Consider the following 72,089-nt stretch of genomic DNA (forward strand, 5'->3'; position numbering starts at 1 on the left):
CTGTTTTCACAAATTGATTTTCAGTGTGTCACTTCCATGTATGTTACCATATCGCACTTTCCAAAGCTACCCCAAAATATTTATGATGAGATGCTCATACTAATGCAGACCTGGAACTACATTCCTAACATAAAGCTGCTTTTCAATACATATTCCATGGAACAACTTTCTTTGAAAACAGTAATACGACGATATTTTTGGCTGGTACTTTACTAATGCTACACACAACATCTGTCCAAAAGAAAAATTCATGTCAGAATAATTAACAATGCATGTCGCGACCCATTAGGATCAGCACATGAAACTATTGCTGCTGGCAACACAAGCGACACACACAAATCAGCCAGTGGCAAAGACGTGTCACTCCCTCCGATCACAGGATGGGGGAACATGAGATCTCTGCCGATCACAAGTACTTTCTCAATTTAAATTTAATACTCATGTTGATTAAAAGGTTTTTCACTTTAATTTTACTTAATCAGATAGAAAGACTTGGTACCATGTGTATGAGGCAGTATCTATGACTCACAGTAAACTGCTCCTTAACAGAATGAATGCAGAATACAGTTCTCACACAAAAAGGGAGGAAATTATGTTTGTAACTACACCATTCCTTGAAAAACAGCAAGGTTCATAATAAACTACATAATGAAATAGTATCATACCTTTTTATCAGACATAATAAAAGTAGCGTGAACATGTGATACCTTTTTATTAAATGACCAGAGTATTACTGAAGGCAGACGAAAACTATCTCTTTCTTGACGAGACAAACTAAGGTAGAAATAAAAAACTAAAGGTAACTTCTTCCAAAATTTCAGAATATTATGTGCAAGAAGGCATGATTATAGCTTGATTTTAGTTTATATCTATGCACAGTTCTCAGGATTGTATGACCAGTGAGCTCACCATCTAACTGGTTATTCAGCCTCACAGCAATCATGCCTGTACAATTGCAAGAGAGATGTTGAATGTTGGCACACGTAGTTTTGTTGCAAAAATATTAGCATCGGTTTCTTGCGGTAGAGGACTGAGGTCATGTCTACAGCAGAAAGTTCTTCTGCCAGGACTTTGGGCTGATTACAGCTCGTACACGTTGCACTGGAAGGACAGATACGTACTTGCTGAGCTGCCTTTGCTAGTGCCAAGTGTCCTCCTCTCAAAGTCCATTTTGACAAAAGATATGGTAATACACACTTTCTATTGAGCCTAGCAACTCTGCTGAGCACAGTTCCTCAGGGACATCTTGAAGCGTGTTGTGGAATACCAACAAGGAGCTCAGGTTCGAATTCTCATAATTCCCTTCCAGCCCACTACGTTTTCCCCATTCTTTGACATTCACATTTCTGGTTTAGATTTTTCATGATGCCTTTTCGTCTTTCTGTTCAATCTCTCAACCAGAAATAGGGGCCCAGAGAGACAAGCAGCATACCAGAGCCTGCTCACAGGCAAAAACTCTCCGCAGAATCTACTCCCAAGGCAGCCAGTGGAGCTGTGGCAGACACCAGGTGGAGTGGCTGATGATGGCAGTGCATGAAAAGGGCAAGACGACCTAGACATCTGATGATCAGCACTGCACAGCAGAGCAGCCGGAAGCAAGCGTTAAAGAATGTGCCATGTTATAATGCTGTACAAATCCAGGAAAATCATCAGTCACCCCAAATTTCACAAAGGTTGAAATGTCCTCTGGCACAGGGACGCTGGTGACAGCAGATGGAGATTGTTCATTTGCCAACCCTCAGCCCAGATGCTGATTCACTGGGGGCGACAAGGGCCAGGGAGTTTACGGTGCATCTAATCCCTCCCTTAGCACTGTTACGTGGGCTCACTCTGCTCCGGCGTAGCACAATACCTGCACAGCCTTCCTCTTTTTTCTTATCCAAAATTTGGCTCTGTCTGGCCAAGACAGATTAATGAGGTTGGGGCTGGAAAGCCCAGCACGGGAACAGAGAGTCAGGTGTGCCAGGACTCCGGCAACAGGAACAACAGGCAGATTTGAAATAATGGGACGCCTGAAGTTTGGAAGAGGCAAAAATGTGGTGCATAACCCAGTTTGACTCACCCCATTGTGTCTCTGAGTACATGGGAACAGAGGAACAGCTACACCGGCTCAGACAAAAAGCCTGACTAGCCCCATAGTTCTCTGACAGTGGCCAGCGACAGACGCTGAGAGAAAAGAGGAGACCACCATGTGGTGGCACTTCTCCAGAACACCCTCCCAGCCTCAGGACTTCCTAGGTCAGAGGTTTTCACGTTGTATTTCGTAGCCTTTGATGAAATCCTTTTCCAGTAACTTGTGCTGTTGCTTTTTGAAAGACTGTAAAATTTTAGTATCCACAACAAGCTGTGGTAAGAAGCTCTACAATCTTTGAGTTGCCGCCTATGGAACTACATTAATAAGTTTGCTTTGAACAGGTAGCTAATTTAGTCTGATGCTTATTATATTTTATACTGAAGGAGACAGCAAGAAATTGCTCGTTATTTACTGTTTCATGGCCACGTGGGACCTCATAGTCTTCTACGATAGCACCCAGACTTAGGCAAAGCGCATGCTTCATGAACAGCATTCACTAGGTGGGGAAGGTATGTGATGCTGCAGCCTTATAAATATAAAATCTTTTCCAACAAAACCAATAGGAATACAATGTTGGGATGTACATTTGTGGATTTAAAGAGCCAGTGCTGACCTTAGGTGGCCGTTTGCTCATTCGCTTCCTTGGTTTATACTGACTAGCAATAGAGAACCGTTTGCCTTTTTTCTGAACAGGGACAACAAAGCTGTTGAACGTGTACCAAACAGACTGCAAAATCCTGGCAGTGACTCACGGCTAGCCTGAACTGAAATGAGTTGCTACTGCATGTTATGTTTTCCATAATATTTGTGGAGCGAAAACTAGCTGGATGGAGGAGTGAAGTGTAAGGACTGCTGGTTTGGAATAACCTGGCACAATCAGAAGAGCTCAACAAGGCTGTAAAGATCCCTTTAACAGTCAGGATTGCACGGTGTGCTGCTTTTGTCTAGTTGTTTGCATAGTTGGCTTGGATTTGGATTTTTCATAACTTGTAAATGCCTGTTATGAATAGGGTAGAGGGAATGTTAGAGCCTGTAAATATGTATAAATAGGAATGCCATACTTATTAGCTGGATCATGATTTGAAAATAAAGTTATAGAAAATTGTGATAAACTGTGCAAATAGCAATATACTTCAGAGCTTCTGAACTTGAACATTAATACTTTTTTTTAAACTTAGTCACACTAAGGTGTGCGTGAAGTGTTTTCTGACACATCCTGTATTTTTCCCCACAGGCCAGTGTATGTTTCCTTCTAGCTCTTTGTCTTATCCATGGAAGTCCTGTTACACACTTCATAGACCTCCCGCAGCTTTCAGCATTCTTCTAATATTTGTCTTGTACTTTCTGCTTTTCTTCAGCCATGTTGTGAATTAATCCTTTGTGCTTCTCCTTGGACTCAAGCATGCTCAGCCATTGTATCATGCACTCCCACCCATCCCTACTATTACACTTGGTAAGCACTGGGGATGTGAGCTGCCCTGCTTTTTCCAATTTTCTTTTCCTAATCAAGGTCAATTAGCAGGGGGCTCTGACTTTGAAAAAGGCAAATATGCACATTGAATAAAATGACAAGTGAGGAAAAATAAAAGCACCTTGGTGAAAATTTGAAAAGGGTTAGATTTGCTTCAGGGCTGTTGTTGTGGTTTAACCCCAGCCAGCAACTAAGCACAACGCAGCTGCTCGCTCACTCCTCACCCCCCAGCAGGATAGGGGGGGAGAGAACAGGAAGGATAAAGTACGAAAACTCATGGGTTGAGATAAGAACAGGTTAATAATTGCAATAAAATATAATAATAATAATAATAATAATGTAATTAAAAGGAAAATAACAAAGAGAAAGAAATAAAACCCAATAAAGACAAGTGATGCCAATGAAAAACAGTTGCCCAGCCAATCCCTGAGCAGCTGCCCCCCAGCCAACCTCTCCCAGCTTTATACGCTGAGCATGATGTCATATGGTGTGGAATCTCCCTTTGGTCAGGTGGGGTCAGCTGTCCCGGCTGTGTCCCCTCCCAACTCCTTGTGCACCCCCAGCCTCCTCGCTGGTGGGGTGGGGTGAGGAGCAGCAAAGCCCTTGGCTCTGTGTAAGCACTGCTCAGCAGCAACTAAAACATCCCTGTGTTGTCAACGCTGTTTCCAGCACAAATCCAAACCACAGCCCCATGCTCTGCTACTATGAAGAAAATTAACTCTATCCCAGCCAAAACCAGCACAGCTGTTCCACAATTCAAGCCATCACAAACATGAAGACACGCCTGAGAGCCTTCAGGAGAGGTGTTTGTGGCAAGAGAAAGGACGCCAAGGGTCACTGGAGACACACCAGCACCCGGCTACTAAACAGAAGTAGGTTGAGATGAGCACTGACCACTGCCTGGAGTTACACTATTCATGACTTGAGTGGGGGTTCGTGTCATGGATTCTATGCAGCATTGTCCAGCCCAGATCTAAGTGTTTTGAAGTCCTCCTGGTTATCTGAAGGGTTAATGTCCCCTTCCCTCTCCTGAATAAATTCATCATTACTGGGTGCCGCCAGCAATCCTTCCTTGTGATCAGAAAGGGTGTCCTCTCTCACTTGTGGCAGTGAGGATACAAACACGTCTGGAAGTTTTTTGGTACTCAGAAATGGTAAGTTTTGTAGAGAAGCATCAGATTATCCTTTGCTTTTCTTTGTCTAATAGTGCAACTGAAACAGCTGATGTTGTTTCTTGTCCTTGCTGTTGCTTGCAGAGGTAATCTTACATTGGAGATGGAAAGCTGGTTTAACCAGCAAGAACTTCAGCCAAAAACTTTGCAGTGCAAGTTAAGTTTGAGAAATTGTTATAAAAATTACTGCAAAAAAATCACAGTCCTAAAGTACAAGCACAAAATAGAATTATTTACCACACTGCAGGTCATGACTGATCCTCTGATGCTGTGCTTTGTACTAGAAAGACATTTTGTATTATGAAGACATGAATATTTCAAGTGTTTCTTGATTTTCTTTTTGTGAAAACTAGATATAATAGAAAAAACAATCACATCAACACTGGTCTCCCATGGTTTAGAAACTGTGCAGTAAATACTGTAAACAATTAGCTAATCAACATTTTTATTTGTTTTACATGATAATGCCCACAACAAAATGTGCCAGTTTGGGAATGTTGTTCAGAAAAACACTTGAGGGAGGAATCCTGCCAATGATAGCTGTATCAACAAACAGCAACAATAATACATATGCTTTCACATAATTAGGATAATTGGCTTTATTTCTTAAAACACAGTTTTGTGCTTATGGATTAATTGACAGGGTAAACATTCGTGTTACCTTAAATCACTCGACCCTTGTTAATCTGAATGTATCTTCTCAGTCTTCACCATATACGTAAATGTCTAGCACCACCTCACTGACGCAGCTGCTGAATTGAGCCTTTGATAATCTCAGTACCGTCCTTTTCAGCTTCTGCTCTCCTACAGCTCCTCCATTCAGTTTCCTGGTGTACTCCATCGCCTGCCTGCCTATTTCTAGTGCAACGATCCACTGCGTGGCCTTCTGCTTCTATTTTGCTCCTTTCTTGCTGATGCAGTGATTCACCACCCGCTCCGATCTCTGATTCACATGTGTGTTAGATAGCCCGCAGTCAAGGAGATGAGGCAGTGAAAAGGACTGCCAGGGGAAATTAAACGAACTTGGAATTTATCCATCTTTAGAAAATGGTGCAAAGTGTCTTCATCTCTATTACTCCAGAGTTTTTATGGCAATAGTTCCTCCTTCTATGTGCCCTCCTACCTCTCTTTGAAAAAAACCCTCAAAAATAAATACAAACAAAATAACGAAGTCAATAAATTTACCAGAAAAAGAAGGATGCCACAGGACTTTAAGCAGTCATGGACACTCCATGAAATAAGAGAAACTCGTTAAGCTCCTTAGGAACTTTGCAACGAAGAAGCGATTTTACACAGAGGCGCCCCCGTAGCATGACATTACAAGACCCAAAGAAAGGATAGGTAGAGAGAGGTTGATGCATGGACATGAGATTTTAAAACAGAACCAAGACAGCTGGCAGACAGAAGAAAAAATACCAAAGCTTTCTGTATATATTCTGGGCTTGATACCGGTAGCAGTGCAAATCAGCCTTAGTCCCTTGAATTTAGTGGAACTATATTATTTACAACAGCTTAGTGTGAGCCCATCTGCCCCTTTTTGCTGTAACTGGATGGCTAAGAAAAGAAGGGGGCCGTTTACTGATAAAATTACACACGAGCCATATTTTCTAGGAAAAGCCGTAAGGGACAATACCGGTGCTGTTTCCCTGTGTGGCTCTATGTCCCACCTCTCTTTGGCCAGCAAGTGGCATGGCAGTCTTAGCAAAGGTGCTTCTGCCAGAGCATGATCTTGTCATAAGATTTTACCACAGGCAAAAGAAAGGCTAATTAGTATCCTTTCGAAATTTCTGGCACGCACACACAGACAAACCAAATTTGACAAAATGCTGTACAATCCACTTTTGGATCAAAACATCTCTAGGCTTTACTGATAAGTCTCTGACTTCAAGAGTATCTGCACTCTATTTTCATTCCTACCGCATACTTACACTTTATTTTTTTCATTCTTGTTAAGCATTAGGTTGTGACAAGAAGGCACAGCATCCAACAGAGCTTGTTTTTGTTTCCTGTCAGAATTTATATTTGGAAATTTATTAAGAAGAAGGACTTTGTTTTAGTTGTTAACTTTGTAATTTTGACTGACAACTGGAGTGGCTTTATGATCCTCAGCACCCACACACATATCTCCTGTTATCAGTACACTTAAGTGATAGAAGTGCACATTAAAACTCGGTCAGTTGGAGTTCCTCCCTCTTCTCTATACACAAAATACTACCTGTATATTTGCTCTTCCCCTCCCACAGCGGGATAAAGAGGCTTAATCTTCTCCTGGGCTCTGCAGGATCTTCTTTTATCTCCTTAGCTGTGCTCCATATAATGAAAGTGACATCACAGGGTGGCTTTTTGCCTCTTTCCACATTACTTTCAAATTAATTACTGTCCTAAGTTTAGAATGTTTAGAAGGGTTTTAATTTTTACTTGGCAATTTTAGTTTGCATACATCATTTTTATCTTTTTCTTGGGATGTATATTTTTAGATCAGTGACCTTTTGAATGTATGATTCATGCTGATTTAATTTTTTCCAGCTGGTACATTTTCACTTAAGCTGATACAAATGTGGTGAAACTGATACTTTTGCAATGAAACCAGCCATTACACACCTGTGCTCTCTATTTTTTTATAGGAAATAAATAGATTTTCTTTTCTTCTATTATCTATTTTATTTCCAACATGTCTGTAATAACCTTTCAGGAAAAAACCAATATATAAAAAAAAGCCCAAGCACCTGTACACTAATGCCACCTTGTCACAGACCAAGAGCTATTCCAAATTAGATAACGCTATTTAATTTATCGTGGAACTATTAAAAGCCAACCACACCTTCTATTTATTAATGCAAGTAACTAAGTAGATTAAATATTTTGTGCATCTAGCAGGCTGCAATAAGTTCTGCAAAAATGATTTTGTGATTCCTTGGGTTGTAATCTGCACACATGGTTCTTAGATATACTCTTAAGAATATTAACAAGCATGTCCATCTGCAGCTGAGCATTCAAAAAAATAAATGTCATAGCGTGTTATGTGTCCACCGAGGAGCAGACCTGAGCTTTAACGGGTTTCTTTCACAGAGGCTGTATGCAGAGAGTGGGAGCAAAGAGCATTTCCACGCTTACGCAACCAGGCGTGTGTCCTTTCTGCATTCTTCTTTTGTCATGAGAAAAAAGTCGCCTTACCTTCTCCAGCCTGGGTCCCCTCCTCAAACTTCTCCTATTCCCCTACAAAACCCACACAGGCTGAGAATTTGATTCACCCTTAACCTTTGGAGGAGGGACAGGCTTCACTTCCATATTACTTCTATACTCAGAAAGACACCTCTCTACTCCTACGTTTTCTGCATAAAAGGGAGAATTATAAATAGTAGCCTGAAAAAAAATTGAGAAATAAAACTGTAACACGACTCTGAAAATGAAGACCTTGGGGAAAAAGCCATGGGGCCTCTTGGTTCAAATGCAAAAGTAACATCAAACTTCACAATCATTTTAAGTGCAAAATATTAGGAGAGAAAAGCAGATGAGAACTTTGAACCTCATTGCCTTCTTAATGTAATCTGCAGCAAGTAGCAAAATCCGGAAGGAAGCAACAAGGCAAGGTACTAGTCAAAAAAAGGCACAGATATTGTCGACATAAACAGATCTTGGCAACTGGCACCTAAATGTGCTTTAAACATTTCTGTTCGCAATTATATTAAGAGTATTCTATATACTGGATTTTTTTTTTTTAATGTTCTCTCAAGTGAGTGCAATGTTCTTAATGGTTTTGTGCTTAGGTTTGTTCATTATTTATTCTATGTGACCCATAAACCCAACGAGAAGATGAAAGCACAGACACCCATTGCAGCCATGACATAAATTGTGTATCATTTTGGAGGACAACAGTATTAAATAGTTTTACTATAAAGCATTCCAGATGTTGAGCTCATGGGGCTGAGTCTAAATGCACAAAGAAGTGTTGATACTATTTTCTGTGAAATGCTATTAGGAATTCTTAAAGAGCTGGTTATATAAATCAAAAAGTAACCAGGAAATACCCTGTCAATGCAAACAAAGAGATCAGTTGGCCATTATTTGGGAGGATGTTATTATTTGTTGACAGCTGGTGAGATATTTCTGAAAATGTTACACACTCACTCAGATTTTATATCTATTATCAGGCTAATGTTAATTCTGGAAGTATTTAGTTACTTGTTAATACCTAACTTCCACCATTAGCTACAGTACTAGAGAAAATACAGATGCATTCTTTTGGGGAGCAGAATCTGTCCCCTCTTATTTGAGTGATCACTCACATGCTATTAAATAGTGAGCATCCGATACAAGTAGTTTGCTAACCATCTACAATCTGAATTTTTCCGAAAAAATTATTCAACAAATACTTATGAATAATGGTTACACATGTAAAAAAACAGAACTGGTTTGCGCATACTTATAGATGGAAAAGAACTACAGTTGCAAAAACCCGTTGGGCCAGATTCCCCTGTCATTCTTCCTTATGTCAGTGTCCACTTCTACACATTTTCTGCTCACATCCATAGGATCACCATCAACATGAGCAGATAACAGAAATGGCCTTAATTTTTCAAAGAACAAAAAAGTTAGTGGAGAAAAAGAAGCTATCTTTTGTTGTAGTAATAATATTTCCGACTTGCACTTTGAGTTCAGACTACTCTGCATCACGAAAAGCCTTAATGCAATCAATGTCATCATATTAATGCAAGTAGTATAATACAATAATTTAGGTTAGAATGGAATTCCGAAGGTGATGTAGTCCAAACACCTGCTCAAAACAGGATCCACCTTCAAAGTTAGACCAGGTTGATGTTAGATCAGGTCAAAACAGAAAATCACCTGCTGACCACAGTCATGATTGTCCCGATACTTTAAAGTTATATCAATTACTAAACACTTGTCCACATACCATTTATAGCGCAGAAGAGTATTTATCTGAATGATTTTAAGCTTTGCAGCTTGCTTTGCACCTTTGTCAAGACTGATTAATCACTGGCCCTTCTCACAGAGGAGAGATGATATTTAATATTGGTTCTCAACTGTAACGCTTAGGAATCCCCAAAGTTTGACTGCTGAATGTGTTCAAGGAGCTTCAGTATGGACAAGGCTCAGCCGCTTAACAAGACCATTGCCTAACACCAGAAAAGGGCTAAAAGCTCTTAACACTGAGCTTTCAGGCTCCATGTTCTTTAAAAATCCTAGAGACTTATAAGTGTTTCAGGGGTAAAATGAAACTAAAATGTAGGAGTGGAATGACAGTAAAAATAAACAGAGATCTTCACTGTGCAAATGTAGCATTGTAACAGCAGTAGCAGCCTGACACTGGTGCTGATTAGAGCTGTATTGGATATAATGATCACAATTTGATCACAATTTGATATAATGATCACAACATTAGTATGAATGACCAGGATGATTGCTGGTGAAACAGCTAACATGAAAAACTTTCTAATATAACATTTTTAAGATGGTAATACAGACACCAGATACTTTCTATTTGCATTCATGTTCAGTTCATGTGTAGGCAGGAATAGTCTTCCCAGGCTGCTCTGAGGTTCGTACAGCAACACACTACTGATTGCTATCGCTTAATTGCAAATTGACCAATAACCGTCTGGATGATTGTGTTGGTAAGGGAGAGCATTTAGCTCTTAGAAAAGAACTTGGGGTCAGATGAGAAGCTTCTTGTTCACGTGAACTTTCGAAGGTTGTTTCACCAGAACGAAAGAGAGACCAAAGCTTAGTCGTGCATCTTTAAATCTTTGGTGTTCAGGGTATACGAAATGTTGGCATGTTTACAGCAAGCAAAAAATATATGCTAATGGTAGAAGAGTTTCCAGTGGGTGAAAAATAAAATAGCAGCGTTTGTCACTACTGTGATTTAGTGATTTGCTTCTGATCAGGGATTAGAAATGCTCAGTAAGGATCTCACAGCCATTAGAGCTTCATCTCCCTGCATTCCCTGTGAGATGGTTTAGATGCTATTATTCTTGGATTAAAGCAAAATACATAAGGACAGATATGCAATTTCCTATATCTGGAGTAAATAGAGGAATTTTTGTCTGGAGAGAGAAACATTTCTGTTTCTCATGTTCATGTGCAATCTTACATTGCAGTTTTGTTTGTGGTCACATTAAAATAAAATCCCTTTGTAGGAGAAGTTTCAAATAGATTTGAAAAAGAAAGGTGTTGATTTTTGTGTCCTGAGTTTTCAGTCCTGTCTGGGGTCTCTGCCTTCTGTTTGCAACCAGTTTGCTGGAGAGCCGTTGAAATTCAACTATGCATTTTTAACATGGAAATAGTAACGTTATCTTCCTGAGGTAGCAGAAAATTATTGGGAAATGTGCCTAAATCACAGTTGTTTTAATAATAACTTTAAGGACTAAACTTCCCCTTGTTTTCTGTGGGTGGTCAGTAAGAAGTGTTCCTGCTCTCCTAAAACTCTCATCATGGCTTCCTCCACTCCTAGTACAAACGGATTTTGTAAACAGAATCATTCAAAAGACTGGTGAGGAGGTGTAGGGCAAGGGTCACTCCACAGATCATTAGAAGAAGAATCCACTGAGGGCTATTAAATATAAATAGAAAGCCATTACCCATAACTCAGGAACCTTCTGAGCTACACACTGCTATAGGGTGAGAAAACTTTCTGAGGAGATACCACTATACGCTTGTCATGTTCTTTTGGTGCTATTGGTGACTGAGACACGATGTTGAAGTAGATAGACCTTTGATATAATCTGATATTCATGCAATTTTATTACCTCAACTGCACTAAATGCCATGGACAGTGGTGAAGAGTGTGCAACTAGAGAAATAGTAGAATTTTCGAGAGTACCTGGATGACAACCCAAGTCTGCTGTCCCTTACCACACACACGAGTCCACTGTAAAGACCAAAACTGAAAATTGGTCCAAGATCCAATATTCCGTTTTGCCAGTATAAACAGATTGGAATAAAACAAAACTCCCATTGTTAAAGGGACAGAACAAGTGGTTCAATTTCTCACGCCCTAAATCCAGAAAGATAGTTCTTTTGCCTGTAAGGATGTTTTTAAAGACTGATGTGTTTATTCCTTCCAAGCCCAGCATGTATTTCTTGAGAAGAACATTATTAAATTACTGCATGGTGATTACTTTGTGTGACAGGTGGACAGAAAGTCAATGACCAAAAATGTTTACCATTAAGATTTGAGAAGGGTGTTTTTGTGTGTTTCATTGATGGAAGAGCTGTAAAGAGTATTGAGGGATTTGATTTTTAAAACAAAATCCAAGTTAAAAACTTGTCATGAATTTGGAAAGGCAGCAGCATCTAGTCAAATGTCTCTGATAAATTCTACGAAGGCATGACCTCTTTAACCTCTCTCTGAAGCTCAGTTCCCAGAAGAGCAGCAAAGCCTCATGGCAAAATCTTCATAAGAGAAAAGTCTTGGGAAGGATATGGCTGGCTGAAAGACCTAAAACCCTGCGTGAAAGAACAAGGCAACAGTGGAAAGAGTTGTTTGTAAAGGCAAATGCTCGGCTCTTAGGTTCACGTGATCTCAGTAATACACTCTGACATCCTGTGCCGTAGGAGCAGACGCCTAAACTTGCCAAAAGGCAGAGACACAACACGTTTCTGGCCTTTGCCGATTAGTAGGAACAGTCTTATTATTTAATGCAGGTAGAGTTCCTGTGCATCAGCTGCGCCCTGTCTTCTTGAAGAAATGCAGTTCTGACCCACGGTCCTTATTTAAAACAGAAAACATTGAAGCAATTATGACTTGCATAAACGTGGTTTCTCTGTGGACCACAGCCAATTACCAGTAATGTGAGAGTCAGCAGAGAGGATGTACCTGTCACTATCTTCCTTTATTACAGGTTATTTGAAAAATTGATTAGAAGATCCCTCCATTTTGTTCTAAGTGCTCACCACTTCCAAAACTTAATTTTCTTAAGAAAACCTTTGCTAAATCTCACAGAAAAAAAATGACAAAACACTGTTCAGTGCTTAGAGGTTTCTTCCAGTAACTAGGATCTCTGCTTTCTGGGAATAACTTTGGAAACACTCAGTTGTCACGGTTAATGAACAAAGGAATGTTTGCTTAGACCCTGGGTATGTTTTTACAGGAGTTGTACAGCACTAAGCGGTCCCTTTCATGTGCAGGACCAAGGTTTTACAATTTAGTTCCTTTCTTAATCTGATTACCATCTCTAACCTAGAAAAAAAAAAAAGTATTATACTTTATTCGAAGACTTCATCCCAGATGCTGGCAGAATGTTTACCTAGGCATTTGCTATAAAATCAAGGATAGCAGAATCCACATAATTTAAACTTAATTCTCCTCGGCCCATAACAGCATTTATGTCTGCCAAAAACTTGAATCTTAGAAGTGTGTATATTCTACCAGTCCTCCTTAATAAGCTGCACATTTCATCATCGCCTCAATATAACTTTAGAGACTGCAGACATCACAAGAACCTTTAGCACATCATTATATCTTTTCTCACTCCATTAAAAGACAGGAGAAAGAATCTGGATATCTGAAACCTGTTTTCTAAGTACAAATCTCTACTCTTAACAAATATATTCTACCATTGCAAATCTTTTTAAGTAAGTGAGAGTTACAAGGTAATAAAGGGTATAGGAGAAAAATTAAATTAAAAGGCATTTAAGTACTACATCCGAGTTCAACACACTTGGATGATTCCCCATGGAACATGTTACGGTTTTTGTCCCATGTGAAAGAAAGCCAAAGCTAATTATAGAACATAGCACCGGACAAGCAAATAAATCAAGCTTTGCACTGCTGAATTCTCACATCTGCAAATTAACAACTATGGGTCTGTTCGTGTAGACTCTTCTGTTACAACAAAGCGATACCAAATGTGAGTATAGTTGCCTGTCTTAGGATAAGAAGATGTAATGCAAAAGGAAATGTCCACTTCACAAGAATTCACAGCCATGGGCTAAATCACCACACACAGAAGGGTGCATTAGGAGAGCGTTAGCCCAGTATATAACACTGCAAAAGCCCACTCACAGCATCTGTGTAAAACCTTTGTATACAGCATAGGATTTCAGCACTGGAAATATAATCTCAACTACTAAGGCTGACATCTTATTATGTCCTGTATATTATGTAAGTAGTATAATGTGCATTCAGTAATCTGTATACATAGCGATCATAAAGTAAGTATACACACGACTGTGTGTATAAGAGGAGAAACAAAGACAGAGGGAAAAACATGCAAATAGTCTTCCAACCAGAAACTTCCCCAGAAGATAACACTAAAATTTCCATGTAACTGAAACTATGAAAAAAAGCCTGTACAGCCACTGCACACCCAAGAACCTGTAGCATAGAAATGGTGCAGTCACCTCCATATTTGCAAGGCAGGTTGATTAGCAGACTATTTGGACATTCAAATTGAAAGATTAGTTTGAGCAGTCACATTGGCCACTAGCCTGCATGGTTCATCCACTTGGAAAAATTAGCGTCAAACTACTTTTTTTCTGTTTGCCAGCAGTAAGCATTTTCAGGGAGAAATGGAAAAACACTACAACATCAAAAAACATCCAAATCTGTGTGGAGACTGCTTTTGAGACTAAAAGTACTGTATTATGCAGTATATACTTTAATGTTCATCGCAGGCCTCTGCTGTAAGGCTCGTTTTCCCTAACTTAAAAGACAGGTAATATTTACTTGCTGCTAATTCACTTGGCTGTTTATAAGAATCATTCATTAACGGTAATGTCACACTTTGAACATGTGAAATCCTCTGTAATGTCACCAGCACTGTTATTACAAGGAGGGAAAGGCACCACCTGCAAAAAAAAATCAGGGCCAGTTACTTTTTCCCTCTCCACTTTGAAGATCCAGAGCTCACATATAATTTTAACTCTCTCTGTTTTGTTCTTTAGCTTTGTTTCTGTCTACTTGGCTATTATCTCTCAAGATAGGGTGGCATCATAACCTTGAGGCATGATTCTCATTACAGGACATTACAGGATTTTTTCAAACTAATGCATTTAGCCCCAAGCCAAAAGAACAGGACACAACCACCCCACCCCACCACTCGCAACCATATTCAGATGCTTTACCCCATTGATTTAAATGTCTAGTACCTTTCTGGAATTTTTTTTTCTACATGTTGCATTTGACTGCAACCCAGGATAGCTTTCTCTAGCCAGCTAGCTTCTAGTATAGCAGATGTCAGCTGCTAAATACATATGCAGAGTTATCAACAGGATTTGTACAACATGTAGGGAGGTCTCTGCAGCCCCGATTTCATCAGTCTTTTTATCCGTATTAGGCAAGATTAAAGCTATCTAAAATAGCTAGCAGAGGAGGTGGTGAATTGTGTAAGGGCGTCGCTTGACTCGGGAGCGCCTTTCTGCGCTCTCTTGACAACTTTGCTGTGCTAAAATCCAGAGCTGGCTAAAGCCATTTATTGCACAGCACTAAGCCACAGGTAAAAGACAGGAACTCAACACCTGAAGAGCGTGTTCTGACTGAGATAATACAGCGGTAAAGAATTAGAAAAACCCTCAGCATTGCCCAAGCTCTGCCCCTTCACAGATCATTACGGTCCTGCTGCTAAAACCAGTAATGCAGAATTAGGCCACCACGGAACACTTCAAATACCTCAAACGCACGGATTAGCATGTATGAAAGCCACTGCCTTTTATTGCACCGAATCCAGTTTGCTTAAGCATGTATAATGGACATTGTATTGCTGGAGATTTTCCTCTTTTTTTCCGAAGAGCTAGGGGCTGACTGGATTGTATGAAAAAGAGGGAAAAAAAACCAGGGCTTTTACAAGGGCCTTCTTCCAGCAGCTGGCCACACAAATTAGAACAAGAAGCTAGAAGGAAATAGATTAGTTTTGGTAGATCCCCACTGATTTCCGAGAATCCCTTGGTGATCTTGGAGAGAAAATGAGAAACAAAAAGTAAGCAGTACTAGAGAAAATCCCATTAGATCTGTAATCGGTACTCTTGTGCAGTAAGCCATCAGCATCTGTCAGTGCTGCAACTGCTCGAAAGAGAATGTGAAGTGAACTGGGCTTCTTATTAGCAGTGCCTGAGCGGCATGGTGTTTCCCTAGACGATTTGGAAATACAGTTGGCATATTTTATTTGAATTATGAAGTAAATAACTATGTGTTTGGAAAAAAAAAACAACAACCCAAAACCAAAACAGACAGAAGAAGAGAAAAAGAGGCAACAATATTGTCTAAGAAAAACACTGCATAATCCATTTAGTAATTTACTGCAACGCAAATGGGTCTGTCGCATCATTAGCAAAAAGAGGTTTTATGAAACATTTCAACTTTGAAACATTGCATAAAAAGATCAGCGTGCAATCACTACCTCATCTTGATCTGCTTTCCGTTATTCTTCTACAGGAAAAAAAAATGTTTTGATACAAGACAAAATGCAGTTCCCAGCTGTATTTTGTCATGAAATGGTTTTCATAGCCCACAGCTCTACTGTCAGGAAAAGATTCTCAGCAGCTGGGTAAATACATTCTGTTTTGTTGATGCTGCCTGTTAATTTTGCATCTAAAGCTTGCCAATGTTATAGAACTATAAAGCTTCAGAAAATACCATTGGTGGGAAGTGCAGTTGCTATACTGTGGATAATTCATAGGCAACAGATGAAAAGGATCATGCTGGTTCCTATCATGAAGTATTCCAGGATCTGTTTTCAACACAGAGAGCCCAATGATTAAGTAGATAGATAGGCAGTCAGGTGCTTAGATAGATATTGTAGTATAAATGTGTGTGTATGTATATATGGGCTTACTGCCATGTTGCAAATAGGTTTTAAACCACTTTTTTAAAATAAGTTTTAACTTCAGGAAAGAGTAGCTTCAGCATCAGCCACTGTCCCCTTAAAGGTACAAGTATTGAGTCTAAGAAAGAAATGAAAATTGGTGATGAAAGTTCATGTTACAAATGGTCTTCCAGATACAGTTTTAAAATATCATTTTCAAGTATTAATCAATGCTTCATTGTGTTGGGTTTGTACCTAGATATGTTTGCACGCACCTCAGAGACTTAGAACATATCTTTGTGGCATAAGGTATCGCTGGCGAGAGATACCAGCGTTGCTGCTGACTGAATTTTCTTCAGAAATGGAACAGCGCAGCTGTTAGCATGATCCTACATAGCTCTCCTTCCCACTTCCCCGAGCAGCCCAGGCGGACCTATGTAACTGGAAATGCAATTTACAGCAGCTAATCTGAATCTACACATGCATGAAAATGTACCTTGAGGAAGCACCATCCCTTTTGTAGCCAAAAAGAAAGGCCTGTAACGAAGGCCTGCTTATATTATACATAATAAGAAAACGTAGCCAAGAAGAAAGGCCTGTAATGAAGGCCTACTTGTATTATATGTGATAAGAAACTATTCATTATTACTTTAGGTAGAAGGCTAACGATTCTTAGAATGAGCACCTGCTACACATCATGAGAAGAAGGAGGAGCTACAAGACACTTCAAGGTCCTTATGTACGTACTTTTCAGAAAGGGAGGACACTAATTGCCTCCAGCAGCATCCTTATCTTCCTGAGGCGTATAGCAAACAATTACCAGCACTGAAGTATTGACAAACTAGGGGAAAGGTAATTTGGGCCAGGGTCCCCACGACCAGCGACCCATAAGCCCCCTACCCAAATTATACTACCTACTCAAAAGATAGAGGCGGAGAAAGGAACTGAGTATGCGTTCTAGTTTGCATACTAGGCGAAAAAATATGAACCAATTATTGTAAGGGGGAGTGTACCACTTTGTAATCTTTGTAACATTTGTGTATAAATATGACAGAGAACCAGTGTTAGGTGTGCCTGATTTGAGGAACTATCCTCCTGACACCCAGCGCTGCGACAGAAGTAAATGCCTGCTTCTTCGTGATAAATTCGTGTTAAGGAGTTTTCTTTCATTCCCAAATTTCGGTGACACTTTCCTGAAGAGTACGCACTCAAAAATACTCTGACACACAGAGCTCAGTTACCCCCTTCCACCCTCCTGTGCTGTCTCCTGCCCCCCGCGCCGGCCCAGCTCCCTTCCGCATGGCGACGCTGCGTCTCTCTCCCCGGTCTCTCCCGCGCTCCCCAGCAGCCCCTCAGAGGTTTGGCACTCGGACCCCCTCCCACTCTCCACATGTTTCTGGCATGCCCGTGAGCTTCCATTCGGGATTTTCCTCTGACGAAACAGGCTGAAGAGCCCTGGCACAGAGAACCGGTCTTTGGGCAGCTTTTGATAATCCCCTAAACCGGTGACTAATCAATTTGAAAAAAAAAAAAAAGTAAATGTCAAGAAAGATCACTCGAAGCACAGATTTGGGCTGATGACATTTGCCGTTAAACTGAAGTTTAGTAATCTTAGCAGCTGCAAAATTTCAAACCAGTTACAGGGGCTATAAACTAAGTCACAAGACGGAAGGAAGGAACCATGGAGAACAAGAAAAGATGAACTGTTAAGCTTCTTTTGCAAATACAGAGTTTGATTTAATGTTCCAGATTACTAACTTGGATTATTTGATTCCAAGTACTGAGGTTAATCAATGCTTTCCCTTAACAAGTCTGAATGAAATAGCCCTTGGAGAGATGACATAAAAGTCTCTCTAGTGTTACCATTGTAGAGCTCAGCCTGCAGCCCCTGACACAACCAGTGGGCACGTGTTGACTGGCCCAGGAAGGGGAAAAGGGTATGTAAGTGTCCTCCCTTACAATGGCTCTCTTTTGAAGGAGCCATTGAGTACAGTGCATCTGAAGCTAAAGAAACCAGGGCTCCAATCTACATGATATTCAGTGATCTACCCACTTATATTTTAAATAGAAAACAGGAAAAGCCCATCTAGATGCTACAGTCATCTATATATTTCTTCAGGAGCGGGTGTCTCTACTATCTTATCATGAATACATACCTTGCCTGTAGTGTATGCAAAAAAAATGCCATTCAAGAGCTTTTACTAAAAAAAAAAAAAAAACCCACCAACAAAAACCACCGCAAAGGGCAACGTCAGCAAGTTCTTAGACCTTCTGTGGAGCACTGAAATACCATGGATGTTCTTCAGATCCTTCTGCTTATTGTGCGGCACTGCCTCTGATGGGTACAAGCTCTCACTTAAGATGTCTGAATTTTATTCACTGGTTAAGGGCATAAGTTAGTGAAAAACAAAGATTTTAGAAATCCTCCAAAGTTACAACACCATAGAATTATTGCATGCCTTTGGGTCACTAGCACAGCCCCTGAGTCTCATCTCTACATACAGACAATGGGAATAATAATTCCCTCTCTCAACAGTGTAGTAGGGAAAACTGGTAACTCCCTTGAAGAATAGGAAGTCCTCAGATACTGTACCAGCGAGGCTCTTATACCGATAGACAAAACAATACATTCAACAGATATAAAAAATATTCTCTTATATGGTCAATTATAAATGCAAAAAGATTAAGCAATACGGTCAGCGTGCTCCCAACGGACCTTAGTTTTACTACACTTACTCAAGTAAAGTCCTCTTACATCTTCACTTGCTGAAGCTACTTGCACCGTTCTCTTTTTGTTAGGGTAACGGTAGCAAAATCAGACCTGGCAGCTCTATTTTCCTTTAAATCTTCCTGCCCTAGTGTAACTAGAATAGCACTGAAAATTAAAAGGAGACAAGGGAGGAATATAGACGTAAAGAGCAGGAGCAGACATTATTATTGTCAGTGAGAATTAGCCAGTCAATCTTTCTGACCACGAAGCAATTTAATTTCGCCTTTTACTGCATCCATTTTCTCTGAATAATTTTAATGATGTCAGACTTCTTGTCCCTTGGGGCTGGAAGGCTGCGGGACATTGTCCAAGTCTTTAACCCAAGGTCCTGCGCCCGCCTCTCTGGTGATCCTGCAGGTGGAAGCAGCTGGGGTCCTGACACTTCTCAAACGCACAGGTGATAATCTGACAAGCGTTCTTCCTCTCCCTGCGAAATGTGCCATAACATTAAAGGCCTGAGTTATCGCTCAGCTCTTAACAGCTGTTGGCTTTTCCTGACAGCGTTAATGCAATGTTAGACATAGAGATGTTTTGAGAGCGAGAGATGTTTAATGAAATTGCAGGTCTGCGAGGTTTCCATCAAAGGTGTTTATTCAACCAGAGCTCACAACTGCAAGACTTTAAAAGAATAATTTATCTATATACAAAAGATACCAGTAGCTTGAGTCATTTGCACACAGAATGACTGCACTTGACGTGAAAAGGTTTGCGTTTTCTGACTCCCCTTACAGGAAGTCTAATCTGCCGTCACCAACACATACAAGCCTTGTCTGTTTGAAAGTTCACTGCCTGTTACTATGACCAAGCACAACACGGAGACAGCTGTGTCTCATTCCTCTGTGTTCCAATGCTTTTCCTTAAAATCACAGCGAGTACTAGTAACAAAAAAAGGCAGCTTAAAAAATGAAGTTTAAAATAACTTTAAAAAATAAAGGAGCTGCTTTTTTGGCCTTTCTTCTTTTTCTTTTTGGATATCTACCTCCATCTGCTGCTTCTAAGTCTAATGCTCAGGAATAAATTAACCAGTCAATACATGTATTCTTCATAAACTGCTATCTAAATTAAGTTGTCGTGAATTTATCCATCTTAATCACCCCGTTCTTTTGCCTCAGTTTTGCAGTCTGTTCCTTCAACATCTATGTTTACTCACATATATATTACATTTATCAAATTCAAGTTCCTTGATAATATGCCTGAGAGCAAGAATCTACTAAGTGACACTTGCATACCTCCTCATCCTGACAGCATCTTCTTTAGCTACTTACAAATCTGGATTGAGATGTAAAAGTGAGAGGATTAATTTGATGACCACGTGCATTTCTATCTGATTTCCATGACAGCACATTCTATGGATATCACTGTGTTCAATGCATGAAGAATGCATTGTCACAAACTCAGCTGCTCTCTTCTGGGAACATGGTAGGAAACCACTGAATGTAGTACCAGTAAAATAAGAAATATTTTCTTTTCATATCATTAGTTTTTCTACAAGAATGAATGCTGAAGAAAAGGCCAAGCTAACTTTTAAGCTGATGTTTCAAGCTGATAGCTCTTCTTTCTTGTGGTCCCAGATGTGGTTAAAACCATAGTTATTTTGTAATGCACTGGAATATAACCCCTTTTCTCTATGTAGTGGGGACCGAGTTACTGTGTTAATCACTAGTGACAGTTTAAGAAAAAAGAAAAAGAAGAAATGTATATTTTAATCCTGAAAAAAAGGTTTTGCCATGTAAATGAAGTTAATAAATATTTAAATTCAGTCATCTAATTAAAGACTATGTCATACTACAAATGCAAAAGGGGAAAAAACCTACATTATCATCCTCAGTTTTGGTATTACCTTACTTGTATCTGCTTAGCTGTTCAAACTGAAGAGTTTAACTATTGTTTTTCGTGTAGAAAAAAAAAAAATTAAAAAATCAGATGGTCAAGAAATATACCGAAATCTGTCTTTCCAGAAGTGACTGAAAGGTACAAAAAGACATTTTTAGAAGTAGCAAGGCAAGTCCTTCAGCCCTTGCAGGAGCACTTGTGGAATAATCCAGGGATACTGGAAGAGGACTGCCAATATGAATTAAGTTAATCAAGGTGAGTTGTCAAATCCTTCCCAGTTAGACTGGCAATGTCACGGTTTGAACAGATTGTTCTCTGAGAAGAATGACATTTACTCAACACTAACGCAGGTGAGGAGAACAAAAGGCTGAAGCACAACTGTGTATTTCTCTGCAGTGGTGGGTGGCTGGTTTTGCAGTTACTCCAGAGCGATTGTCACCTGCTTGGGGCACCCTTGGGGCTGCGAGTGGCTGAGGTGGGACAGCACGCACTAAGCGCTACAGACTCAACCTACCCAGACTTTTCTGTGCTTAGACTATACGGAATGTCTTCCCAACACAGTGACGCTGCTCTCGCCATCTGAGACAGCAAAGGTCAAACCCAGCTCAGGCACGTCTATACGGGATGACTTGCAGTGAGGGCATACGACTTCCCCAGCACATCTAACCCTAAAAGCATAAAGTTAATTATATTCCTGGTTTTATTTCCAGACAAGCGAGAGAAAAAAAAAAAAAAGAACAGTATATTTTGGGAGAATAGGCATAGCTCTGCAAAATATGGCACATTGTAATAGATTATTTCATGTGGACCGGGAGGAAAAATTGAGAAGAGTAATTTTTAATGTTTGTGGTTAAAAGTAGCCGGGAGAGTGACCCATAGGTAGAAGATCTCATTGTGGTTAAAATTGAAGAAGTTACCTGACCCACTGACAATGTTACTCTGTTAAACCAGTATGTACGCAAAATCCAAGAGCCAGATGCACTTGTAGCTAGATGTCTAATTCCCACCGATGTCAAGAACAGGAACAGTCACTTATGAGAGAAGATTCTTGCAACCAACACCAAAAATCACTTTCTACGGGAACATACATCAACTTGGGCATCTTGCCATGCCATTAAGTCTCCTTTCAAGGGTAACTTTCAACTTCGGGAAGGAGTACCAAAGCAAGCAGAATATCATTTCTCACCGCTAAGGGGTTTTATATATTTTGACTTAAAGTGACTTACCACATACGATGTTAGAAGTTTCAATCTGTGTGTCATTTCTTCAGAGAAAATCCTGAACCCAGTCTCACAAACTCTAGCTACATGAATAAAATAAACCACTTCTGGAAGTTGTTTATACGCATATGAGCTAGCCATGCAAAAAACTCCTCATACCTCACCACTTTCTGAATGTAATGTCCTCCACGTAGATCAGAATTACACTGATGCTTGTCACTGTATCCTTTTTGTTTGTTTTAAAAAGCAGTTTTTTAAGCTTCTGGGCAATGGCAGAGATTAACATACATTTGGGCACCAGAATTAAATGTTTCTTCTAAGTTTATTTTAGCCATATTAATATGGCTGGGATTATTTAGAGTATTTTTCTCAACCAGTTATTAATTAAAACCCAGATATTAATGCTCATTTTCATGCCATAAAATCTGCTTTTTGTTCACAATAAGCCTTCAGATTTTTTGTTAAGCAGGACTCTTAAAAACCTGTATATTTATACTCAGAGCCTTACATCCATTTTTAGGCATAAATCCCATTCACCTCAGTGGGTCTCGATGGGATTTTTGCCTGAGGTAAGACTAGAGGATGCAGACCTGATGTTCATGCATTTTGACAAAAACATCTTCACACATTTTGAGTTCTTCAGTACTGACAGGATTGATTTATTTTTTTTCCCCCACAAGCTACCAACTCAGTGCATTGAATATTTAATAATACAGGTGATATTAGGCCCCATTGTCTGACTCATGTAAATAACATAATAATTTAAACCAAATCTTCTTCCTTCTATAGTGTATGCACAGATGGAAAATTGATGTAAATGAATGTCTTTCAAAAAATCCCATATACATCAGCGGTAATGTAAAAGAAGCTAGAATAAAGTGGATATTTGAACAAATGAACAAATTTTTTAATTTTAAAATATTTTGCTGCCACCTTCTGGAATTTAATAAAATGGGCATTTCAGATGTTGGTAACATGGATGTAACTTCAACAGCAATTGCTAACATTATTACAGAGAAAGAATACCTACATTTTTTCTTTATTACTTTTTAAATTCTAAACAAGTATGTCCAATATCACCTTCCATAGAGAGATGGAATAGCACAGATTCAAATTTAAGGCTTTCATATGTGAATAAAATAGAGGGGAAAAATTGTGCCATCAAGCATGACTCTCAGCAAAGGGCATGAATAATCAGCAGATCAAGCATTATTCGGTCATAAAGAAATACAGGTAAAAAAAGCAAGGAGCTGCTCACACATAATACATAAATATCAATTAATCATTCACAATTAATTGTTAGTTTTAAACCCAAGGTTGCAAGGGACCTTTTTCCCCCAGGTGTGTTGTGGTCTTTGCATAACTGCACTGCTTTTAAAATGTAACGCTACATAAATAAACAAGAGGCAAACAAGTCCTAAGGCTTTGGGCTCTGTCCTACATATTCTCTCCCTGTTTCTGTCAGAGAGATTTTTCTTCATGTGAAAATGTAATGCATTTTGGGGAAGATTAATATATGCAAATGTAACACAAGTACCGCAAGCATGTCAGAAGTTCTTTATTATCACTAAGACAACTGGAGCACTAGTCTTATTTTAGAAAAGGAGTGATCACAAGCATTTAAACTGGAGGAAGAACAGAGTTGTCCGTATTTGTATGCGGTCCTGAAGTCGACGGTTTTCTTTTGATGCACGAGATCAACATTCCCAGAGCATCCTGGGGTTTGGTCGCCTCCATTACTGCTCATGCAGTGGACAGACGACCTTTAGGACAATCAGCTCTGCACGGACAAGCGCTGCTTGGCAAGGTGGGGATTAGTGGTTGCCAGGAGTGTTGCACAGCCACCTTTTGGGGAAATAAACCTCAGACTATTAGGAGATGCAAGCACCAGGTGATTTACTTCTATGATGCCATCATTCCTTTATCTCTAAAATTTCATTCAGATTAATGCATGGGCGCTATGAGATTTTTTTTTTTCCAGAAAGCACTAAAATGAATTTGTTCCTTACAGAAAGTCTATGTGAGGACTTAAATTGCCTGACTGTAAGAGTGGGGTTGATGAACTTGTGTCCCTCCTGTCTTCTAATGCAATGACATGCCCCAAGTGGCATACACAGAATCATAGAATCACAGAATCATTTAGGTTGGAAAAGACCTTTATGATCATCAAGCCTAACCATTAACCTAGCACTGCCAAGTCCACCACTAAACCATGTCCCTAAGCACCACATCTCCGCATCTCTTAAATACCTCCAGGGATGGTGACTCCATCACTTCCCTGGGCAGCATGTTCCAGCAATTGCAACCCTTTCGGTGAAGAAATTTTTCTTAATATCCAACCTTAATCTCCCTGATGCAGCTCGAGCCCATTTCCTCTTGTCCTATCGCTTGTTACTTGGGACAGGAGACTGACGCCCACCTGGCTACGACCTCCTTTCAGGTAGCTGTGGAGAGTGGTAAGGTCTCCCCTCAGCCTCCTCTTCTCCAGGCTAAACAACCCCAGCTCCCTCAGTCACCCCTTGTAAGACCTGTGCTCTAGACCCTTCATTGCTCTTCTTTGGACATGTGTGTATATATATACATCTCCTGTCGCAACAGATACACAGTTATATGTAGGATATGGGCATAAATAATAAATCCAGTTTACTTCAGCTGGCTTCTGCAAAACACGGGTGAAGTCTGACTTCAGAAAAACGGAGAGCCCCGAGGTTTGCGCCAGAGAGGCGGGAGCTCAGCGGTGTAAAACTCAAGGGCAGAGTGCAATGACTGCCGGTGCCCAGCAGCCTGCAGCCGCGGCCTGAAGGCCGGCAGGCTCCGCCGGCAGGTTCCGGCCCGCCGCCACCGCCCGCCCTTTATCCGGTCTCTCCTGCGCGGCGGCGTTGCCAGGTGACGGGCAGTGCGGCGGTGGGACGCCGGGGCTCTCGGAGGGGTGACCGGCGGCCGGAGGCGCTGCCAGGCGCGGGGCGGGAGGGAGAGCCCGCCGCCATGTCGGGGGAAGGCGCCGGCAGCGGGGCAGCGTTGCAGGTGAGCGGCGGCGGCGGTAGGCCGCGGGCGGGGAGGCGGGCGGGGAGCGCTGCCTGCGGGGCCGGGAAACGGCGTCGGTGGCGTTTGGCTGCCAGCAGGTTTCTGCGACTGCCAATACGGTAATTTGCTGTTAAAGACAGCAAACCCCCCAAAAAGTCGATTTGCTATCAAAATGAAAGCAGGGGAGCGCCTTCCCTTTGGCGTGGGTGTCCACGCCAAGCTGCTCCCCGTGCATAACCTGGGAAACAGCGGCTCTGTGATGCCAGCAGCCCGACTTCCCCCTTCCTCGGAGTCCTGCAAAACCAGCTGTGGCTGAAGGGCCAGCAGTGGCCAACAGCAGGTGCCTCGGGAAGAGCACAAGACCCATGTCAGCCAACCTGCTCCCAAGCCTTCAGTGTTTTGTGGCCCAGGGTCTTCCAGTCTGGCGATACTGCTGCATTTCATAATGTGTTTTGCATCTATAAGTAAGACCAGTTGCTTTCTGAACCCACGTAAACATGATCTGTCCATGGTGTCCTGCAGCAGACAGTTCAAAATATCAGCGGTTTATGTGACGTTCTTCCATTGTTTTGGACCTGTCACCTGCTTCAGGTTCTTGTACTGCAGTAGTCAGTGAAGAGGTAGTCCGTGCTCACCTCCTCTGTCACGTGTGACTGTACAGACCTTTTTGTTGTGCTCTTGCCAAACAAAACATATCATAGAATCATAGACCCAAAGAATGGTTTGGGTTGGAAGGAGCCTTAAAGACCATCTAGTTCCACCATGCCTGCCATGGGCAGGGACACCCTCCACTAGACCAGGTTGCCCAAAGCCCCATCCAGCCTGGCCTTGAACACTTCCAGGGATGGGGCAGCCACAGCTTCTCTGGGCAACCTGGTCCAGTGCCTCACCACCCTCACAGTGAAGAATTTCTTTCTAACATCTAATCTAAATCTACCCTCTTTCAGCTCAAAGCCATTACTCCTTGTCCTATCACTCCATGCCCCTGTAAACAGTCCCTCACCATCTTTCCTGTAGGTCCCGTTCAGGTACTGGAAGGCTGCTATAAGTTCTCCCTGGAGCCTTCTCTTCTCCAGGCTGAACAACCCCAACTCTCTCAGCCTGTCCTCATAGGAGAGATGCTCCAGCCCTCTGATCCTCTTTGTGGCCCTCCTCTGGACTCGCTCCAACAGCTCCATGTCCTTCTTGTACTGGGGCCCCCAGAGCTGAATGCAGTACTCCAGGTGGGGTCTCACGAGAGCAGAGTAGAAAATATAAAAGGGGAAAAAGTGTCACATTATGATATGTCATTATTGCCAACGAAGAGAGATCTGCAAGATAAGTTTCTTATGAAGCAGAAAGATACTTGGAGAGGTTTTTTTAACATAGAAAAAATGGGGGAATGAGGATAGAGTGAAAACACTGTATTTTACTTATCCTTCATAATAATTTTCAGTTAAACGGGTTAATCTTTATTGCTCAGTTTTACTTACGTACTTGTGGGAGGGGGTGGTTAGTGCTGATCTTGAAGAAGTTAATGTTCCCTTCTGTGTAAAAGTTGTTTGTGAAACCATTTCAGGATGACCTACAAGAAGCAATTTCTGCTCATGCAGCAAGAGAGCAAACAGCTGAATACTCAGACGACTTTGAGAGTGATGAAGATGGCATGACTTCATGCTTTCATGAAAAGAAGCTTCAGCAAATAATGCTTTTAGAAAGTGAAAACATACAGGACGACAGAAAAGATGGTGAAGAAGAATGTTTGGAAAATCAAAATGAGGTTGATGACAGAAAAGATAATGAAGAGTGTTCGGCTGCTGAAGAAGTACCACGTGCTAACAGTGAAAGTGACCACTGTAATGACTTGCCTATTTGTGAAGTACAGAAAAAAAGAAAAGCAGTTACACTGAATCAAGAGGAAAACAAGCCAATACCAAAGCCACGGGTGCACAAAACAAGAAATGCTTCAGCATCAGGTGAAAAGAAAGCATGTGAATGTTGTTACTGCTACTTGCTTAGCCATATTACAGTATTTTAAAAGTGTTGTTTTTTGGGTTATTTTCTGTGTTAGGTATCAGATGCTTTGGCTTTCAGGGAATTTATTTAATATTCTTCTAAAAATACATGTTTCGATAACCTCCAGCTGCAGGGGGTAAACTGAACCAGTGTGGGCCAAGTAGCAGGAGGTTCCTATTTGTCTTTTCCTTTCAGGAGATGAAAACCAGCTGTTTGGGTACTTAAAGTCCAGCTCTCTGTCAGTGCATGTCCGTGGAAGGTGTGGGAGGGCTACAGAGTTGTCTGCTCTGCGTGTACATAGCGCACAGAGCCGTGGTCATACGGTGTCCACAGCAGCCACGCACCCTTTAATGGAAAGGTCCTTAAACAAGCATCCCTGCTCTGTGACCACTGATGTTGGACCACAGTGTTCACAAATATAATGTTGAAGTCATGATGCTGAGACGTCATATTCTGCAATGTAATAGAATGTCAGAAAATGAGCCGTAACCAAAACATTTATGAATGGTAGACTTATCATCACAAATGATCTTTTACTTTGATGATACTGATGTATAATACAACACATAAAAAAGAACTTTAATGTTTCATTATAAGAATAGCTAATTCATATTTAATATGCAAAGTAGAACTTGGAATTCTGCTAATTGACTACATGTGGGTTTACAAATTTAAAATGTTAAAAGGCTTCATATTTTTATCTACTTCATAATATGAGAAGAATTTGTCCTGTTTGATGTTGAGAGAAATTTATGGCTGGTCATTACCTGTGGTTGAAGATTACAACTTTGAAATTGGTAGAGCATGATTAATGAGATCATCTTTTTTTCTTTCCACATGATGGCACCAAAGTGCGAGATATCTGAATGTGCAGCTGCACACTGCAGATGCCTCTCTTTCGTGATCAACTGTGCTCGTGTAGTTTTAGACTGGCAGAAAAAAGGTGAAGAAGTACTTTTCTTTGTGTGAATCTAAGTAGTATAGCGAAACGAGCATATTGTCTGCAGTAGTCAACAATGGTAAACTTTCTTATGTTAGATAAAGTGATCTCTGTCCAACAGAGGAGAAGACTATCCAGAGATTAATCAGCTTTTTATGCTCCTTTGATTTTTCTTGTGATTTACTGCATGGAAAAACTGTCAGTGCACTTGTACGAATATTGTTTGACCTCTTAGCTCTCTAAACTTCACACTAGTTATATAATTAGACTTTATGCAGCTGAGTGTGCTGGATAGGCACCATGATTCTCTCACTTCCTGTGATAGATTTGTGTGAACTAGGACTTAATAAGAAATGCTTCTGTGGCAATGTGCAGAATTAGATACACATTTCTATGTGGATTGACATAGGTAAAGAAAAAGGCAGGTAGAAAGCTGTTGTATGGCTTGATCTTGGTGGTGGCAGGGCAGGGGGAAGAAAACATGAGTAAGATAGGATTACTAAATAAGAGGAAGGTGAGGGGCCAGAGGATAGGAATCTGTAAGAAACCATTGCGTGGTGGTTCTGCTGCCCAGTGACTGCCTTAGGGAGGGAATGGAGACATCACTGAAGAAACTAGAACTATATAGAAAGCCCTCCTCTTCATCTGCATTTCTCATGATGTCTCCTCCTACCCAAGGTCGTTCTGTTCTGCACCGCATGGAGAGGAGCAGTCTTCTCTTTGGATCTTCTCTAGTAGATAAAGGGACAAGCAGAATAGCAAATAGTTTTCCTTACAACAGTGCTGTATATGTGCTCTCTTCTGTATTTATGAAAACACTGTCTCTCTAATTGCAGATAAGCTCTTGAATGTAGTTTCAATATATACACAGAAATAAAAAAATGCCTATTTAGCTTTAAAACTTTCATTAAACTTTCTGAAAAAGTGGCTATAACTCTTTATATAGCTATTTGTATATGGCCTCACTGTATTAAGAAAGCTGTGCTATTATTTAAGTAGATCATTTAACTGAAAATAGTTGCATCTAACTTGACAAAATAGTGCTCCACACTAAAATGTCTTTAACTAGGCATAACTGAAACTATAATATTTATTTTCAGCTGAGAATATCAGCATTCTTTCATTAGATGGCTGTTATAAACCATTACCTCAACCAAGACGTATATTGAGAAAAAGTGGTCCTGTGGAAGACAATGAACTCAGTAGGTCAGAAGGAAAAATAACTTCTAGAAATGGATTGTCTTCATTTTCGGCACCATCATCCCCAACTACTCTGAATGCTCAAGCCATGCCCAAGAAAAAAATGCTTGCTGAAAGCCCTGGTCCTGAAGTAAGAGAGTATATGTGTTGATTTTTTTACCATCTACATTGGAAACTTTTGAGACTAACTTTTAATTAGCTGACAAAATTTTCTGGGTGAAAACAGGGACAAAAATAGGAGTGGGAAAAAATGTTTTTGCCAGTAGCATTCGTATGATGAGGGACAGATAAGAGAACATAATTCTTTTTCTTTCTAACTAGAAACAGGATTTTGTGATGGTTTGCAGCTTTATGTGCTGATTGCTTTTATTTCTCCAAATATAAAACAAGAATTATCCTTCTCCTAGAGAGTTCTGAACATGCATTCTATCAAAGTATTATAAAGTCAAGTTAAATTATTCTGATTTGTTATGAATTGCTCACTTGTTTATGTGTCACTTTCTGATCTAAGGGTCCATGGCTAGAAAGTACACCACCATATTCTATTAATTTTACTTCCCATAATGAAAGATCTGGAGACTCCAATTTACTGACGTGTGGAGAAGCACCACCTGCAAAAGGTAGAACTCGGATACGTAAAACCAGATAAATGTTACCATTTATACCTTAGTAGTGTCTAATAGTCCAATACAAGTTCTCTTAAAATCAGTGACATTCTTAATTTCCTTTCAGCTGTCTTTTAGTATCTTTCTTACGCCCTTGTGTCTCCTTCTGTTCTGGTTTTTCAGGATGGCCCAGCTTCATTCTTGCAGTTATGTCCAAGTACAGTATCATCTCAGGTATTGAGGAATTTGGCCCTAGAGGCATCCCAGGAATGAGAGGAAGAGATTAAAGTTCGAGAATTTAGTTTTTGTACTTTGACTTGTGTCAAGTGTGTACATCATTGTCTAAGCATCTTTGAGACTTAAGAGAAGTCATTTTAATTTCCTTTCCTCTTATGCGATCAATGTGACTAGGGTCTTTCACTTCTTCCTGCACCTTTTCCACAAAGTTTAATACAAACTTAGTAGTGCTTTTCTATTTTTTTGGATTTGTGATTCCTTAACAGTTCTTAGGGGATGTAGACCCTTTAAGAAATACCAAATCTGTGGGCTTCTCAGCAGTATCCATTGAATTTACCTTTCTTAGTCCCCTTTTTTCAGACTGGTTACAAAAAATCCATGGACCCCAGGTTGAAAAACAGTGGAATAGACTGTTAGACACCTTTTTTAATTTGCTAAGGGAATCATGCAGGGGGATAATATGCTGTGTGCAGGACTGTAACAGGTAGGTAACATAGACTGTCAGATGCAGCGAGAACAATGCTGCCTGTATGGCCTATATAATGTCCATATGCTGCAGCCTAATGAGAAGAAAGATAGGACTTGGCTTGAAGAATTTAGTGTAGAAGGGTGAACAAAAGCAGAAAACTCAGGATATGTACTGAGTAGTAAATAACAAATATCCTTAGATCTGTGTTCGATTTCAGGGTTTTTTTATGTTTTGGTGATACCTTGGATTATAAAATTTGTTTGGTATAGCATGATGCTTTTGAGCATCTGTGGTGGGTTGACCCTGGCTGGAGGCCAGGTGCCCACCAGAGCCGCTCTCTCACTCCCCTCATTCACTAGACAGGGGAGAAAAGGTATAACGAAAAGCTTGTGGGTCGAGATAAGGACAGGGAGAGATTACTCACTAATCATCGTCACGAGCGAAACAGACCGAACTTAGAGAGGGAATTCATCTATTACCAAGCAAAACAGAGTAGAGGAATGAGAAAATAAAATCAACTCTTAAAACACCTCCCCCCACCCCTCCCATCTTCCCGGGCTTGACTTCACTCCCGGCTTCAACCTTCCCCCCCTCAGCGGCACAGGGGGACGGGGAGTGGGGGTTACGGTCAGTTCATCGCACGGTGTTTCTGCCGCTTCTTCCTCCTCAGGGGGAGGACTCCTCTCATCGTTGCCCTGCTCCAGCATGGAGTCCCTCTCACAGGGTGCAGACCTTCAGGAGCAAACTGCTCCAGCGTGGGATCCCCCACGGGGTCACGAGTCCTGCCAGCAAACCTGCCCTGGCGTGGGCTCCCCTCTTCACGGGTCCACAGGTCCGGCCAGGAACTTGCTCCAGCGTGGGCTTCCCACAGGGCCACAGCCTCCTTCAGGTGCCTCCACCTGCTCTGGTGTGGGGTCCTCCACAGGCTGCAGGTGGAATCTCTACACCCCCTCATCCTTCCTCCATGGGCTGCAGGGGGACAGCCTGCTTCACCATGGTCTTCACCAGGGGCTGCAGGGGGATCTCTGCTCCGGCGCCTGGAGCACCTCCTCCCCCTCCATCTGCACTGACCTTGGTGTCTGCAGAGTTTCTTACATCTTCTCACTCCTCTCTCCAGCTGCAAAAGCTCGCCCTCTCTAAGTGTTTTTCTTCTTCTTAAAAATGTTATCACAGAGGCGCTGATTGGCTTGGCCTTGGCCAGCGGCGGGTCCGTCTTAGAGCCGGCTGGCATTGGCTCTATCAGACACAGGGGAAGCTTCTAGCAGCTTCTCACAGAAGCCACCCCTGTAGCCCCTCCGCTACCAAAACCTTGCCATGCAAACCCAACACAGCATCATTAATGAAACAATGTCTGAGGAGAGTTTGAATGGGGAAAAGGATATGAGCATGAGTGTACTGGAATGGGTAGATTCTCCAAGTGCAGGCACAGCATAAGAGGAAGAGAATGATAAAGGTGGTGTTGCCAGGACAAAGGAGGACATAGAAACAACAGTGATACAGAGTCTGCAACAAAAGTGGAGGAAAAAGGATTGGGGAAGATTAAGTGTTTAAATTTGATCGTGAAGAATTCCAAGCAGACTGATCAAACTTGTATAGCTTGAACTGCCAAGAAAGAAACTACAATCATAAATACTTACAGGTTTTGTGTGGTATTTCTCATCTAACCATGAGAAGGTTAGTATTTTGTATCTGTTTTACAAACAGAACCAAACTGACTTGCACATGAAGTTCTGTGAAGTTCGTGCACAAGGTGCTCATAGTCAGCAGTAAACCAACTGTCTGCAGTGTCCTGTGCACTAAGTGCTGCAGCTTATTTACCATTGTAGTTTCTGATGCCTACAGCTTATATACAGTTGTACTATCTAGTAAGTGTAAAGTAAAATATGAAAGTTTACAGATCAACAGAAGATAGAAGGTGGTTCCTATGAATTCAGAATTCTCTTTGTCACCTTGAATTTACCTTCATCGTAAATCTGGGCTAAATTTCTTATGTTGTCAGCATTGGTATTCCTTTCTTCAGGTAACTTGGAGTTAATCTCTCATACACAACTTGTATTTCTCTTAAGAATTCCGAAACCAGGACAGTCATCTTCTTACATGCTATAACATTTGTTAAAACTTCAGTTGCTACTCCAGTCTTACATTTAAATACAAGTGAATACTCTTGTTATTGGTCTATATAGTTCTTAGAAGGAAGTATATAGAAAGGACATTATACTATATCAAATATAGTAATATGTTTCATAAACATGCTTTTAGTACAGAAATAACAATACTGAGAAACTATGAAATTCTTGTTGTATAAGCAAATGTGTCCTCTTAATCTTTTTTTCTCCCATTAGATCAAGATCAGAAGAATATCAGCACCAGTGACTTGAAACTGGAGGACAATAGTAGAAAATCCCCTTCTGTGATAGAAGTAATGATGACCACAGTATATGAGAAAACAAAGGAATTAGAGGAGTCAACAGATTACAGTTCGGATAAAAAGTTGAAAATAGTGGAAGGGAAAATAGAAACTGATACAAGACAGGAGGTATCAGTGAATGATCAATCTGAGCATGGGGAGGCAAAGAATACTTCAAAGGACTCTGTCAAGGTTTGTAAAACTGACAACTTACCTCTGGCTTCTAGAGCTGAGTCTCTTACAAATTCTGTATCATTTTATGGAAGATGCAGGAAATACCTTTTGCACAAATCGTTTAAACCAGATAAAGGTATGGAAATGTGCATTTCCCAATATTGGTGAAATACCCTTACCCAAGTGAAAATGTCGTCCCTCTTGTGAGGTTAGCTGAATTGGAATGAGCAGTGTATGTTGGCAGAGGATGGAATCCATGGTGTGACTGGAGTAATGTATAAGATGCAAAACACTTTATGCTTTATCATAAGAAAATATGCAGATATATGTAGCTGTTAAAGCTAAATATTAAAAAACAGTAAAAGAATGTTGATATAATAACAAAGAAACTTACTGTCCAGCTTTGTTCTTTTTATTCCTTTGTGTTTCTAAACCATAGACTATATTTTTACATAGTACAAAGAAATGTTTCCAGGTGCCATTCCAAAAAGATACAGGCATTCTGAAAGTTTATTTGGGTTGTGGTTTGTTTTATTTTTAAATTTCTTACCTTGTACTGTACCCTTTCTATATTAGACCGGCTCTCTTACATATTTTTCTAGCATCCTTGTTAGCTTGTAAAAATCTGTTTCATCCTGATCTAGTTCTGTTGCTTGAGAGACTCTAAAATTTTACTTTTCCTCTGTGTATCTTAGAAATTAAGTGAAACAAAGGACACAGTTCTACAAAACCCGAAAGCTTCTTTATCTGGCAGGTAAGAGAAAGATGCTAGGTATCACAGTCTGCAGAGCGTAAGATGCATGTAAGTGCCCTGACAATGCCGCTTCACTCTCGTTTTCTGTCAGCATTTTCTTCACTGCTGACAATCTCTAACCATCTGTGGAAAATAGTTTAGTAGATGTGGCATGTTCTTGTAACACTGCTCAGGTTATATCAGATCAGACTCCAAGTCTTTGCCAGTGTCTGTGATGAGTATGTGCTACTGGATCCACCAATGAATCCAGTCCATGATGTCTTTACAGGTTTTAAGCTGTTTTGTAGATGAGAGTATAAGGAATTTGTAAACTTTCTTGGCCTGAATATGTTAAGTAGTGTCTTGTTTTGCCAGTCGTAAAGCCCTCAGAAGAAAACGGGCTTCTTCCTCCCTATTCCCAGCCAAGTGCATGTAAAAACAGAATCGTGGTAACTTTCAGTATGCGCTGAAATAAAAAGAACACTACTTGCTATCAGCTACAATAAATGGAAAGATCATTAATATGTTTGGTATTTTTACAGGTCTCTGTCTTCTCCACACTTAAAGAAAAAGGCGAAAGCTGTTCCATCGGCTGCACCTGTTTTATCTCAATACCTGGGAACATTAAAGGTGTTGGAGGATAAACGTGTGCAGAACAACAATACAGAATTTGACAAAGCAGATAGTTTACGAGCAGCTGTTTTCCAGGTAGATCTTAAAAACAAACAAACAAAACCGGAACAAAACAACCAACAAACAGAACTATGCATATAAAGGTCCTGTTACAGGAGTCAACACCTCTTACTTTCTTGAAATCAATATTTCTGAGTATATGCCTTGCATATGCTTATAGGTGTAATAACCCTTTTATTCTGTTGGTTATGACTTTTCATTAAATTATGAACTAAAAAGGTAGATGAGAGGGACATACTGTGGTTCATAATTTATTGTGTCAGTCTGTTTTCAGGCACATATAGTATTTTCCTTTATTTCTACTTCCTTAACATAAGTAAGTGTGTAGTTTAAAGTTTCTTTTCCTGGTATGTTCTATTCAGTTGGCATTCAGAAAAAGTGAAAACGAAGTCTAGTATTCTCTCTGGAAGGATAATCTATGTAGATTCTGTGTAGAATTTTGTAACAATTAGTTTGTGGGTTCCAAAAGATTTTTGCTACTAATCTGGGTGAGAAAAACTTTCATTAACAGATGCTGTATATCTTGATATGTGTTTTTAGTACTTGTTACGCTTCTAGAACAAAACTTAGAACCTCAAATCCATATTTATATTGTCACCATAATTTTTAAAGGTAAAATAAGCTCCATTTAGGACACTTGTATCTTTAAGCAGCATACCAAATATATAATTAAACCTTGAAAATTTAAGCCTGTTTCTGTAAATGGCTCATAACACTTTATGGATGCCTGAAGTCTCAGTCTTCCCAGTTGGATTTTATTCTCTTTAATTATAGGTATTTGCAAGAAAGACAATAAATGTAAATAATATTCCTATATACCAAGTGATAAGAATCTTTATTCCATTCTTTTTTTTCATTTTTTTTAATGTTTACCTTTTTTTTGGTGTTTTTTTAAAAGATCCTTAAGTTTTTTTGTAATTTGTAGCTGATTTTAGAACCTTAGACTATTTCGGTCACAATGTTTATGTGAATACAGCTTAGTCTTCCACATGGCCATCTAAGTAGCACGTGGAATAATTAAGAGTAATTTTGATGGTCATTATATTGGTGCTGGTCTAATAATACATAGTTGTTTTAACAGAACTTTTTTAGTTATACCTTTAAAAGACCTTAAAAGTATTGAAGTCTTATAATGATTCTTACAGAATTGGTTGGAAAAGAAAAGGGTCTTTCTACTGGAATTAAAGAGAATTGAAAAAAAGAAAGCTGAAGAACTACGGAACAATAATGAAAAGGTTTGTTTACATTCTTGTTTTAAAAAGAAGTTGACAAATTATAAATCTTTGAAGTACGCTTACCTGTGCTTTCTGCCCAGCTGCATACCTCCTCTGCTATTCTAAGGCATCTGGTTTTCTCTGACTAGCACAAGGTGAGTTGAAACAGTAAATGGCATGTCCCACTTGTTATGGTTGCTGTAAAAGGTGTGTGGCTGATGCTTCCCTACACATTCACGTAAGGTATGTTAAAAGTGTGCTGCTTAGATTAATTTTCAGGTTCGTTTACAAAGACCATGAGATGCTCAACCCTTCAAGTGTTCAGTTTTAATTTGTTTGCTCCCTATCTCAAGAGAGGCTTTTCTACAGAGAATTATATTTTGAATAGTACTATACGCAATTCTTAGATTTGCCTTTTAAGTATCTAATATGCTTCGCTTCTAAGCATTTAACATTTGTTTCATATTTTTCTACACATATTTTGCAGGAGTAGTTTGTCTTATTCATTTAAGTTTAATTAAAAATGAGCATAGGAAAAAAATGCTCTATATTGTTTAGATTTAATTTTGAGTATTACTCAGAATGTTGTCTGCAAATCAATTTCCATTTCTTTATTGCTCTATCTAATCCTACATTTGACAATGAGTTTAAAGCATACTGTTTCAATTATAGTTTTATATTTAATCGTATTTAAATGTAGACTTATTTTCAATCTAGAAAGAAGCTGTTAAAAGAGAGGAAGCAATTGCATCTTTTGAAGCCTGGAAAAAAAAGAAAGGAAGAGAAGCAAAGAAGTTAAGTGAAAAAAAGAAGCTTGAGGAACTTAAGCAAAAAAAAGCAGCAGAACAGAACGAGGACAAAATGGAAGCAGCACAGAAGGTGATGTGAAATATGTACATGTGTATCAGATATGGTTCAGAAGATTGTTGAGAATAATTTTGATTAATCCAGTAAGAGATGGAAACGAACTAGATTCTAAAGTGTAAACATGGTTAATTTCTGAAGAAAACTCATATTAAAGTCTGCTTTGTTGGCAGTATGTAATATTTACATTTGCACACAAACAGGCATTTTTCAATATCTGGATTCTATTAACTGAACATAAAGTAAATTCCATATAAATATATTGGCAATGAACTATTACTCAGTGGGAAAAATAATTTATTCTTTTTACCTATAGTGATACCCACATCTGAGCAATGCTACAAACAAATATTCCAAAATTGGAATGTGTAGAAATTATAAAAAATAATAATACAGAATAAGGAAGCAGATTATTGACAAAAAGGTGAGGGGTAAGATTTCTAATGAATCTGTGGTTTTCTTTAGGCATTTGAAAAATGGAAAGAAAGAAAAGTGGAATATTTAAGAGAGCAAAGCAGAAAGGAAAAACAGTCTGAAAGAATCAGGAAGAAGAAAGAAGAGGAACTGGTTGCAGAGAAGAAGAGAGACAGCATGTCAGCAGTAGAAAAATGGTACTACTCCACTGGGTTTTGGAATATCAGTTTCCCAAATCTTTGCTTATAAATGCAGTAGGTCTTCTGTGAGTGCTTGATGTGCTTTTAGTTGGGAGACAATGGCATGCTTGGGATCAGGCTCTCTACTCACAATGGAGAACAAGTATAACAATGAGAACAAGCTGTATAGCTTCTTTCAGTTTAGTAACTTAAATGCTTTCCTCCCCAAAAGGCTACTGACTAAGCCCAGGCAGAGATAATGCAACTGAGAAGTAAGATTCACTGAGTAATATAATGTCTTATGTGATTATTCTCATGCTTCATTACTAAGCCATAGGAGGGAAGGTAAATCTTTATCTTCATTTTTTGTGGAATATAATGTATGAACGTAGCTGTATTCAGAAGCAAATAAGATGTGCCCTTTGAAGAAATTCTTTATTAGTTTTACAAGCCAAGACTTTTCACAGACCATGTGCAACTTACTATTACCCACAGAAGTTTTGAATCTAATTTTTGTATGATACCAAATAAGGGAGAAAGCACAGAAAAGGTGATGTCATAATAGGTAGAACAGTAGGTTCATTTATACCTTGGTGATATAATATATAAAGATGGACTTCAAAGATTTTTAATATATATTCTTGATCTTTTATTAAATGTGTAAAATACCTCTTTTGACTCAATTTAGTTAATCAGTCACAGATGCAGCATTTAGTCTGTTCCATGATGATCTCCTGTTCTTCCCTCTCACTATACAGGAATGAAAAAAAGGAAGAATATATGAAACAGAAGAAAGTAGAAAAAATCCAAGAAAGAAGGAAGCAAGAAATACAACAGGCAAAGAAGGAAGAAAAAAATAAAAAGGCAATGGAGGAATATGAAAGATGGCTGGTATTTAATTTTTTTTGCACTTTTTCAAAACCAAAAGGATTAATGTAGTAATGAGTGTGAACACTTTTGTATTGTAATACTCATGGGTTTTCATGCTGTTATGAGAGAGGCCAGATGACGGCAGCATTACATAGCTAGTCCCCCAAAATTCTTGAGCAAAATGATGATAAAATACAGTGGGCTTGAGATTTAGCATACCTGGAAAATAATATTCTCCCTAAATACATGTCATAGAGTTTTGAATTTCATAGTTGGTCTTCATTTTTTGACATTCCATGTCCACAGCAACCATCTCTGAAGGGCCAACTCACCACAGCACAAAACCTGCAAAGCCAAGCAACATCACCAGCTGCAACAGTGAGCACATATACATTCAAGGAAGCATTTAAAGTGGAGACTTGTATACCTTAAAATTGATAAAAGCACTTGTAATGAGGTTTGAGGTTATTTCCATTTACTAGAAAGGGTGGAACTCTCATGCTCCCAATTATATTTTTTCTACAGCAGCGTATTTTAGTCACAGTTGTTAAGCAGTAAACTAATCTAGTACTCTAGTCCCAACAGTAAGGCAGGTTTTTTTTCCTTGCTACAGAAAGACAAACTAGGAGAGAGATCACTAATATTCTTAGTATATATTGTTTTCTTAAAGACGTGTGACTTGCTAGTTAAAGAAGAACCCGCGGATTTCATACTCGCCCTGTGATGCAGTCATTCATCATACAGACTTTCAAGGTTTTCTTAGTTAGAGTGTTTCTTCTGTTGTCTTCCTTCCTTGTGATTCCTGGCATGTATACATACGTATACATATGATCTCTGTTGCCATTTATAAGAATGGGATCTTGCAACTCAGCTAGCTTAAGGTCCTCACAGGGATTCATTTTTACTGTCAGTAGCTTAAAAAAAAAAATCATTTCCAGAGTCTCATGTGAGCTTTCTATTTTCCTTTGGTGGGGGGATGGGGAATAGAGAATTGAGGCAGGCAGATGTAGGGATGTGGGACAAATTTTAAAAGGACAATTGTCCTTTACTTGGCTAACTCAGAAATAGGCAGTTACGTAAAACAGCAAGAGCCTGCATGTTTTCCCTTCTCTCTGTTTTCAAACCCTTTTAGTCTTAGGTTTAAGTCTTTTAAGATCTTATTTGACCTGGTCCCCTGTGGGAATACCTCTGATTTCTGTAATCATTAATAAGAAGTTTTCTGTCGTCCCCTTTGTCAAGTGATTTCCAGCTCAGTTCTGTCAAATGATTAATGTCCAATCTTAGATTATTTCTTGCTTACTCAATATTCTTGGTTCCCAAGGAAGGAAGTACTATGCTTTGAGCAGTAGCTAACACTCTGTTCCAGTATGCTCCTCTTACTGAAACTATCCTCAATTAGCATAGTTGTAGCAAAGTGTGAATGTTACCTCTCACTGTTCATTTGACTGCCTTGCTGTCTTGGACTCAGTATGAAGGTAAAAAAATTATCTCTTTTTCTGGGAATGAAATATGCTGCCTAGCACAGGCTCCCTTGTTCAAATTGTGTATAAATTCCTGAGGTCATCACTTCAGTGGGATTATTAAAATAAATTTTAGTAGTTGGAGGAATGACCAGATCTAAATGGATGTACATGTGCCTACATGAGTGGAGCAGTTTGAAAAATAAGCAGTGTTGGAGGATGTGATAGGTACTGAATTGGTTGGCAGAGGCACCTCTAAAATGATCTCATTTTCAGCGTCTTCGTGCAAGTGTTGACTGATGTGACTCATGCCCAGTCTTCACATTTTTACTTTCTGAAATTGTGCTGGTTTTCGCAGCTAACACACCTTTATTTGAGAAAGCATATCAGGCAATGGCTCCATCATTGTGTTTCGCCATGATATTACCTCACTTTGTATAGTAATAGAGAAGATACACACCTTCAGTGCACTGCGGGAGAGAAATGCCTGTAAAGTTGCCAATGTATTATCGAGGGAACTAAGATGATATTTGCATACAGATAGATAAACAGGCATCAAATCTGAGAGGGCAGAATTGTAGAAGTCTTTTAAGTGTATTATTTCAAATAAGAGGCTTTTTGTTTGAAGGGAAATAAAATAGGAGTATTATAGTGGGAAGTATTCTAATACGTTTTCAGTAACATTCAACAGAAATGAATGTGTAAATTCATCCCCAGCTTTCCTGAACCAGGGGTTAACCATATCGCATGGGTAAAACAGACATAGAAATCTCCCTGTAGTCCTTCTAAAATATAAGAAACATTCTGGGTTTATGTTAATGGCAATTCTGTTACTTATGCTTTTAGAGGTCATTATGTGAATGTTTGATAACATAAGTGCATAGAGAAGATTACTTTTTAAGTATGAAAATAAATTCCCTGAAAAAGGCTATTAACACTTGTAAAATATGAACATAAAAAGGATAATCTTGAGCTGAGATACTTTAGTATTGCTGAGGAAATTTAAACTTCTGGTTTTTTGTTTCTTTCATGGTATTTGCCTCTTGATACTCACGAAGTACTCTTCAAGCCAATCTAGATGTTTCGCTTGATAAATGATCATTTTTCACTTAATAGATACTACCAGTGTCTGACATTTGTAATTGACATGCACCTATTCTGAGGAGTAGAATCATATAGAAGGTTTATAATGGCACATCAGTTTAATTTCCATTATTTTTGAGATAGTAATCTTGATAACTGTTTTCTGTAGAGAAAAGCAAGTATCCTAGATGTGTTATGTTCTTCATTTTATGTGGTAAACATTAACCTAGTATGAGTTGATGAGAAGTAACACTGCTCTCAAATAGTTCTGGAAGACCAACATAAATGCCCTGAAAAAAGTTTGAAAATTTACCTTGAGGTTGAGCATGCTGAACACCTATTTTTGGCATTCTAAAGCTGTTTAAAATCATCAGGAAATGATGTACTGGATGACTGTCATGGATTTGTTGCTTTTCTGGGTTAGAAACAGCTGATGTGGGTTATTCATTTCATGTGTTTTAATAAGATCTATCTGAAAATACTTTCTATATTGGAATTTTAATCTGGCATTGAAATATGTTAGAAATAAGGCTGTTATTGTTATTCCTCTTAAATGTTGTAAGTCTGCTGTACTATCTAAAATTCAATTATTATGTGGCAGTTATATGCTAAAGAATGTGATCTTCCCAGAATTTTTTAAGTGAAAAATGTATGCATCTTACTAGGCTATTAAGTAGGAAACTTCCACAGAGAAATAAGTCGTACAATCAAGTTGATCTAGTGTATGACAAGCTACAGTTATTGTTTTCATCTTTCACTATTTCTGTTACTCTTCTCCTCTTAGTGCAAATAACATCTTGTTTATTATTTTAGGGAAGATTTATATCAGTTATGGCTTGTGAGAGTGTGAACTGTGGTTAGGACTAGAACGTAAAAAGCTTTGTGTTGAAGGCAGGGAAGAAACTAGTAAGTCTTTATGTCAACTTTCATCTTTTAAAAACCAGTTAAATTAACTTGAGAGTCTTTCCTTGGCACTTGGATTCATTCATGAAAATTGGATCTTCAAACCCAAACATTCAAAACTGAGACATGACTAAAAAATCCAAAGCAACTTTCTGTTCCCTTCCTCGATGGGTGTATGCTTCATTTTTGGTTTGGGTTTTTCATACTTGCGTGTATTGTGCAACATGTATTCAGTAAGGAGTGTTTTATAAACATACAATATGCACATTTCTTTGTAACATGATTTCTCAAATAATTGTCAATACTGCTACAATAAGTCCTATTTTTAATGAGTTTTCAATTACCTGTCCTGATGTGTCTGAATGTCAAATACAGATTCAAATTCTAAGACTTGTAGAATATGATTAAATTTTTCTAAATAATAAATTGGCTGGATATGTGCAAATACTCCAAAACATGAATCATATGTATGTTCCATTATAGAGCACATTCTTCCAAAGCTCATCTGTACTGCTTGCACATATCTTGTCATCTGTTTTGAGAAATATCACTGATAATGCAGACTCCTTTCCCCTTAGGGTACTAACCAGTTCCCTTTAAGAATTCCTGAAAAAATATCTTGAACTTGTCTTTAGAACAAGACCCAAAGCCACTAGTTGTGTTCATCCAAGGAGGATCTCTATGGAAGGAGAAAGAAGGCAAAAGTGTAAGATGACAGAGAAGAGTCAGAATCTTACAGTGCTACAAGCCCAGTTTATCTCAGTCACTCCATATAATCCAGACAGATACAGTTTGTATGGAGAGATAATATTTTTTATTGTACTAACTGTGATGAACTTTGGTATTGCTTGTTTTCGTAAAGAGTATTACTTCTCCATGCACACCTTGCCTTGCTTTTAATCAGCTTTTCTAGTAACAACATGAAATGATTGTGTATTTATTTAGCCAGACCAAACATTCCTAACTGAATTGGATCTTCAGATTTGTGTTAAGAAAGACCTAAATGGCACAGATTAAAATCATATTGATAGGGTTGATGTTTCAGTGCATGTTAATGCTTTTTTTAAATTTTTGTACATACCACATGTATAGCTAGCATTAGTACAGTTTGCTGCATATGTGTAAAACAAGAGAAAACTTCCGCTTAAGCTCCCTTTTTTACAGTAACACTTCTACCCCCATTTACCAGTCTACTCTCTTAGCCACAGTTACCTCACTATTTCTCTTCTCACTTATGAATAACAGGCAAACACTGCTAGGAACTTTTGAGTTTGAGGATATACAGTGTCCCTCAGAGGGATGGGATCATGGGTTATCTGAGAGTGCCAGTTACCTTACAGCTGTCTTCAAGGAGCAGTACTTCCACTATAATACAGTTTATACATGTGAAAATACAAAACTTTTACGGTGCTTCAAAATACTGGCTGATAGGCTGCAAAAGAGGAAAGGACCAAGGTTGGGTTTGGCACAACTGATGATGGTTTTCAGCCTGCATATCCGCATTGCATCTTTACTGCCAACGGTGTGTATGCCAGTTGTTGGTCCTAGAGGAGTGAATGCACTGTTCGTGTGCCAGAAAGCCAGCTGCTCAAGGACCTGTTATCCACACCTGTCAAGTGAGGCACTGTAAGTTATGCTCTGGTCCATAATGTCAACCTTGGTTCCACCAAGAGAGAAACTACTTTAAGTCAGTAAGCAGTGAGCTCAAGCACGCGCCACAAACCTGCAAGTATGATACAAAGAAAATTTTCACCTATAAAGTACTCTTCAGTTACTAAATTGGTAATGCAGATGCACCCTCAGATGCTGGTCCTCACAATGGTGAAATGGCAATCATCTTTGTGAAGAAGAATACTTATTTTGTATAGAACAGAACAATATAAAAATATCTATCTAACCTACATTATAAACACTGCAAGGTTTTGATGATGTTATCTATTTAAATTGTTTAATTCTTAGTCTTTTTCTAGTACATGGCAAGTGTGATTTAATAAGTATGGAAAGTTACAAAGATGCATCAATGTTTTCATGTAATGAGAACAACATTTAGCATTATGTTTTAGGCATCCTCTTACAGAAGAGAAGTCATTAGGATGAGACTAATTGTATACAAGACAAATATAGTACCTAATCCACTAGGCCTTCTGCTGGGCTTTTTGTTTAGATAGTGCACAAAACCAGCCCATCCTTGAGACAGTCACCTTAATCCTAAATGACATCAAATGTGCAGCCTCTTGTGTTGCATTGTGCAATGTGCATGACTGAATCCCTAAAAGGGATGTGCTAAGCTCCAAAAGGCAAATCTCCATTGCATGTTAAATTTTCATTTTACACAAGAAAGGTATAACAATAATTGTAACTTTTATGTTGTTGGAGTTGGGGGGGTTTTTTTGTGGGTTGGGGTTTTTTTTGACACATCTTTTTATTCTCAGGAAAAGAAAGAGAGGAGAGAGCAGCTTGAGAAGAAGCAAAAGAAGTTGCAGGCTGTCCATGGGGATGAAGCGCCTTCTCCCTGGAGTCCACCTGGCAAAGTCACATATTCAAGGAATTACTGAGCAGTCTATTGCCTTCGACAAGAAAAGATGTTCCACAAAGTTCGAACAATGGCTAGTCTTTATTTCAATAACAGCTGATTTTCACTGAATTCATAATAGATGTTGCATCCTTTTTGGGGGGTTTATTTTCTCTCTGGAGGTTAAATAGATCCATTGTCCCTTTCCATTGCTTTAGAAAATGTACTAATTTTTGTAATTCCACATTTAACTTAGTATTCGTAAATCCTGCGTTACTTCATTCCTTTTTGGTGAAAGTGTATATTCAGGATACATAAGGCTGGACTCTGGCATTTTTTTTCACCCATTAAGTAGCAAAATGGTTATTTTTAAGTTTCTAGGCCACACTGCTGGGGAGTTAAGTCTGGAAGAAATGCTTTGTGAGGGGGTAGGGAGGTGATGGGCAAGGACGTGTTGGCTCTCTTGTGATGGAATGAAACAAAAGACTAAGGAGTATGGTAGGGGGATGTCATTTTGATACATGAAGAGACAAGCTAGAGAGAACATAATTCTTAGATTATGTTACATTATGAAATATAAAAATAGCTTTTAAATGAAAACTGCATCAACCAGAAACAGGATTTCGTGGGGCCAAAACAGTCAGCCGTATGATGGTACAAAAGAATTAAACTGGAATCCATATAATGTAAAATGATCCAGGACTAAGTAAGACTGTAGCTGTTAATTCCATGTCAGGTCTTCATACACATACATGGGATCGTAGATTTCCTGCTTCCTACAGGAAACAGCATTTTTAGAAGCATATTTGGCAGTTCACACAAAATCAACTGCAAGGGCAGAACAGTGGTACTCTTATGAAGCAAACTTAGACACTGAAAATTATTTTTTTGGAACTTAATTTAAAGGCTTCTGTCATTGTTTTTACATGATCAAGTAAATCCTTCCCAAACATGTTTTCATCATTGCTAATGAGCTAGTTGCTGTAGTAAATTATTAAAATTTCTCCTGTTTTTTCGTGGCTATTTGCCTCACTATTTTGAAAACAATGGCAAGACTGCCTGTCTTTAGAGATCTTCAAATCTCTTGTTTGCCTACCGTCTAAACTCAGACTGTTACTTATGTTTGTATTTACTTATTTGAATTTTAATAATCACTCCAGAACAGATTTGCTTCTCAAGTGTGTATTCCTAAAAAAAAAAAACCACCAACATAAACAGCATCACCAACCAAGACGTAAAAAAACCCTAGTCTTTAAAATATAGATGTATTTTCTCAAATGAGAATCTTGCTCCTGTTTAGACTGACAACCTCCTTGGGAAGTCAAAGGAGCATTTGAGAAGTTGACTTGGTTTTTTCACTCGAGTCCTATGCTGTTCATAAATCACTGAAATACTCATTAATTCTGCATTTCATGTAACACTGGGGCATCTAGTCAGAAAAGAAAAACCACAAGACCGGCAACTAGATGAATTTGTTTAGCTTCCTAATGTTTCTTGCTTGGATTTTACGTTTTAGTGAAAGCCACTGAGGATTTGAGAGGCATTTGTTTTGGCCCTCACTGTTTCTATTACCAGTGTGCTGTACAGGTGAAATTTATTGCTGGTATGTATGTGAAAGTGAAATCAGAAGGATATCTATTCTATCTCATTGTTGAACATGGTCCTGTTCATTTGCAATGTTTATGACAGGCAGGAGCAGGTACTAGAAAGCAAAAAGATTAGAACAGTAGGTAGTGGTGTAGTTACCATCATTAACCTAATTTCTATCCATAAACAAGTGTAGAGGAAGGCTTATAAAATGTACAATATTTCTGTTGCATATGATCTATTGACAGTGTCAAGAAGTATTTGCTAATCTTGAGAATAATGGTGAGGTTTCACTAGTAGTTGTGCTGAATTTGTGTACAGCCAAATCATCTGGCAGATCAGATTTGATCCATTGTGAGGAGTGGTTGCAGATTTGATACAGCTTCTAGATTACGAAGTATTTTTATTGCGGGATCAGGTTTGAGTATGTTGCCTGGTATTCTACATTGCACGTCTCAACTTCCAGTTGCCTTTCATGTACCTTGTTCATGGTAGCCCTGTTGTGTATTGGGATTTTTGAGCAGGCCTCTGCTGGTCCTGCCTCTTGCTTTAAGATCTGCTTCTTCCTCAAAAGATAATTGTACTGGACCTGGCTTTTATTCTTTTATTTATTTCTAGTCTTCTGTCACTGGGCTGCTCACCCAGAAATGTTGTGGCTAGAACAGGTTTTGTTCCACTGAAGAGTCTGTAGAGAAGCTAGGGACCTTTATGACACCCATTCTTTTATCATATATTGTCTGCAGGTAATGCACACCTGATGTCGTCCAGTGGACCTTAATGACAGTAGTGACCTTTTTGCCCCTTCTGTGAGATTCAGATTTGTGCCAAGAGTCATCACTCGAATGCTGAACTTCTGGGTAGGGTAGCATTCATACAGGCTCATCTTTTTTTTCATTTGGGAGGAGGAAGACATTGGTCAAGAAGGGGAGAGGGCAGGGAAGAGGCTGCAGCTCTCAGAGGCCCGCAGTCTGCTCTTGCAGAGCCCCTGGAGTCTGGCTGTGACCCTAGGCCATTTGTGTTTTTTCTTGTAGTACCCACGCTGAGCTTCCTGCGCATTGCATTACCACAGACATTCCCAGCTAGGGAATCTTGCACATTGTCATTTGCACAGAGATTCAGCAAATCTTGATTTTTATCATCTGGCTTAAGCCAGACTGTAGCACAGATACCAGAGATAAGTGAATATGGGGCTTTCATAAGCTCTTGGTGTGGCTCTTGCTGTTACACCTTGGCAGGCCAGGCATTTTTTCCAGCAGTAGGGATATCACGACGACAGCATTGGCACCCAGTGAGAAAGAATCCACTGCCAACAGAAACTTTGAAGTTGTTGAGAAGATGCCCAGCCAGAGCAGCTTCATGGGGCAGCCTAAGAGGTAGTTAGAGACACCAGCAGGGGAGGTATCAGAATTACAGTGCAGGTTGAATGCAACAGAACTGCCAGCTCAAAACTGACCCACCCAAAATTTATGGAAAAAATACTGAACGAATTCAGACATTTAGGCTGGAGCGGTGATGTGCATTGTTGGTCCTCCAGGCTTCTAGCACTTGGAGCCTTGTATTCAGGTTTAGCGCATTAAGAAACTAGCTGTAGTATCATGGGAAGATGAAAAGTGTAGCAGACGGCAGAGTTTGCTGTACGGCTGTCATGATAGGTTAGGAGAGTCTGAGGCACAGCATGTGAGAAACAAATCGTCTGGATCTTTATTTTTTTTCAGTGTTCAGCTACAGTGAGCGCGGCAGGTCCCTGTGCTGACAGGCCGATAGTTGAGGGAGGTAAATGAAAAGCGTGGTAGAGGTAGTGGCAGAGCTAGAAGAGAGTTTGTCATGTGCCTGTGCCTAAACTGAATACTGCATCTCTACTGGCTTTAAGCCTTTAGATGATTGGATGGAAAATTTTTGACAGAAGATAGAAGTGGGAAGATATTGGTAACATCTTTCAGAGGAGTGATATACCTGGCACTCACATAAATCCACAACTTTTCAATTAGAAAAAGATGCTGAAGATCTGTAGATGTGGAAAAACAGTTGATATACAACTGTGTGTTTAACTTCTAAATTTTTGGGAGCTTTGTCTAATTTTACATTGTAAAAACTTGGACATGTTACAGTATGATGCAAATGTGGTAGAAAAATAGAGCTGAGAAATATGAACATATGTACATTAATTTATAAAAATTAACATGTATCTGTATATATCCTGTTAATATGTTCATCGATGACAGAGGAAAAATATTTTTTATTTAATAAAGTATATTTTAGTATAATGTCCTCAATGTTTTCATCAGATCCTAGGATACAGATCTTTATTTAAAGCTTTAATGCATGTAAATGAACGGTGTCCCTAAGCACAAACTATTCTTTCATCATTGTTAATAGGACAAGTAGACAGGAAACTGTATCCCACTGAAGTTGGAGCTCCTGGCACTACAGCTCTCCCTTCCAGCTCACTGACACTCACTTTTGCTTGCTGGCACACCAAGCAAACAAACATTTAAGGAACACAGGGGTTTCCAAGTAATAACCTAGAAGATGATCAGTAACTCTCATTTTTTTTCCAAAGTATTTCAATCAGGCATTAAGTTGTTGCATTGGTGCACTAAAGGGCCAAGTTGATGATAAATACTTTTCTATTCAAATTCTCTCATTCTGGGTAAGAAAGATTGTATGCTGTTCTCCATCATATCTTCTTTCATATTCATAAAATAGTTAGATCATCTTACCTGGTCTGTATATCACGTACTTTTACATTTCACTCGGTTAATTGTTGAATTGAGTTACTTGAGTCTGACTAACAGGGATGTATTAGTTTGGGTTATGAACACTGATGGCAGCCTTGGCTGCAAGTCAAGAACTGGACTTGCTCCAGTGTGTCTGTATCTTTCTTGCACTGGGGAGCCCAAAACTGAACATGGTGCTTCAGATGCAGTCTCACGCATGCCAAATAGAGGGGAGCAATTGCTTCCATCAACCTGCTGAATACGCTCTTGCTAATACAGCCCACAATGCCGTTGGCATTCTTTGCTCTAAGAGTGCGTGGCTGACATGTTCTGTTTCTTGTCCTCTGGTACTCCTAGGTCCTTTCCTGCAAAGCTGCTTTCTATCCTGTTGGGACTCAGCCCGTACTGTTGCATGGGGTTATTTAGTCCTAGATGCAGGACTTACTTTGCCTTTCTTGAACTTAAAGGTTCCCATCAGCCTGCTTCTCCAGCTCCCTCAGAAACACCCTACTTGGCTCCATGGACTTAGCTATGTCCACTTAACTGAAGTGCTCCCCTATTCTGTCTTCCTCTTCTGCTTCGGTGCCTGAGGGCAGACCTCACCAGTAAAAACAAACAAAAAACCCCCAAACAAACAAACAAACAAAAAAAAAAAGGCAAAAAAGGCATCAAGTACCTCAGCCTTTTCCATGTCCAGTGTCACTGTCAATGTGCCTACAGAAGCCTCTCTTGTTGCCCATCAAATCCAGTATGAGCTTTAACTCCTGCTGAGCTTTGGCTTTACTGAATCCTTCGTGCCCACTCAAGTAATGTCTCTGTATTGCTCCTGGGTGGCAAGTACTCTCCACCATCTGTGTGCTTGCTTACTGTCGGAACTCAGGCAGGAAAGCCCCATGCATGCACACTGGCCACCTGCCACACTTGCTCAACTACCCACATGTCAGAATGGACTGTTCTTGTGCTCTGACGAGGATGTTCTTGAAGGTCAACAAACTCTCCTGGGTCCCTTTGCTCTCCGGGGCAGTCTCCTGTGAGATTCTGCCAAACAGATCCCTGAACAAGCCATCATCTTTTCTCCTGAAGGCCAAGTTTGTGGTTCTACTATTTATCTTGCTTGCTTCTTACAGGATTGAAAGCTTCACAATCTCAGAGTCATGGCAGCCAAGAGGCCATCAGCTTTCACAACCCAGACTAATTCATCCCTGTCACCATGCAATAACTAGCCTCAAGTCCAAAGCACCTCTTAGATCATCAGCACTCCCACCTTCAGATTTCTACTGAACCGTTGGCTTTTAAAGAACAATTTCTGAAATTTTAATAACATTTATTAGTTAGATTTCCCCCTAATGGGTAATAAAGTAATTGTGGAACTCTTACCTCATTGTTTCAGCCTGGGGCATGGAGAAGTCTGCTCATATTAGAGATTGCACTCAGGCAGTTAAGCTATGTTTTCAACATAGCACATAATTTTAGCACCTACACTCAAAACAGAAGAAAAGTGCTAATAAAAGCCCTTGGTATTGCATGGTATTTTTCTTTTTTACTACCATTTCATCTATGAATAGTCTTTTTCTGTGATGCTTTTGTTCCCGGGTAGATTCAGACTAGACCAGTTGAAAGTTTTTTCATTAATTCTTCATTCAAAGAAGAAGCAAGAACTCCCATTATAGGTTAATCATTTTTCATGAGTAGAAATATAAAATGAATATATATTCATTTTCATTAATATAAACTGGGATGTCCAGTCCTTGATGGTAACAAATGATAGGAGGATAACATTGTTTTCAAGTATCATTAACTCTCAAAAAGTGAAGTAGGATATTCCACCATTTAACTGTTTCAGTGCCCAGGTGTTGCATAGATATTAACAATAATACCCTGGTTGACTTATACTTTCCTTTGCACCTCTTAACATGGTTTAATACATCGGTTACCCCTCCCCACATGCTGCTTTCTAACAGAATAATTAAGGAAAAACAACAGGAAAAAAAATTAGTGAAAGGGAAGATATTCAAGCTGTCCTCAATCTATTTCACTTTCTTGAAGAAGCATCTGCAGAATTATGGAGAATAAATGACATTTGGGGAAAAAAACTTTCTTAGCTACCCTGAATTCTTATATGTTTCTCAGCACTTCTAATACTGAAGTATAATGAGGATATGCAGAGGTGATTTAGCACCTACTCCAACAGGCTGGTCATGAAACCCTGCAGTATGAACAGCAGTTAACTCAGCCAATAACTAACCACTGCAGATATAACTTTCTAAACTTCCCAGATTTGACTTTTGTCTAAGTAGACCCTGTTGATACGATTTTTATTGCTTAGATCATCTACCACTGAAGCAGAATGTTGTCTTTGATTGAAATGGGAGCAGGAAAGATTTATATTGCAAAAGCTCAGGGAGCAAAATGAAGACATTCAGGATTTTATTTAAACTTTTTTTTGACTGTCATGGTGAAAGAGAGGATACCAGTGAGAAAATAAAAGCAATCAATCAGTACTGTCATTATTAAATTTATAATTTGTAGAAACATTAGTGGTTATGAACATGATGCTGGATATTGCACAAGCAAAATGGAAAGATGACTTGCCACAGAAGGCTCCCCATTGCAGAAAACATGTAATAGAGGTTTAGTCAAAAGCACAAGGAGAATGAGGATGGTCTTGGGAAGGCAGCAGCAGTTTCAGAGCACTAGCTGTGGTACAGTTGCATCAACAGCTCCTGGCAGTTTGATTTCACAGTCCACCAGCTACTGTCCTTACTTGCTATCTTGCCTCCAGCAGGCAAAGCCAATGTGCTTATTTTCCCCTTGACTATTTTGCTGACTATGTTGTCAAGCATCCTCTGGTTTCCCTTCTTCTAATGTACCAAATTTCCTGTCTTTCCTGCTTAAGATACTAAATAATTGTCTGTTCTTGCTGTCATACAGCACTTCCAAAAGAGATCAATCTACTCGAAGAATGAATCTGCCATCAGTATTGCTGTACAATTTAAAGTATTATTAAACCCTAACATCAGCTTGATACTTATTTTCCCTTAAACAGATGGTAGAGCATCAAGCTGTTAAATTTCACTGCAGCAAAATGGCATTCTGCTTAAAGTTTCTATTCCTCATGTGAATCAATAAAATGTAGGAACACTGCATTAGAGAAATGCTCTTTGCAAACAGCTATGCATTTGTAACTGATCCAAAGCAAGGGCTCATGGTAATGACCCCTGATTTTCAAGGGCAAGCTATGTTTTTTGGCTTACCAAGTATCACTAGTGAGGTTATGTGCAAATAATATCAGGGCAATGATAGGTGGAATCAACAGGATTAATAGCTCACAGCTCAACGTAGCAAGTGCACGTTAAGTGTTTCATGAAACCTGTCTATTGATTTGTAAGTCAAATATCCTTTACGCTATTCTCTTTATGATTCACTTTCACCTTTTCTCATGCAGATATTTGTTTTAAATAATCATGTGAACTGGTTAAAGCAATCATCAGAGAAAGAGCAGGGAGAGTTTTACCTGTATATGCAATCCTTGCTGTCAGTCTATGAGCAACATGTAGAAGTAAGATTATAAAATGGACGTGGATGCAAAACATAAGTTTCTAAAAAAAATTAACTGGCAAGATGGTACTACTTGAAATTACTGCCATGAGGGGGGGAAATTAAGTGTGCCAGCCTATAGCTCAGGCTCAGAGCCTCTGCATCGGATGCCACCAGACCTGTTTTTTTGCACAGCTGTGCCATTGGGTTCATATAAAGGTGTCCTAAGGGGCCATGCCACAGAGCTGTGATGACATGCCGAGCTTGTGGACTGTCTCCCCACTGATGGGGTAAAACAGAGCAAGGACAAGACTGGCCAGTAGGTTTTTGTACAGGTTTCACTTTGCTATAGGCTGAATGTCTCTTTTCTGACCTGCCAAAATGCCTCTGAGCAAGCTTCTGCCCACACATGCCAGAAGAGGATTTACTGTAGGCAGGATGTATTATAGTCATGGCTGGCAAGGCTCCGTTTTCATCAATTTAAACATTTATTTCTTAAAAAATGGATAATCTGTTGCCACAGCAAAACACTCCATGGGCAAGAAGTGAGTCTTACTCATCTTTAGCAAAACAGGCAGCCAAGAATTAGCACATACATCTTCGTTGGTCTTGTATGAGACCCAGATTGCCCCTGAATACTATTAAGAATACTTAAGGAAAAAAGCAAGGATTGTTGTTTGTGGCCACACCTAAAATACTAGCAGCTCAAGGAGAGATCCATCCTGCCTTATGAATCCTGAAACCTGCCTCTGTAAAACAAAGCAAGATTTTCAGGTATCTGAACTTCCCAGAGATTTCACTTGTATTGATGTCCAGCCATATCTGGAATAAATTAGAGTACTTACTGTTCATAGGTAGTGTGATAGATTTGATACACAAGGTATCATTAAAGAGATCCTCCCAGTGTCCCATGGGAACAGATTAGAGCTGTTATCCGCTGTGTTAGACAAATATAGTTTCTCAACCCTGAGTCACAACCAAATCAGAGATCAGATAACACAACTTTATAATTCCCAGACCTGCATTGTCTCCTGCAGATATTGCTGTTTTTCTTACAGGGTTTTAACTGTGCAAAGATCATTGTAAAGGCTTCAGGTTCTATCAGGTTAATTTACTGTGCCATTCCTCCCACCCATCACACACAGTCTTTGGTGGTTGAGGAACTTGTGTTTCAGATATTTATACTGTGAGGTATTGAAGAGCTACACAGAGACATTGAACAAAGCTCAGCAACCACACCAGTGTGAAAGATCTAAGCCCCAAATTCTGGAAATGTTGTCAGTAGCCAACATGCCCCTCTCTAGGAGAAAACTCAGTGCCTGAACATTAGTACTTACTGTGCTACAGATTCATCAGGCTGGCCGAGGTGACACTGACAGTATCAAGCTCTACTGTGGCTCACAAGATCAGTTCATAGGAATTTCCATGGAAAACGAGTGCTGGAGACAAACCTTAAATAGGGCAAGTAGAGAAAACCTGAAATTGTTCATTTCAATGGGCTGTGACAGAGACATACTGAGACTTGAGGGGAAACTCGAGGAAGAGAAAGTACCTGAACGTAACCAGGGGAGACTGTTGAACCGTCCAACGGTTTGAGTAAAATATGTATTAGAATGGTTCTGGGAAACAGGCAACCTGCTACAGACCAGGTCATAGGCTGCCTTTCCCCTCCATCTAAACGCATGAGAACATTCCGCCTTTTAAACACAGTGCTTCATGAAGCTGACAAGCACGAACCTCTACTGCACTTGCAGCATGGATGTCCGGGTACCTGCCTCCAGAGCTGCACACCCCTCATGAGCAAAAGCTCTAGCAAAAAAGTTACATTTTCACATTTTCTATAGGGTTTAAGTTCAAATGAACTAGAAACTTTTGGTCACCTGCTTTTGCAGTTTGGGCTGCTGGATGCCCTGCTGCTGCGGTGCCACCAGCTTTGCCCCTGCCTGCCCCTGTCCCCCACATCGCTCCACTACCATCCTCTCTCCATTAGGCTATGGCATTTTGCCCTGGACGTAACATCACTGCAGCTGCTCACAAATGGCACACGCCCTGCCTGCTGGAGAGCCATAAAAACATTCATTATACATTTATAACTACCCCCCGCTGCCTCACCAAGCCACCAGCACGCAGCTGCCACTGCAGCAGTGCCTCAGGGATGGGATGGAGCAAACAAGATGGCGGCAGGGAGAGGTGGCTCGGGGCCTGGTGGAGCCTGCTGCAAGCAGAGAGGCTTTCTGCTGGAAAGCAATACTTCAGGTCGGTTACTTTTTTTCCTGATTCTCACCAGAAATGTTCAAGTATTTCTTGTGGCCACTGACCCCAACAAAACTGGGGTTTTGTCTGGCTCTGAACTTTTTGAGTACAATTGGGAAAAAAGCCCACATTTTGCTTTATCTGAGATGGTCTTCAGGCTTTCATCCTCTCCTGGGAGCAAGACCCCTTGTAAATATGATTATGATAAATATTTCACTTGTACTGAATGTGGTAGATTACACAAAACCTTGCGTGACCAGAGACCCTGGCTGACCAGGCAGATGGGGCCGGCAGCTTTCCCGGTGACTGCTCAAACAGGCCTAAGCGCTGCAGCCGGCTGCTGCTCGACCGGCGAGGAACAAAGCACTTTGGGCAGCTCAGTAAACCCAAATCCCGCATTTAATTATGGATGGGGAAAGTCTGTTTTGGCTGAAACTCTCAAAATAGCTTAGCTTAGTTCTTCTAAGAAGGAAAGCTTTGGAAATGTGTATTTCTGAAGTATTTTTATTGTCGTACAACCTGGAATGAATACTGCTGCCCTCCCTTCACTGCTTGTGGGAAGATGAGTTTTAGCTGAGAGCCACGTTGCCAGCTAACGAGGGAAGCCTTGTTTGAGGGAAGCATTCAATGGCAGCAGCAAGGATGGTCCACAAGGATCTATTACTATTCCCCCAGCGAGCAGCCGTGCCTGTACCCGGGGTGCGGAGAATCACTTTTTGCCCTGGTCTCCTTATGCTGGCATGATCCCACAGGGACCCCCTGCTCGCTCCCGTGCAGCGCTCTGGGGCTTGACAGTTGTGATGCACAAAGCAGTTAGTGACAATTTCTTACTAAATTAGTGATGATACGGCTAGGCCTTGGAAACCTAAACTCCCTTGAACACCGTTGCACATGTATATTTGCTAGCAGGTCTGTGTAGGGCACCAAAAACTGCTTATTTTTTTTTATTCATGCTTTATATTGATTCATTGGGAAAATAGGTGTTGCTGTGGTCCTATAGCAAAGAAACTTGATGAGTTGGGAAACTAGAGACCAATCTTTTATTACTGTACTGAAAATATGCTAGATATGTATCCAAAATGTTGACTCCTGCATCTAACAGGGTTGTGATATAACTCATCTCTGGTATTAATGTGGCCTCTGTAGTATGCTTGCTAAAACTCTAGCAAACACAGACCTGGTTGAAACCACTTCTCTAAAGGAAGAGGGGGGCTACCCAAGCCTATATGTGAATTTAAAAGTAGCATTTGGAAAGTCTAAAGCTGAATTCAGTGGACTGCTGAGAAGGCCTGGTGAAAGAGTTGGCATGCTGATGCTCAGCATCACCCTGGTGAATCCCTTTGGCCAAGCTTAAAGGTGCTCTGCCAAGTGCCTGGTCTCTGTGGGACTCTTACATCCCAGCAACAGCACAAATAGATAAGTGAGATTACTGAGACATACTTTATAGGGTCATTTGCATTCAGTAGTAGCTGGAGGACTCACACATATAAATGAGGGACAGGAACCTGGACAGGAGGATGTTCCTAGAAAGCATATTCAGATGATGGGGAACAGCTGCAGCAGCTCTCTGAGCAGTATCCCAGCTGTGGGAACTGAGGAATTACAAAGGGAACTTTTCGGCTGTATGTTCAGGTATAGTCTAACTCTGAGCTTCATTCTTCATGCTGGGAGTTTTGTGGTGTGGATCCTGATCACTACTGACCTGCCTCTTCCTGGGCTGCCTTCATCTGGGCTTTCCTTGCTAGCTTAAGGTACAGGTATGTCGCCTGACATGAATGGTAAGGGAGTCCCAGGAACAGGAGGAAATCCAGATGAGTGATGTTCAGGGACCATGGATAATGCCAGTGCTGCATACCAGGGATATGAGGTGGAGGATAGTAGGAGGAACTATTGGGGAGTGGGATAGGCAGTGCCAGTGAAAAGGATGGAGTCAAATTTGCAAGTTCTGTCCATTCATTCCCATCTATATTCTTGCTAGACACTTCTGCCAGTATTAGGGCTGTCTATTTGGCCATCGTAATTAGCAACAGCCTTGTATTTCTGCATGGGTTTCCCTGATGGGAAATGCATGTTTGTATATTATTGCAGAAAGGCAATGAGTCTAGGATTCCTATGATGTTCCCCCTGAATACACATGATTATTATTCAGTCAGTACACTTCCAGTGTGATTCCCATATTTCAAAGAGGAAGCAGATAGATGGGAAGGGGACAGACAATCCATGACAAAAAGCTGAGAACTGCTAGGAAGAAAATGTGGTGAAGTAAATCTTACAGTGAGCTGTGCCTGAGGGAGTATGTGCCATGAAAATACACAAGTTAAAAAGAAAAATAAATGTAGTAATAAAGGAAGCTTTAATTAAATGAAAGTATCAAAAAAGTAAGAGAAAAGTTGAATTCCGGTACCTAAATAAAAGTACGAAGAAAAGATTAAGATTAAAATGTTGGTATAATTAAAAAAGTAGGTGACAGAAAATGGATTAAACATGGCTCAGAAAAGATTGATTGCAGTTATCCACTCAACAACAGAAAGGCTCAGGGAAAACTTGGCATGCGTATGCTTGCTGGAGAAGCTATAGATACTGGCTCTGAATGCTTATGTCTGCTCTCCAAAAATAGTATTATTATAAGATTACTTCTGCTAATCATATGACATTCCATAATCTATTTTTGCTAGACATGGTACAGCAACTGTGATGATATCAGACAGTCGTGATTTGGTTGTGATTTTGAAATGTTCTCCAAAGTGTGGCTCTTGGACTGTGTAACAGCAAGCTCAGAGTATCTGTAGTGAAATAGTCTTGTGGAAAATGCAGTTCAAACTGCTAAAAGCATGCTTTAAAATTCAAGCATATATTTGGCACTATTAAATTACAGCACAGAACTCTGGAAACTGGCACTGCCACTTGAAAGTAGGGTTCACGTTTGCTGAAGTGTTGTTTAATAAAAAGCTTTAAAACCAGAAAGGTTAGAAAATCTTCACAGCCAGGGGAAGTTGTGTGCATCTATGTAAAGTATTTGGTAAAACATGGCCCAAGAGATGGTGTTCTCTTGAAGTGATTTTTTTTACTCTGGTGGGTAACTTACAAAGCAGGGGTATCCTGCAAGGAAATGGGAAGTCCCAGGATCTTGGCTGGAGATGTGTCCTGGGTCTCAGTTCTGAAATGGATCTTGCTGCTGAGGGGTGAATTTAGGCCACATGTCAGACTGAGCAGAGCCCTGTGGGGACTAGCATCTGTGGGAGTCTCTCTTTTGTCCTTTAGCGCTCTGAAGCAGTTTGGAAGCCGCATACTAATCTTTAAATGTTTAATTACATTGGTCATAATTGCACGGGCAGTTTTCTCTGTGTGGCTCTTGGTGTGTTGCGTTGCCACATAAAAAAGTTCTGGTACAGGAGCAACAGCAGACATGATGTCTTCTACACACTGGCATCCAAACGGAGAATCTCCACTCTTCCAGGTGCCCCTCTCCCGCCCGCCCCCCAAATTACTGGAGCTATTCAGTGGCAAAAAGTGAGCAGGCCAAGTTTCAGGCGGAAACCAGCAAGACTCAGTGCACCTCAGCATGTCCCTTTCTGACATTAAAGGTGTCAATTTAGGTGATGCATTTCATTAAGAGCAGTTGAAGCAAATTATCTGCCAGCCTCTGCCAGTGTCTTCAAGTCAGCTAAATTCACTGATCTTGTTGCTTAGCATAGACTAACATGTACGTATTTGAATATGGCTGCACAACAACTTCCTAATGCTTGCATTATCTATGTTAAAGCAGCAGGAAACTAAATTAATACAAATACCAATTCTCAACGCAGCACAGGTGGATACATGATGTTGCTGTCCAAGGGCACAAAGGTACGCTTCTGACACCCTCCTACTTGTTATGCACAGTGTCCTGTTGAAATTAAAGGCATCAGTAATGTGTAAGTAAAATACTAAAGGTAATTTGAGTCTGGGCAAACTGGAAGCAATGAATACACAAGGTTGTAGGAGAGCCCGGGGCACCTGACATGTCTGTGTTCCTCTGTTCCAGTTAACCTCTAGAAAGATGTGTAAAAATAGCACCAAAGCTATGAAAAGAGCTACTTTTTAAAAGCTTTTCCAAGGAAATATGGAAAGGAAACAGGTAGGTTGCAAAATGTGTTATCTTCTTTTAAAGAAAATACAAAATAGTTACAACACCATTCTGAATATTTGATTATGAATCTCTAGTAGAGGAGAACAAATACAAATGGTACTTTTAAAACAAATACCAAATACTGGAACATGTGCAGTTACAGACCCACAATTCCAACACACATGTAAGAGTGCAGGCAAATGGATGTTTAGGTTAGTTCTGTTAGTGAAACTGTATGTGATGTTTGATGTTGTTTAGCTGCCGTATTTTGGTTCTTAGTTGTAGTCTTTAAAGCAACAGTGGTACTTTATTCCAGTTAGCATCACATGAACTTCAAAACATATATGTCTGTAGCCATTTCTAGCTAAAATAATCAGTAGTTGTGACCTTGATGTCCTAATAGGAGAAAATCAAGAATCTAGAATAGGAAAAAACCAAGAATCTAGTAATCTGGATCACTCAGGTGTATCCAGTTGTCTTATTCATTTGTGTGATCATTCCTACAAGAAAATCCTGTCAGAATGTGCACATTACAAAAATACAAGAGGGATAATCGTGTCCAATTTTCTGATAAAGAAGATCTGCCCAAGTATTTCTATGCAGTGTAACCAAATAATTGAATTCCTGGTTCAATTTAATGGTTAAATGATCCAGAACAGGAATTTCATCCAAACATGTCTCTTCCTCTCCATTTTCTTTTAGGGAGGCTTAGATGTGACTGTCTGTCTGGAAGTTATTTATAAATCAGCAGGTCCGTGTTTGGGAGTTTGAGAATAACTTGCCTTCTGTCAGCTGATGAAGAGCAAAAGTTCTTCCTTTGTAGCTCATGCTCTATTTGTTTCTAATCAGTCAAACAAAACAAGATTAAAGGGGGAGTACAGTCATTAGTTTTACAGAAAGCTGTTTTGACTAACTCTGTTGAAACTGCAGTAGCTGAAATAGTAAAGAATCTGAGTCTAGGCGAGGGACTAAGCAGATGAAAAAAGTGGGGAAGCTCTTTCTATAGGGCAACTTTGAATTTTCTGCCCTTGAAAATAGTATCTACATTATTAGGGTTGTTTGGGGGGGGGGGGAAGAATCTGAGATGCCAGAGTCTAGCTGGTTAAGTGTGTTTCGTTCAAATGCAACTGCCCTTTTTACTGCAAAGCTGTCTTTCTAATTGCTATAGGGTGTTCAAAGCTACTCAGGATCTTCAGACTGATTGAGGGTAACAGTGAGCTTGTGCTTACTGCAAGGAATATTCCCTAATTTTTATGCCCTGCTGTTTCTTACTAGTCAATGGCTGGAGCTGGAGAGACTCTTGAATCCTGTTTTAACTCAGCAGGGAATTGGGATCTTTAAATTTATCTGTGGATTAGAGCTCATTGCTCTTAGGTTCGGGTCATTTGATATCCTGGCACCTGCAGATATGCACTCAGCAGTACTGATCAGCACTGACAAGCAACCCATAGAGCAGGCTGCATCTCAAAGCTTTCACAGACTTTACATAAAGGCCATATGGCACAGAATTATGGGAGCTATGCAGATATTCAGACTGCACTCACAGTTGTTTGTTAATGCTGTGGTTCGCTATCAACTCCCTGGTTAAAGTTTTGGAGGTCCTGCTATCTCAGTCATGAGTTGTGCAAAGTATTTTAGCAGAGATGACGCATTGCAAATAATTTATACTCTGGCTCACAACCAAGAAATATTACCTATCTATGCTGTCCTCTGCTCAAAGCCAGACTTTTACCGAAAGCAATGATATATCTGCAGGTGAGACAGTGGTAGAGACTTGCCTTGCGTCACTGCTAATTCTTCAGGACTCTGTCATGATTTATATCACGCAGAATGACAGCGAGTTCAGCAAAAAAACCCAGTTGCTTCTGTCCTGGTTTTGGTACTCCTGTTTCATTTTTTGTTCCTCTTCATTGTCTCTCTTTCGGATACTTTTTTACTGTCAGCAGTTTATATCATCTCCAATTCTTTTAAGTTATCAGCCACTGAAATGACAGGTATCTGAATAGTTAATGCTTACATTCATGTTTTTCTTGGGCTTCAGAATAATTTTTTTAATTGAGGAAGAAATACTTCAACCCCCAGTCATTTTTCAGGCTATCTGTAGGAAAGCAGAGGTGAGTTATACCTGATCTATATCTGGAATTTTGTCTTTGCAAAAGACATTTGCACTAGCGTGTGTTAAGCAGGTCATAAATGTTTCCCAGGGAGGTGGAAAGACTTGAAACGTCTGTTCTGAGCCAAGAAGTCTTTGTTTGTACCAGCCTTTCAGGGTACCACATCTCTGAACTTGGCTGCTAAGCTGCCTGCAGTCATTTTTATTGCATCTTTTAGTTACAAAGAGCCACAATAAATGAATCATGATTTTAAAATCAATGCCCACCAGGTATATGAAGGAAGCCTTTGGGCAAAGCTTGCCCTCTTTTAAGCTGTAGCAAAGTCTAATTTTCCCCTGCAGACAGTGCCGGAGCATGGGGCAGCCACAGCACTTACCGTTCCTCCTCTTCCTTCTCTGTCAGGCAGGCTCCAGCCCCTCTGCGGCAGGGTGGGAACTTCAGGTGTTCCCCAGGGCTTCGCAGAGCCCTGACGGGGAAGCGTGAGGAGGAGGAAGAGGTCATGGAGGGGTAGAATCTCAAGGGTCTTCCTGTGGTCATGGTGCTGGCCCTCATCTGCCTTTACTAGAGTGACTTGGTGTCCTGTGTCACTGCACCCCACATCATCTCAGTGATGTAGTTTGAGATTTAGATGGTGCTCCCCAGCATAGCCTGGAAAGAACATGCCGTGCCATCATGTATGACATACATGGAAGAGACAAGGGAAAGACATTTACCTCATCTTTCTCATTCACGTGGCAACATGCCTAGCCTTGTAAATAGAATAAGTCTAAATTTCTTATAGTAAAATGCTGAAAATTAAATTCTCTTTATGTTCACGGTAATAAGGTGATACTTCATGAGTGTTCAGAACTTAATGGACCTTAGTCTTCTTTCTCTTGTTTAAGGCGGAGAGAGAACCTTTGTACATTACAGGAAATGTAGCTGTACAAAAGCAATCAAATTCTGAGTGCCAGTGTAAATAAAAAAATATTCTTCTTCACAGTTCTAAGATGATTGCATAAAATTATGTTCAATACTAGATTCAATATGAAAGAATATACTAGTTAAGAAATCCTTTAAATGAGAATTCGTTCCTTCTGTGGGGAAAAAAAAAAAGCTCTTTATCAGAAAAATAATGAAACCTGATGCAAGTCTGAAAATTACTGTGTATCCGTTTACTGTATGTAAAACTGACAGAGGAGCAATTTCTAAGCCTCTGATGAATGATCCCTTCTGACCTTCTGAAATACTTCTCTTCTGAATAAACACTTGAAACTATAGGTCATTTATGAGAATTAGGATATACTGCCGTAGGTGCACTTATGAGTAATTAAATTATCTCTGCAAACTGATTTGCCATGCATCTGACTTGTGTGTGGGAGTAAGTAAATGGCTCAGTGCACTGATAATGAGACTAAATTTTTATTACGAATTCTGCTGAAGTTTTGAAACAGGCTGCATTCGACCAGATACTCAAGGACTTTAAATGAATTCCAGACAGAAATCAGGTCTTAGCCTAGTACGTGTCCTAACTACTAAGCTTCAACATTTTTCTGTTATTCTGTCTTAAACTTTCTTTCTAGTTAATCAGTCTTTTGGTTCTTTTGGGTAGTTAAATGCTGTGCTAATAGCAGGCAGCTCCAGAAAGACCTCACAGATCTGAGCAAACTGTCTGCAATATATATGCTGTGTTAAAGCAAAGTAATGCCTCTAGAGAAAAAATAATCTGTGCATATGGGATGCTGAGCTCAAAACTGGCAGATGCAACTCCAGAAAGTGATACTGAAGTTGCTAGTTCTCTGAAGCCATAGGCAGGGACGTACCCTCCGGCAGCACCACTACAACAGTGCTGGGTGTTGGGAATACGATGGGAGTAGGCTGAATGCTGGCCAGGCTTTCCATAACAGCATCTCGTACTGCCGCTGTGTTTACTTGCTGTTACACAAGCGGACGCAACCTTCCAGCACTCTGTTGTTGAAGATTAGGTTATGCTAGAGAGGGTGCAAAATCTGTATTTCCTATGACCTGTAGATTTCCTTCTCTATAGATGACAATTTGCTTTGCATGCCACCTATATAGAATCCCTGGGTGAAACACCAGTTCACCATCAGGTATCATGTGTGGACCTAGGCATCTAATACAGGTTTCAAAGCCCATTGTATTAATCATGAGCCTGAACATTAGGTATTATACTGACTAACTTCTAGGTGCCTAGATCCTTTCTGGCTATATTTCATCATATTGGCAACATTCAGTGGTATATGCGAAGAGAGTTTTGTTTTCCTCAGTCTCGTATCTTGCACAGAGGTTTCCAGATGCTCATTGGGGTGTTTATCGTGATGGCTGGATAGTTTTACTGTGTTTTTGGTAAAGGGCTCAACCCCTGACTGTGCACTGAGACCGAATTTTCCATCTTGGTAAATTATCTTCTGTACTATCATTGTTGGGCATGGGTACCTTAATTCCATGTTCACAGGAAACTTAATGCTGTGTTTGTTTCTGGGATATAAACTGGAGTGAGCAGGAGTAGTAGTTTCTGTAACAATGTAAACAATTCTTTTGTCATATGCCAAGTTTGGCATATTTCACAGGCACAAATATAAAAACACTGAACCATCCATTAGTAGATAAGAATCAATTTAAAGGTTTAATTAAATTTGGAAAACTAATATTGATTCCCAGAAAATTAAGACTGAAAATATATGCATCATTTAAAGCTATTGTTAAGTAACTTTTCGATTAATCGGCTGTAAACCGTTAACAGACTGTTCTGCATTAAACCTTTAGTAACAAAGCAAACATACATGCTGATAATGTAGACTAGAACAAACTATTATAACTGCATATCCAGATAATAGATGCATCTTCTTTCATCCAGTAGAAAACAGTTTTGGAAACTTAACTGAGTCTTCTTAAATGTATGTGTGGCCACCCAGCCTTCCAGTCCCTGCCCCTTGCAGAAAGACAGCATAGTGCACAGGAAGACTGGGTGAGGCAAAAATACGAGACAGGAGAAGCGAGAAGCAAAGCAGAGGAGAGCTCCCTCTCGTATCTCGGCTCTGCAGTTCTGCAGTCTGTACAGATAGCAGCTGCCATGTTTCTTTTTGAGCATGTGTGCGTAAATACCACATTTTTGCTGAGAGGCACAGTGGGCTCAGGCACTCAATGCCTCTTTCACAGCTGATGTGTAGCAGAGAATCCCCTATCCTGGCCTCTTTAGCAGCTTCCTTGCTACAACTTCCAACTACATCTTATGAGTGCTTCCTTTCTCAGATATTTGAGTGATATTTCAGCAATCCTAGTAAAGCAACACATTTCCTAGGTTTACGGGAAGGTATACACATATCGGTGTATCTGTCAGTGTATCCTTCATATCAGTTCCAAGAAATGTCTATTCTCATTCATCCAGATGCATGCAGAGATCGTGGTGAAGATCAGGTATTAAGGCAAAACTCCCATCCTGGTTAGAGCTTTATCTGAGGAAGATCTTGAGTTAAATACCGGGCCTCTTAAACTCTTATTTTTCCTTGCCTTTTTTTGTCCACCCCCTGGCCAGGATATTCATAATTCAACCACCTTTGATTTTAATTCTCCTTCCTGAAACAGTGACCAAATAAAATGGCTTTAGGACATGCCACGCTATTTGGCATAAGTATACAGAACTACGTTCTTTCAAGATGGAAAACTGAGCTTGCTCATGCCTTAATACTTAATTGCTTATCAGCAAGTAATTCCCTTAATGTAAGGAAAACATTGTCCTTCAGCTGGTTGAGCTGGCACTCAACCATGAAGCCATTGCTTGTTTACACCAATTCTTTATACTCGTCTGACACCTTTATTTCATTTAAACACAAATTTAGCACCACACTTCCTAAATGCAGAAGGATAATGCAGGGAAGGCACCACTAGCTGTTAGTAACGACAGTCTATGAAGGTAAACATATGTTCTGTGACAAGAGTGCAGCTGGACTGTCTCGTTGCTCAAATCAGTTTTGAGGGATAATTCTAAAATACTTAAACAAGACCTAGGACCTTTCATGGTAGATTGAGTCCAAGGTCCTATATCCCATTTGCAATAGTGGCTAGTACCTGATGTGTCAGAGAAAGATGTAAGGGCATAGAATATGCTAGCTAAATTGGAACAAAATGTACCCTCCAAATTATTTGCTTGATTTATAATAGCAGTAAGACTTATTGGAAGACTGAAGCGTGATCTGAAAAAAGTTTGCACATACTAGGGTGAAAATTTAGGAATAAATAAAACACAAGTTTAAAGCTGTCAGATGTAGCTTTTACACTTTTTAAAAAAGCTAATCAGAACTGTTTTGAAAACTACAAATTGCTTTTTTGTCATGTGTCCTGTTTTTCTTGCAATATTCAGAGCTGTGCTCTGTATTGCTGTAATATCCAACATCTGTAGCAAATTGAATCCTCAAGATTTATTACCGCTTTCTGAGTTTTAACATGTGGAGTGTTTCCATTCCTTGAAAAGTTATTTTGGTGGTATCATATCACACAGCTGTGTGATCATAGGAGGTATAAAATTAAATAGAATGTATTCCTTAACTTCTCCAACAGAGCTTTTAAAGCTATGGATGGAGCAGATAACATAATGTTGTCTTCTGATGTATGAAATAACATTTAAAATTCCAATTTTACATTCATTGCTAGAAATATACAGTGGCTGTTGCTCCATCAAATGGAGCTTCAGCATAACTGTCAGATGTTTGGAACAGTCCAGATTCATCATCCAACACTCAACCACAGTTAGAAAATACAGCAGATTTAATATACACTTCTGCCTCATTACTGTATAGCACAAGGTAATAATAAAAATGCAAATATCACGACAAGATCTGTGCAATCCATAGGTGAGGTTGAACTTTGTGCAAAGTAAGACTTTTTTTTTGTTTTGAGACCAGTTGCTTCAAGGCAAAGGGTAACAACAAGATGTTTGTAGTAAGTATTAAAGGGAAGTTGATTTCTTTTCTGCAGACTTAGAAGGACTGCAGAGTGTTCTATAATTTGGATTTTGTATTTCAAAAGACATGCTATAGAAATAGCAAAGTTGGAAGGGTCAGTGAAAGCTGATGTTTGTTGTCTGTGAAGCTTCTCTGCTTTCTCTGTGGTAGAATCTTCTGCTGCATCATCTCTCACAGATAAATTCTCATGTTTGTCTTCTGCAAGCAAAATTCAGGTAAATCAGTTGCTGACAGCATTAACAAATATGCATATGGTGAACGTGACCACTAGGAAAGCAAAAGTAAAGTCTGCCTGGGAGGACATTCGGAGCATAATTGCCTGCATACTTATTACTTTCTTACCGCAGAAGTTTATCTGCCTCAGAGAAAAGTGAAATACAGAATTGATTATTTTCTTCAGATCTGCTCCTTCATCATCTGCTTTATCACACCTTAATTGTCACAATGCTGAGTTCTTTAAGCCTGAGAAGCTAGCTGTTAGCTCTCACAAAGGGGGATGAAATGTAACAGGTTCTGCCCTCAAGACCAGTGCTAACATCCATCGGATCAACTGTTTTGTAGTTTGAGCCTTGTCTGAGACTGGCTGTGCCTCATGGTGCCTAATCCTTTTTTTCTTTCCCTTCCCTAGCCCAGGAGCCTCTCAGCCCCGTTTTGGAGCCACTGTCCCCTGGTACACAAACCTGCCCTGTGAGTATCATCACTTGCATCTGTGATGACTAAGCTGAGCAGTTCAGCTGGACCTGGCTGACTTGGTCTGGAACCAGAGCCTGTACTCCTGACAGGATCTCCAGTGCAACAGTGGCCAGCACTGGTGTGGTGGGACTTACTTGTGCTTGGTGGTGTGTCTCCTGTGCTGGTCAGTGAGTATGAATGGCTGCACTAGGTGAAATTTCTGTCATGCACTCCCCTGCTCCACCTTGTGAGTCAGCTGTTGGGAGAAAATAATGAAGACCAAAAAAATGGGAGATGCTCCTGCTGACTTTCAAGAGTTAGGGGCATAAACTGGTTTTGGAGAACAGTGTTAGCAGAATTGTGCCAGTGAAAGCATTTGTAAACACTTCCATCTCACTAGCTTAGAGGTTTCCTTTTTGCTCACAATTTTTCCTCTTGCAATGCCTCATGTTTCCATTGATTCTATCCTTTAGTATAAGGAGACCAGAAACCTGCCCTTTGGAATAAATATTGACAAACTAATGGCTGCCTTATTTATATCTTCAGATAACTATACTGTCAAATTAATAAATTCCCAAATTTTGCAAGTGAAGAAAAGGCTGATTAAGGCATCAGACAAGGTTATATGCAGAAAACGTATAAGACAGTTAACAGGGACACTATACTGAAATGTAGTCCTTCATTCTTGGCTTTAAAAAAAATGCTGATTAAGATATTAATGAATGTGCATGTACATGTATTCCTATGTGTAATAACTCTATATTTAGCTTGACTATGCTTCACAGCTTTCTCAAAAGGGAATGTGTGCTGCTAGCAAATATTTAACTCTTGAGTTTCAAATAATTCTAACAGTCAGAGCTGACAATACTACTTTAAAAAACCCCACAAAAATAAAAGCAAAAAACACCCCAAAATCTTGTAGGCATTGAAGGCACTAATGCTGTTACCCCAAGCCAGATCAGAATACTTTCCTTTACAGATTTAGTCTGTTTAGCCCAAGTAAATGAGTGCTGAGGCTAACAGACATGGGAAGATCAATCAGAAAATAATAAGGACCATCACTTATCACTAAAGAAATTAGTCAATATATCTACTAGACCAGTTCCTATCTTATGCATAATATGTCTCTAATATACACATCCTCACCATGAGGAAAAGGGAGAGGTTGCAAATTTCACTAACCAAAGACAGCAATACATTGCATTAATAGTTGCAAAAGTATAAGAGTTGAGCTTATTATAGGGAAAGACTAGGTTAAAGATGACTCACACCAGATATTCTCATTTTGGTTGGACCTGGTGAAATTTAAGCTTGGTTACATAGGCAAGCTGCTTCAGCCATCACAACTGCTAGTTGTGATCTTGGAGTCTAGAAAACTATTTTTTTAAAATGTTGCCCTAAACTTTGAGCTTATCTTACAATAGACAGTGAAAAAGAACAGTCAAAGAATTATACAGCTGTCATTGCAACTTAGATCCTGGAAAAATACCAGAATATACTCAAACAAGCAATTTGTAAGCACCTAGAAAATGATAAGGAGATGAGTAACAACCAGCACGGATGTACTAATAACAAGTCATGTCAAGCTGATCTAATTTTCTTCTCTGACAGGGTGAATAAGGGAGTAGCAGTAGGAGTCAAATAATTTGACTTTTACAGATTTTTGTGCTCCTTCACCATGTCTAACAACTAGGAAAATATGCAGTAGGTGAGACTATTAGGAAATGCAGAATTGGTAAGGAAAAATCTACTCTAGAGTACAAAATCAGTGCTTTAACATCAAACCAAAAGGCTATATAAAACATGATTCTTCAGGGACCTTGCTTGAGTCTAGTGCTGTTCAGTATTTTCATCAGCGATTTGGATGAAGGAATAATGTTTTAACTATGCAGATGATATTAATTCAAAAGTCTGTAAGTGCATTGGAAGACAAGATCAGGTTCTCAGATTCTCAAGAAATTATCTAACAATTCACTTGAGATGAATGCCAACTTCAGAGGGACAGAGGGACAAGACTGCCAGGACAGCAGAATTGCAGGAAAGGATTTAAGCATTATAGAGGATTGTAAGCTAAATATGACTCAACGGTGTCATGCTGTTGGAGTGAGACACACCAGAATGGATGCATCATCAGAAACAGAGTCTTGAAATAGGAGTCTCCTACTCTGTTCAGCACTGAATTCTGCAGATCAGGAAGGATGTACATCAAATGTCAGGGTACAGAGTGGTGAGGCCAGTCAGAGATTAGAAAACAGATTGGGGGACAATACCAGGACAGGTTGGGGGGGAACAGTAACTGCAAATTTAATGATGAGAAAACTGAGGAGTAATTGAGATCTAAGTCTTCAATTACATCGAAGGGTGCGATCAACAGAATTAAATTCCCCTCCATGTGCTGCAGGTAGGGCAAGTAGTAGTGGACTGAAATGACGGTGAGCAGACTTAGGCAAGTCATTAGAAAAAGTAAGAAAAGGTAGTTTAGCACTGATATTGGCTGGGCACTGACGAGATTACAGCATTTCCATCTGGGGGGGTAGTTTAAAAACAGACTCAAGAAATATAAGGGATGACAGTTCTCCCTCTGGGCCAGAAGACAGGCTAGCTGATATTGTGATGTCCATTTCTGCTTTTACAATTTCCGCTCCTATGAAGCTTTTTCCATGGTAAAATGTTTAAGAATGTTATCTAATTATGTGGAATATATCTAATTATATCTAACTTGTGTGCTGGGTCCACTAATTTGTTCCCTAGGAAAATGGGAAGAAACTCAAAGCAGATTGAAAAAGCTGGACCTCAATGTAGGTAAAATGTTGTAAGAGCCAAGTACTATAAGGAAGTTAGTGCTGGAAATGCCTATCAGTTCAGCACCTTATTGCACACAACATCTGCTTGAATGCTTAAATTTCAACAGTTATGCATTAATCACTTGAAATTCTAAGCAAACTTTTTTCTTTCTTTCAGAATATGCACATATTGTATCAAGATCAAATACTTTGCTTAAGGTGATCTGTGTTGCTCAGTCCTCACTAATACTAAGTCTGTATGCTCTACTTTCATAGAAAAACTAGGTCATTCTGCAAAAGTGAAGAAATCCTTTTAGGTTACTAAATCTCTTCTCACCCAGAGGTGTCACATTCCTGTGTCCTACCCTTTGGCCAATGTCTATTACAGAGAAATAATAGCTCACTTTTTTAGTAATAGGCAGTTTTTCAAAAACGTAGCAAAGTGTTCTTTTGGAGAGAAAGGGTCAGGTAGTTGGTGACTTACTAACTTTGTCATTGCAGTTGTCATTGTCTTTATCTAATACTAGACCTTTAATTTTGGGGGAACCGAAAAAATTTCTAAGGAGTGCGGGGAAGGCTTGAGTGAAAAGTGACACCAGTAATACAGGTATACAGTCATACATTCAAGTGGTATAGTGTATATTCACTTAGTAACTGACTGGTATCAAACATTGTTAATAAAGTAATTTGATAAGTAGAATATTAGGAATATTGTCTCTAAACTATATCAATAAATGTCACAAACTGCTAAAATTTCCCTTTCCCTTAACATAATACGGGGAAGCGAAAGAAACATACCTCTGCTCAGATTTATCTGATTAAACATTACTTTGAAGTCTTTTGGATGTGTATATTTGTTGAGCGTACTGTTGATTTTCTTACCTATCCACACACAATCATTTTATGTGAATTTGGATTAAAATAAGCAGTAGCCATAAAGGCCAAGGCAAAGCAGCACATAGGGAAGCAAAGCAATTACCTTAGCATGAGATTGTCATATATGAATGAACAGAAAAAAAATTGGGAGCAATCTCTTTTCCAGCAGTGTACAGCGTACTTGTTCTCAGGTAATCTAAAGTAAACACCAGTTTAAAGGGCATACACAGTAAAGTATGTGCAGCTTCTTTAACCTTTCCAGTTGTTGCTGACTCTCTTTGTATTCTTACTGAGTTTATGTGGGCACTAAGAGTCAATGGTCTGTCTGATCTTACTCTTTGAATGTTGGTTTTGGCTACGCAATGCCATTTGTCATCCTTTCCCATGTATTTGTACTGAATTCTCTGCATCAAGTAATAAAAAGCAAACCTTTGTTTTGTCATGAGCAAGTTCTAATAGAAATTAGACATTTCACAATAAATGCTGATGAAAATCTGAGTTTTCAGCAATGTACCAAAAAAATAGATAGAATGGAAAGGCTATTTCCATGGAATTTCCTTTCTTGATGAAAGTATCAACAGTGAATAACAGCAGAACTCTCATTGTAAAAACAGCACTGGCTCATCAGATTCCTTTCCTTTTTAAGTATAGCAAATGCCAAATCTTGAGTTATAATGAAGGCCCAATCATTATGGCATAACAATTCTAACTAAAAGTGTAGGTATTGACTAGAGCTGGCTAGCTTCCTGGCTGATGTAAATAAGTGTAATTTCATGCTGGACTTCAGAGCACAATTTTAAAACCTGAGTATCCTCCTAGAAAATCCCAGTGCCAGATCTTAAGCTGTTGTTCATACACAGATAATTTCAGTATCTAGTGGTGATTCAAACTTTTTTTTAATGATGCAAAAGTTGGAAAATTTGACCACAGGCTCTTTTTTAGGAAATGCCATTGAATTACAAAATCAAAATGCAGGGGCAGTAAAACTATTGGCAGTGTGGCAGGTCTGTCATTGTTTAGATTATTGTGGGATGACCATGTTGTGATTAGGGGACTGGAGCATCTCTCTTATGAGGAAAGACTGAGGGAGCTGAGTCTGTTTAGTCTGGAGAAGAGAAGACTGAGAGGGGATTTCATCAACACTTATATAGAGGATGGATGTCTAGACGAGGGGCCAGACTCTTCTCAATGGTGCCCAGTGACAGGACAAGGGGCAATGGGCACAAACTGGAGTACAGGAAGTTCCATCTGAACATGAGAAAAAACTTCTTTACTCCGAGGGTGACTGAGAACTGGAACAGGCTGCCCAGAGAGGTTGTGGAGTCTCCTTCTCTGGGGATATTCAAAACCCGCCTGGATGCAACCCTGTTCAACCTGCTCTGGGTGATCCTGCTGTAGCAGAGGGGTTGGACTAGATGATTTCTAGAGGTTCCTTCCAATCCCTACCAATCTATGAATCTGTGAATTTATTATCACCCAGAGCCATGACTAATATGTAAGTAACTGCTCTGAGTTTAAGTATCTTCGTGGACTGAGTCAGAGTTGGCAGGTGTATCAATTGTGCTTTCAAAATTAACAGAAGATCTATTTTACTTTTTTACTTTCCAGTAGAGGCATATCTATAAAAACTCCTAGCTACCTGCTTACACCAATGACTTGTCCTGTACCTCCTCTCCGTATCACTAATATTAGTAAAATACACAATCACAACCACTACTACTACCTCTGAAACTTTTGGAAGGGGAGGCATCATAAGGATTGTGCTAGCTTTCTCCTACCCTCTTCTACCAAGTTTAACAACAGCAACGAGCAGTTTCAAAAGCTAAACATTTCATTTAGTGGGGTAATAAAGATATTTAAAAGACAAATTTCTAGTTAGGTTTTTTTAACTATGTTTTTCTTAAATCTGCTTTGAGAAATGTCTTGGTGATTATGAGGCAACTGAGTCAGTGTTCCATCATAATCATATTATTTTTCCATGCTTCATTTCTAAGGTCATGTGGGTTAAGGTATTTTATCTGGAGAAGTTTCTTGCTTTAAAAGTAGTGACTCTTGTGATTGTTATTCTTCCTTCTGCAGTCAGGATTGACATTTGTGAAGAGCAGCCAGAGTCATTTGCTATTAGGTACTCCAGTAGGAGTCATTAGCCATGAATTACTTAGGAACAAAACAAATTCAAACTTTTTGAAGACCTTAACTA

The 72,089-nt window shown here is 39.7% G+C and overlaps 1 protein-coding gene across 2 annotated transcripts; it reads left to right on the forward strand.

Moving 5' to 3' along the window:
- The first annotated feature begins 25,224 nt into the window (after positions 1-25,224).
- On the forward strand, positions 25,225-48,087 carry MAP9 (microtubule associated protein 9). 2 transcript variants are annotated; one of them, XM_054825482.1, is made up of 12 exons: positions 25,225-25,329; positions 26,888-27,284; positions 29,365-29,594; positions 29,976-30,084; positions 33,118-33,374; positions 34,052-34,110; positions 34,632-34,797; positions 35,928-36,017; positions 36,714-36,875; positions 37,326-37,471; positions 38,212-38,344; positions 44,202-48,087. In XM_054825482.1, the coding sequence occupies exons 1-12, from the start codon at positions 25,291-25,293 to the stop codon at positions 44,322-44,324; spliced, it is 1,911 nt and encodes a 636-aa protein (XP_054681457.1). In that variant the 5' UTR covers positions 25,225-25,290; the 3' UTR covers positions 44,325-48,087. The 2 variants fall into 2 exon arrangements, with proteins under 2 accessions (XP_054681457.1, XP_054681458.1); XM_054825483.1 differs by lacking the exons at positions 29,365-29,594; positions 29,976-30,084.
- Positions 48,088-72,089: the final 24,002 nt, after the last annotated feature.

The sequence above is a fragment of the Grus americana genome, chromosome 4 (genome assembly GCF_028858705.1).
Source record: "Grus americana isolate bGruAme1 chromosome 4, bGruAme1.mat, whole genome shotgun sequence".
Classification (NCBI taxonomy): domain Eukaryota; kingdom Metazoa; phylum Chordata; class Aves; order Gruiformes; family Gruidae; genus Grus; species Grus americana.

Excerpts from the sequence above, each read along its gene's own strand:
- MAP9 (XM_054825482.1), top strand. The coding sequence starts at position 25,291 with ATGTCGGGGGAAGGCGCCGGCAGCGGGGCAGCGTTGCAG. Across the intron at positions 27,285-29,364 it reads AAGAAATGCTTCAGCATCAG|CTGAGAATATCAGCATTCTT; the intron begins GTGAAAAGAAAG and ends ATTTATTTTCAG. Across the intron at positions 38,345-44,201 it reads AGGAATATGAAAGATGGCTG|GAAAAGAAAGAGAGGAGAGA; the intron begins GTATTTAATTTT and ends TTTTATTCTCAG.